General features: G+C 33.4%; 2 protein-coding genes and 2 pseudogenes across 2 annotated transcripts; all 4 read left to right on the forward strand.

The window, feature by feature from the left end:
- Positions 1-3,459: 3,459 nt before the first annotated feature.
- LOC100725469 (olfactory receptor 4F21-like) lies at positions 3,460-4,395 on the forward strand. The gene has a single exon (XM_003469502.1). It carries the CDS (start codon positions 3,460-3,462, stop codon positions 4,393-4,395), a length of 936 nt encoding a protein of 311 aa, XP_003469550.1.
- A 16,448-nt stretch (positions 4,396-20,843) lies between these two features.
- LOC100725738 (olfactory receptor 4F15-like) lies at positions 20,844-21,921 on the forward strand (annotated as a pseudogene).
- Positions 21,922-48,081: 26,160 nt separating this feature from the next.
- Positions 48,082-50,411, forward strand: LOC100726009 (olfactory receptor 4F17-like). Its single transcript, XM_013152072.2, is given in 2 exon segments — positions 48,082-48,099; positions 49,440-50,411. Coding segments are annotated over 2 exon segments (990 nt in total).
- A 16,683-nt stretch (positions 50,412-67,094) lies between these two features.
- On the forward strand, positions 67,095-68,021 carry LOC100726286 (olfactory receptor 4K3-like; annotated as a pseudogene).
- The last annotated feature ends 4,068 nt before the right edge of the window (positions 68,022-72,089 follow it).

Raw genomic sequence — 72,089 nt, forward strand, 5'->3', positions numbered from 1 at the left:
AAATTATATATATATATATATATATATATATATATATATATATATATATGAAAGTATTCTCCTCTTACTCCCATCATTTAGTGATATGCCCATAATATGGCTTCATATTACAGGTGTTACTTTTCAAAGCTCTAATGATAAAAGTACATAGAATTGTGAGATCCAAATATTACTCTGACTGATAAAAGGCAGATGTTCAAGAAAAAACCTGAATTCTGAGCACAGAGACAGTCCACCAGGGTTGAACTGTTCATCAATACCTACCCAAATAATTTATTTAACTTTTCTTGGAACTGGAACTCACAACTCAGTTCAGTAGTATGACACAGCACATGCAGAAGAAATAAAAATTGTTATATACACCAAACCAAAAAAATCTCAGAAACATTCTAGCACCATTTAGTAATGTGTGATAATATTTGTATTCTGTCTTTCTAGAACAAATTGAATCTATCCATTTTTGTTTTAAAGAGAGAAAATCAGAAAAATCATAAAACAAATAAACAAAATAATAACAACATAAAATGTAAAAAGACAACAACATAAAAAACAATAGCAATATAGGATTTTAAAACATGATGATAGGAATTTAACAATGATTGTTATATTGCATATTATTAAAATCCTCAAAATTGTTTCTCTGGTTACCAGACACAGGCATACAAAATTGATCAAAAAATATGCTTTCCCATTGAACAACTTCTTTTCCTTTCACTATATCTATTGTAACTTCTGGATCTTATTTTATCTTTCAGGTTCGTATATTAGAGACAATACAGTGTTTACACATGTGAGTCTTATTTCTAGTTGAATTCATTTACCAGTAAACACCTTTAGTTCATCCTTCTTTATAGTTTGAGTAGTACTCCAGTGTATAAAAATACCACATCTTTTTTATCCATTTCTCAGTTGATGGGCATTTAGGTTGTTTCTAAGATCTGTCTATTACAATTGTGCAGCTATAAACATGGGCGCATGTGTATTACTGTGGTATGATGCTCTGATGAATCTACATTTCACAAAGGTTTATTATCACTTGAGTACTAAATTTACAGAAAGTTGGTGGCTAATGAGTCCCCTAGGAGAATGTTCAGAAAAGTCTTTCCAAAATTTGCCTCTATGTAAAACAGAGTTGAATGGTTTATCCTGTCTAAGGCTACTTTATAGAGTATTGCACCCTGAGGAGGATACATTTTCAATAAAGTATCAGACTTAAGATAAAATCAAAAGCAAATGGCATGAACCAAGAAGGACCTGATTTCAAAGCTGGTTCCTGTGAGTAACTATGTCACAATCATTGATCAAACTTCTGAATGTACTCTTTATGGATGTATTTGTTAAGTTATAGGCTTTTCTCTTCCAAAAAGACCTGCGAGACTTCTGAACTCCTTACATTAAAGTTTCAGATGTTAACAAAAACCAATACCCAGCAATATTACAACTTCTTAGACTCTCAGCTTCAAGAATAGCAGTTGTGACAGACCATTGAACTTGTCCTGATCCTTTCTGATTACACTGGATTTTGCTTACTCCATTGGATGAAAATAGTACGTGAACAGAAATTTAGTCATTTACACTAAAATAATAATGAAGCACATGCTAAAATAAAGGTAAATAGTGCTCTTGGAATAATTGTAATGTAAATATGAATTTTTTTCAACTACTGACCATTTACATTTCTGCCACTTTTTTTATACAACAAAGTGTCTTATTATAGAAATCTTATCCTTTGTGTTAGTTTTCTCAAAATCAGAAAAAACTAAGAGTGAAAAGGCATTATTTACCTTCTTTATTTGTGTTCAGTATAACTTGATGACCTAGAATTGCTGTCACAGTTAAAAGAGATTTTACATCTGTTTCTCCTTTCCCTCTGAAGTAAATGAACACTTCTAATTCCATCTGCTGAGACTGAGAATCTCCCTAGCCCTACAGCAATGATAAGTTTTCTGTTCAGGAAATTATACAGTGTAATCTAATTTTTGAATATGGAGTCAACAAAAAAAAAGATTTCTTAGCTTCAAGGATAAAAATGCTGATTGAGATCTATTTTGTTAAAATTCAGTGAATCATTGGACATGTAAAATGTTGCCACTGTTGATTCAGAAACCCCATATGTGGTGTTCCTGATCTGAGAAAAGGCTGCTCCTTCTACAAGTCTTCCTAAGAGATTTTAAAGTATAAACAAATTTTTGTTGGCAAGAGATGGAAAGGCTTATAAAGCCAAGAAGAAAAAGTATATGCAGAATTACAGAACCACATCATCATAGATGGAGTTCAGTCATGTTGAGAAATACAGGAAAATGTTGACTTAAAAATTGACATTGTATAAAATTTCAGGAATCGAGATTTTATGTAAATAAGACAACTGATCAAGCTTGGTTTTTTGATTATTGAATGAAAAAATTGTTCAATTGCAAATAAAGCAAATAGAGAAAAGGATGGTTACAGGTGGTCCAAAATTCAGAGATTTCCTGTTAACAAAGTTTATTATGTTGATTTATAAAAGGATGCAAAAGTTGAAGTAAATTTGTTTGGAAGATATTTGGATTAGTTCAAAGTGTAGTGGAAAGACCTCTCATTACCACAATGCTTGAGGAACATGCTGTGTTGTCCTGTATGTTACAAGTCCTGGCACAGACAGCTCATCCCACTGAGATCTAGCTTATTATTTATAATGGATCTAACTGAACAGTATCTACATGGAGTGTTATGCAGTTTAAAGAGACTGTGAGCTTAGTACAAAGCTCTGCCTGTAGGAAGCACATAATAAATGTTATCTATCAATACTATCATTTTTCAAATACAAATGCTTACTTAATGTGGATGTTCATATTTATATTCATAAGTTATTGAATACTGATGTCAGGTATTAACTGTGCGAATAATGTATCATGAACAAATTTTGAGTAATCTCAGACAGTACTTAATCTTCATGGCAAATTGTATGCTCAGAGACTAAACATGTAGGCAAGGTAAAATAAGGTCACAGATGGTCACAGATTCCTAAAAAAGAAATTCATGGCCTAAAATTGTCTATTGCATACCAAAGAAGTTGAAGAATAAACACAAGAAAATTTGCAAGTTAGTCCAGTGACATTAAGGCATACTACATCTGAGCTTATTAGGCTGGGACAACAATAGGGAAAGATCAGAGAAAATATTTAGAAATCCTTGTGAAGAACAACAAAAAACATCTAGTCATGGAATAAGAAGGAAGATAACCCATTACACTGCATCTGTTATATCATTTTTGACATTGCTGTATAATCATTTCTTCATCATGCATCTGCTTCCTTTACCTATTTACTTTTATGTTAGAAAATTCAATGACTTCCAAACTTAGGGTTTGCAACTCACAGAAAAAGAATAACACAAATGGGATTACACTTCAGCATGAGTAATTCTGACTTTTTATCCTTTTCTTTCCACAGATTTGAAACTAACTCTTTGCTCAAGTGAATGGATGGACTAAATAGCTCCATGGTTTCTGAATTTGTGCTGTTAGGACTCTCTACTTCTTGGGAAACTAAAATTTTTCTCATGTTGATATTCTCCTTGATTTACTTAGGGATCATCCTGGGAAACCTCTTCATTGTATTCTTGGTGTTCACTGATTCAAACTTACATTCACCCATGTACTTCCTTCTGGCTAATCTCTCCCTGAATGATGTGGGATTTTCTTCAGTCACGATTCCCAGGATGATCACAGACCTTTTAAGTGAAGACAATGTAATTTCTTTCCAAGGCTGTATGACACAAATATGCTTCATCCACATCATGGGAGGAATGGAGTTAGTGCTGCTGATAGCCATGGCATTTGACAGGTACATAGCCATCTGTAAGCCTCTTCATTACTTGAGCATTATGAGCCCTAAAAGATGTGTTTCATTTGTAGCCCTTGGCTGGGTAGTAGGAGTGATCCATGCTATGTCTCAGTTTTCTTTTGTTATAAACTTGCCTTTTTGTGGTCCTAATCAAATAGATAGCTTTTACTGTGACTTTCCCAGGATAATACAACTTGCATGCACAGACGGAACCAAGTTTGAGTTTATTGTTGCTGCCAACAGTGGCTTTATAATAGTAGGCACCTTCTTTCTGCTTCTGCTTTCCTATGTCTTCATTTTGATCACAGTCTGGAAACGATCTTCAGGGGACTTATCCAAGGCTCTTGTCACTTTGTCAGCTCACATCACTGTGGTTTTCCTCTTTTTCACTCCATGTATGTTTCTGTATGTGTGGCCTTTCCCCACATCGTCAATTGACAAATATCTGTTTATTGTTGACTTTGCAATCACGCCTGCCTTGAATCCTGTCATCTACACATTAAGGAACAAAGACATATTGATAGCAATACACAGATTGGGCAAACAGATTCATTATGACAGATTTTGCTGATCAGATGTATTTTTAGATCTCTAAAATTTTACACCTACCTTGTTGTTGGTCTCAACTGAAGCACTGCTCATTTATCATAACCAACTCAATATTATGTCTACCTCACTGAACATATGTCTACTCCTTTTTTGTAGCATTTACTCATTGCTTTTTATCTATTATCATGGACAATGAGACTCCTCTGTGACAGGCTCCTTTCTCAAAGAGTAACAGAAAATAGAAATGGAATTTAATAATTTAATTTGTGCTAATTTGATGATAAGAAAAGACAGAATGACATTCCTTGTGTTTCTCAAAGACTGCAAGAAAAATGGAAACTTGCTTTGCTAAACATATTTCATCATAATAAATGGTTATGTAGAGAGAGCCTAGCAGCACTACCTAGTTGGTTAGATAAACCCAAGACAAAATTTATTCCTTGATGGTTTGTTCATTGTGAAGATAACTTTGAAGCATTGGTAGGCCTGTAACACCTAGAGAGAAAGCATGCTGTGTTAATAGACATACCTGGGAGGCAAGCCTACTCTGATGTTCCAGGAAACAATACAGATTCTGATTTAGAAAAGTTCCATTTGAAGGCTAAGGTCCATGGAGTACCTTATTTTTTCTATTCTAAAGGGTACATCAATTCCTTAGCACATTCAGCCTGTGTCACTGGAAATTTTCTCTACACCTTTTATGAAGCTGACATGCCACCAAAGAAGTCATTCTAATCCTTACAAAGAGAAGCTTCACTAAAAGAAGAAAGCTAACAATACTTTTAAATATTGTTTTGTTCTTCTAAAGGTACAAGTTAAATCTTAGTTTATAAAATACCAACCAATAAATGAATTTAGAGAATTTTGTCCTCTGAGAAATTTCTTTGACATTACTTTCTATCAGTCTCACAAAATTAGCATCTCAAAGTGTCCTTTCAGCCATGGGCATGGTTTAGCAAGGCATAGCTATCCCATAGTGTTAGCTGCCACCACTAGGCATCATTTGTCATCTATGTGAATCATGTGCCTTATGATATGACAGGAATTGTACTTATATTACCTCATCAAAACCTACAGCTATAGAATAAAGCAAATTAAAATTTCTAACACTACCATCTGCAGAGTCAATATAATAGATTCATTTTATATCATGGCTTTGAATGTGAAAATGCATCCTGCTATATTATGTTCTCAATTTAGGAAACTTACACAGAGAAAGGGAGAGGAGAGTTCTGATAAATGTCTGTGAGCTTTGCTGACCCGCAATTCTCATTTTTCCACTCCAAAAGCTCCTCTCTGAAGAGTGTCCTACATCGATGACAATGCTTTCCATTAATATGTCAAAAGTGAGACTATGTAGTGTGTTTCATTAGTTTACAAAAAAAATTGAGGCCCTAGTTAGAACTGAAAATCAGCATTATACACAGAAAAGAATTTAATCATTTAGAATCATGTTCCTGAAATATGGCTCATCATAATGTCTTTTTTACTTAATTTAAAGGAAAAAAACCAAAAGAGTATAAGGGTACAAGTAATATAGAATTAGAAATAAAAAATGGTAAGAAATCACTAGTTAATAAATTACATATTGTCATCTTAGAAATAGTTGTTCAAATTACAGGATTAAAGCATACAAAGTGGACATTGAAACAGTGAGACTACATACAGTTGTGTTCAATGATCCAACAAAAACTCAATAATATGGTCATCTATCTTAACACACCTAAACACACTTGCAGTTGTATCCTTTAGAGCACTTTTTTCCCTTTCTTTTTTATACAACAAAATTTACACATTTTGGGTTTTATTACTCCCATAGTTCTTATTATTTTTTCTGGAAGAGAATAAAACCAAATATGACAAAACAAAACAGTCAGTCAAAACAAAGCTTACACATAGAACATGATGTAAAAACAGAATACAAGGTTATCAACAATGGTCACCATAATGCCTCTTGCTTCCTTAAAAAGAATTACCTATGTCATTAGGTATAATAAAGTTGAACAAAACAGTACAGAACAAAACCAATAAAACCTAAACATTGGAAACATTATAGGACTTCAAAAGAAGATAGTAGTCAAACCAGAATGGGCATCATAGTGAATCTTATTGCCTTCAAAGTAGTTACCTATACTGTCAAACTTGATACTATCAAACAGAATGGAACAGAGTCAAAAAAAGATAGTGGGAGTAATACAGGGCTTCAAATCAAGTTAATAGGAAATCAAAAAGTTACTATAATATATCTTGCTAATTTTTTTAATTTTTCCCTTAATTAAAAAATAATATAAATAAATAAATTTTTTAATGAATAAGGGGGAGAGTGAGATAAGAGGACATAACAACATAACAGTACAAGTCACAGAACCACAATTTCAGCAACACAGTGCTTCACCACAAGACAACCCGACTCAATAGTAGTTACCATATTGTCTCTTTCCTTGAAATATTTGAACATAACTTCATATACTATAGCATCAAACATATCAAGACAGTGTGAAACCATTCAAGTGGATGAAAGTATTTAGAACCAGCTAATGGAAAATGAACAATGGTTTCTATATTACCCATTTATATATAAAAATTTTTGTTTATACTATCACATGTAATAAAATACAGTAAGATACAACATGATAAAACCAATGGAGACAGAAGAGCAACAGTTTGGTGGGACTTCAAAACAAGATGATATTAAATCAGCACTAGCTATTATGATGTCTCATTTTCTTCAAAATAGTTGTTCATTTCATCACAGGCAATAATCCCAAACAGCCCAGAAGAGACCCTTTCCAATAAATGAGTGAAAACATTATAAGGCTTCAAAGCCACATAATGGGGAACCATGATTACCACATACTTTTATATATTTGAATCATTGCTTATAATAGGGAAATTATGTGGTATTCATACATGTGAGTTTGATTTATTTCACTTATGAGTATGGTCTCCAGCTGCATCCATTTATTGATAAATATCTCAATGTGGTCATTCTTTATAGCCGAGTAGTACTCCATTGTATAAAAATACCACAAAATTTTATCCATTCCTCAGTTGATTGGATTGTTTCCAATCAATTTGGATTGTTTCCAAGATCTGGTGATTACAAATTGTGCTGCTATAAACATGGGTGCACATATATCACTGTGGATGCTTTCAGTTCTTCTGGGAATATGCCTAGAAGTGGAATAGCTGGAACACATGGGACTTCCAATCCCAGATTTTTGAGAAATCTCCAGACTGACCTCCACAATGGTTGCACCAGTCTACATTCCCACCAACAGTGCAGTAGAGGTCCTTTTTCACCACAGCCTCTCCAGCATTTGTTGTCGTTGGTTTTCTTGATCCTGGCCATTCTTTCAGGAGTGAGATGGAATCTCAGTGTGGTTTTAACTTGCATTTCTCTAATGAATAATGATAATGAACATTTTTTCATGTATTTATTTGCCATTTGTATTTCTTCATCTGAGAAGTGTGTGTTCATCTCAGATGCCAATTTTTGGATTGGATCTTTGAATTTGGGGGGATCTATTCTTTTAAATTCTTTATATGTTTTAGACAGAAGACCTTTGTCTGAGGGACAGTTCACTAAGATTTTTCCCCAGTGTGTGGGTTTTCTTTTCACTCTGATGGATATTTCTTTTTACATGCATAAACTTTTTAATAAGAGGTGGTCCCAGTTATTGATTCTAGAAAGTATTTCCCGTGTGGTTTGAGTTCTTTTCATAAATTCTCTACCTACTCCTATGTCTTTAAGGTTTCTACCCAATTTGTCCTTCCAATAGATTTAGTGTTTCTGTTTTAATATTCAGATCTTTGATCCATTTAGATTTTAATTTACTACATGGTGATAGGCATGGGTCTAGGTTTAGTTTTTGGCAAATGGAGAGCCAATTTTTTTCAACACCATTTATTAAAGATACTGTCATTTTTCCAGTGAACCTGTTTGGCTCCTTTATCAAAGATAAGGTGGTTGAGTGTGTTTATAGTTGTGGTTGTATCTTTTAGTCTATTCCATTGATTTCAGCTCTGTTTTGATTCAAGTACCATGTTAATTTTACTATGGTTGCTTTGTAGTATAACTTCAAGTCAGGGATCGTGATGCCTCCTGCCTTGCTTTGTTGCTTAGAACTGTCTTTGCTATTCTAGGTCTCTTGTGGTTCCAGATGAAATTTAGGAGTGATTTCTCTAGCTCTATGAGGTGTGTTGATGGTATTCTTATTAGGATTGCATTGAATCTGTATAAGAGTTTTGGGAGAATGTCCATTTACAAAATATTTATTCTTCCTATCCATGAGCAAGTTATGTCTTTCCATTTTCTGAGATCATCTTCAATTTCTTTTTTCTGTGTATTATAATTTTCCCTGTATAGGTCTTTCACTTCTTTCCTAAGAGTAATTCCTAAATATTTCATTTTTTTGGTTGCTAGTGTGAAGGGTGTGGCTTCTCTTATTTCTCTCTGTGTGATTTTGTTGTTAGTATATAGGAATGCTTTTGATTTTTGAGTATCGATTTTGTATCCAGCTAAATTACTGAATTTATTTTGTATATCTAAGAGACTTTCAATGGGGTTTAGGGGGTCTTCTATGTAGAGTATCATGTCATCTGCAAACAATGATAATTTAACTTCTTTTTTTTTTTTCTTATCTTTGCCCCTGTTATTTCTCTCTCTTGTCTTATTGCTCTGGCTAGTTTTTCCAGTACTATATTAAATAGGAGTGGTGATAAAGAATATACTTTTCTTGTGCCTGCTTTTAAAGTAAAAGCCTTCAGTTTTTGTCCATTTAGTATGATACTGGCTGTTGGTTTGTTATAGACGGCCTTTATTATATTGAGATACAGACCATCTATTCCAATTTTGTGTAAAGTTCTTATCATGAATGAATGTTGGACGTTATTGAAAGCTTTTTCTTCACTCTAAAAATGATTATGTGATTTTTACTTTTGGCTTTATTGATGTGGTGGATTACATTTATTGATTTACGTATGTTGAACCATCCCTGCATGCCTGGGATGAATCTCATTTGGTCATGGTGTGTAATCTTCTTGATTTGCTGCATCCTATTTGACAAAATTTTATTGAGGATATTTGTATTTGCGTTCATTAGGCAAATTGTTTAATATTTGCTGCTAGGAATGACTTATGCAGGATTGCTTCCCTTTCAATTTCATTGAAGAGTTTGAGGAGTGTCAGCATTAGGTCTTTGTATTTCTTGTAGAATTGGGCAGTGAATCTGTCTGGGCCTTGGCTCTTCTTTGTAGGTAAGGACTTAATTATGTTTTCAATTTCATTAATAGAAATTGGGTGTCAGAAGTTTTACATCCTCTTGACATATCTTTGGTACTTCATATGTTTCTAGGAATCTATTTCTTCTGTGTTATCAAACCTTTGAGAGTAGAGGTTTTCAAAATAGGTGTTGATGATCTTCTGTATATCTATAGAGTCACCTTTTTCATTTCTTATTGCATGAATTTGAGCTTTTTCTTCCCTTTTTAAAATAAGATTAGGTAGGGGCTTATCACTTTTATTTATTCTTTCAAGGAACCAACTCTTTGATTCATTGATTCTTTGGATTGTTTTCTTAGTCTCTATTGCATTGATTTCTGCTCTGATTTTTGTAATTTCCTCTCTTCTTTTGGCTTTGGGCTTGACTTGCTCTTCTTTTTCTAGCTGTTTGAGGCATAGCATCTTATCATTTATTTGTATTTGTTCTATTTTCTAAATGTGGGAACTCAGTGCAATAAGTTTTCCTTTGAGGACAGCTTTCATTGCATCCCACAGATTTCATTTAGTTGTATTTGTATTTTCATTTTCTTGTAGGTATTGTTTTATTTCTTCTTTAGTTTCCCCTGTGACCCACTGATTACTCAAGAGTGTGTTATTCAGTTTCCATGTGTTTGTGGGATTTTTGCAGTATCTTTTATCATTAATTTTTAATTTCAAAGTGCTATGATATGATAACATGCAATGGATAATTTCAACTCATTTGCATTTATTTAAATATGTTCTGTGAGTTGATATACAGTCTGTTTTAGAAAACGACTCATTTACTGATGAGAAGAATGTGTATTCTGATACTGTTGGATGGAACACTCTGTATATTTCTATCAAGTCCATTTGTTCACAGGTGTGATTCAGTTCTGTTATTTCTTTCTTATTTTCTGTGTGGATGATCTGTCCTTTGGTGTCAATAGTGTTTTAAGGTCTCCTGTTACAATTGTGTTACTGTAATTTGATTTTTCATTTCTGTTAATACTTGCTTTATTTAACTGGGTACTCTGGAATTTGGTGCATATATATTTAAGATAGTTATCTCTTCCTCTTGAACTTTTTCCCTAAGGAGTATGTAGTGACCTTCTTTGTCTCTTCTGATCATTATTGGTTTAAAGCTCACATTGTCTGCAAGCAGAGTGGCTACTCCTGATTTTTTGGTGTTCCTGTTGCATGAAGTATTGTTTTCCATCCTTTGAATTTGAGTCTGTGAGTATCTTTCTGTGTTAGATGTGTTTCTTGTAGACAGCATATGGTTGGATTTTGTTTCTTGATCCATCTGAGAGTCTGTTTGTTTTAATTGATGCATTGACACAAATTACATTAATGTTTATAACTGTTATATCTTGGTTTTTTGTTGACATGTTATCTTTCTGCTCTTGCATCTTTATCTTTCTGTTCTGTTTAATTATCTGCTTTGCTTAGTGGTTTTTCCCTATGTTTATCTAAACTGTTTTTCAATATTTTTTGCAGGGTTGGCTTGGTGATCATAAAGTTCTCCAGCTGTTCTTTGTCATGCAAGTACCATATTTCACCATCGATTTTGAAGGATAGTTTTGCAGGGTACATCAGTCTAGTTTGGAAATCATTTTCCTTTAGGATCTGGAATAGTTCATTCTCTTCTTGACTTTATTGTTTGTGCTGAGAAGTCTGCTGTGATTCTGATAGGTTTTCCTTTATAAGTTACCTGTCTTTTCACTCTGACAGCTCTTAATAATCCATTCTTGTTTTGAATTGCTGGGATGGTGATTATTATATGTCTGGGTGTAGTTTTATTTTTGTTATGACTATTTGGAGTTCTATATGCTTCACTGAACCTGATGCTGGTTTCTGATCTCATGCTTGGGAAATTTTCAACTATTACTTCTCTAAATATCCTCTTGACATCCTTTATGCCATCCCCTTCTTTTTCATTAATCCCTATCAATCTTGTTTTGTTTTTCTTCACATCATCTTGCAACTGTTGAAGTGTTATTTCTTGATTCTTGTTATTTTTAAAAGATCTTTCCTTTCCTGTTCACTAGATTCAATCTTGTCTTCAAGGTCTGAAATTCTATCTTCACTTTCATTGAGGTGGTTTTTACAACTTTCAGTGGAATTTTTGATTTCCTGTCTATCTGCTTTATGTATTCTGTTTATTACTTATATTACTCATCTAGGGATTCTATCTTTTTGTTTAGTTCCTCCAATTTTTTAACCGTGTTTTCTTTAGGTATGTTCAGCATCTCTTTCATTTCTTTTATCATTTCTTCTTTTACCTGGGAGATTATTTCTCATTGTGTTCCTTTAAAGCTTCCTGAAATTGCTTGTACATTTCAGTAGCTATTATGTCTGATATTTGAGGTGTATGGCATATATTTTCTTCTATATACATCACTCCTAAGGTTTCTTGGGATGGGCTGGAGGTTTGAGAGTGTAATTTTGTCTTTCATTTTGTCATTTTCCTATATTTCTGTTTCAAGTGTTATTCAAAAGCTTCCTCAGGGTCTGTTGGAAATCCACTTCTATGCCCTCAGCTCCTGGAACTCTGGAGCCAGGCCACTGGGCCTCTGGAACCGGTGGCACTTGCCTGATTGCTTAGAACTCCACATTCCCAAACAAGCTGGGCTTCGGGGAAAGTGGCCACTTGCCTGGTTGCTTAGAACTCCACAGTTCTCCAAGCACAGCTGGAACAGGGAAGAGGATGCAGGTACCCATAACAATGTCTTAATGCTCTTCTTACTTCTTTTTTGCACATCATATTTGAACTAAATTTCAATTTCCATAATTGAAAATAATAAAGGAATAAAACGCTCTACATATTCCACATGAACCTCAAGACATTAGAGTTGTTCTATAATATTTCCAGAAAAACTAAAATCTTCTTTTCAAATAACTCCTAGTTGTCCTGGACTTTCTACAAAGAACCTCCTAGCACCAAGCAAGGTACATTCTTTTGTGCAGCCCCAGACCTCCTTAGATAGCAAGGCTCTGGCTGCCAATTCTTGTATCACATCCAAGTTCTTCTGGATTAAGGGATGATCCTGACACAGATGTATTATGGTAATGAAAGGACATTTCCAAAAATGAAGTGGTCACTGACTGGACTCTTTGTTTGCAAGCAGTGTACATCCCAAGAAGCACCTGAAGGAACCATGGAGGAAAGGCTCCAAAATACTGTGAAAACTATTTATTTTCCATGGAAAAGGAAAAGCTTCTAAGACTAAATGAATCCAGAGATGCCTTAGAAATGTAGAACACTTTAAAAGTGTCACACTACTTCTCAGCTCCGTGATTCTCATAAGTTGTATTCCCAGTGGCAAACCCTTCAATAAGAAGACCCATTTCATGAAGTTACTATGAAACTTATGTCAGTGAAAGAGGGCACTACTGGATACATGGGAGGGATTTCATGTTCTGTGATTGTTTTTATTGTCATATTGGTATATTCTTTCTGTAGGGAGACACCAGAAATATTTGGTAATATAAATTAACACTGGAACATGAAGATCTGTCTTATTTTTGACACCTTTCATTAAAATTACTTGCCATAACATTATTTCCTTGAATATTAATATAAATTAAATTTCACAGTGGTATTAATATTCATCCAGTTGTTAATCAAGAAAAACATGAGTAGCATTCCTCAAGAATTAGGTGAGGGTTAAAAGCTTTGGGAAAACCCACAGAGCTCAGGGTCACCTTCACCTGATGTGGTCATTGAAAGTGGCTGTGCCCTAGGAACATGGCCAATAAATTTCACTGTCTCCTGGAGAAAACTGGACCTTCCAGCATCTCTAATTATGTAATTCTGGATGCACGTTTCACACTTTCAAATCTCCTAACTCCATTGTTGAAAACTTCTATGTTTATACAGTATTATAGTGGAGCCAGACTAATTTAGAGATTACTAACACCATGATAAATACATTTAGAGATATTTTGTTATGGATATTGGCTATTCATTTCATATTTTAATATAATCCTTAAGAATGCTTACATCATAAACTATTTGTTCATAAAATATAGTCTCAGCTAATATATTCATGTATATACATATATGTAATATAATATATATACTGTATATTCTAGATATTAGTCTACTATATGAGCAACAATTGGCTTACACAAATTTTTCCCATTCTTTAGGTTGTCTGTTTACACTACTTTTTAACTTTTTTTTTTATTTTTAGTACTGGGAATCGAACTCACAACCATGTGCCTACAAGGCAGGTGCTTATGCCGCTGAGCTAAATGCCCAGCTACTCTTTATACTACTAATTCATTCTTTGCAGCATAGAAGATTTTTCATTGATATAATTTCATCTGTTGATTCTTGCTGTTTCTTCCTGTGCAACTAATGTTCTGTTAAGAAAATCCCTTCCTACACCTATATCTTTGTTTTGTCTATTTTAATTTCCAATAAATCTGTTGTTTCTTTTTAATGTTTTGATATTTGATCCATTTTGATTTTCATTTAGTACACAGCTTAACATAGAACATTAAATGGAACTATTATTTTCTATTAACGATGGGTATTTTAACATTTGAGCACTGAAGAAATTTGTTACCATTGTTTGGACTGTTTACTGTTTAAGCCTAAGTATATCATATGTGTTACATAATTTTTGTTTTAAAATTATCATTTGACTGGTGACCTCATGTTGGTCTTACCTGAATCTCCTGGCTGGAACATAAGAAAAAGGCAGATGTCTGGATCTGAAAGAAAACACTTGTAGTCATAAACAATCCCAATTTTATATTTGAAGGCATGAATTTACCATCAGATCAGCAACAATGAATTGTTTTAGTCATGTGAACTTTAGTTGAGGTGTCTCCTATAAGTCTATGGAGATTGTTGAGGCCTCCAATTAATGAAGAAGAGCTGGTTGAATTTACCAGGGGGCCACTCTTATTTATCAGTTGGAGTCCTATCTAATGTCTCCTCACCCCAAGGGATTTTGTTTAACCAATTTTGTCATCATTTTGACCAGCTGACAACCTAGGTGGGAGCATGTTTTTAAATCTCTAACCCAAATAAACCTTGATTAAATGATCTGAAAATGTAAAAGAGGAGGAAAAGTTGTTGAACTCAAATAAAAAGAAACAATTGTTTACAGAGCAGGCAAATGGACAAACAGACAACAGATATATAAACTGAAAATCATCTTATAAAATTAGAGTACACTCAAATATATTTGGTCAATTTGATCTATAGTAAGTAGACTAGTCTGAACCTTTTTGTAGATCAATTAATAGAGATCTCTTGAAATTAGAATATCAGAAAAGGAACCTAATTTATGGCTAATCTGAGGTAGCTCAGAAAGGGAAAAAAAGGAATGTAAGTATTAGCTAATCTCCTAGGAAAGGGGCCAGCCTGTTACTGAAGCAGGAGCAGAGACTGAGGCTGAGAAGGCTGTGGCCACCAAGTGGCCAACCATCTGGCATACATGTGTGGACAATTATCCAATGATTGGCTATAAAACAGCTGCTCATCACCATGTGACATGGAAAAGCAGGCTGTTGGTGTGTCCCTGTGTGACCCATAGCAGCCTAGCTGCTGCTGATCACATGAGGGGCCACTGGGGGTGGCCCTGAGACCCATTGCAAGATACCTGCACCCTGCCACATGCAGAGGGCTGCATGATGGCAGCTGTCCTCTACAAGAACTGCAGCAACATGGCTGCTGGCAACCATGTGGCCTGCCAGAAGGTTGGACTGCTCCAAACTACTTTTAGTGAGCCATAAAGACAGGAGCTGTATCATCTAAAGGGGTCCAGTGGGGAAGGGAGAGATCTTGGAGGAGCAGAGTGAACCAGAAGTATTTGGGCCATCATAAAAGACAGAGTGAGAGAAGGACACATCCTTAAATTGAAAAAGGCCTGAAGATGAAGGTTTTCTGCCAGCTTGCTGCCATTGTGACAAAAGCATAAGTAAAAGATCAGCTTTTTGTTTTTTATAGCCTTCTAGAGGCCAAGAGCATAAAGGTTATGAACCAGGCGCCCCAGAGGTGTGTTTTTTGGGGGACAGGAAGTGGTCCCCATGACCAAATTATAAGTGATGTGAGAGAACAACTTTACCTTGGGATGTAAGAGCTTAGCTCTCTCCCAAGTAACATGGAAGCTGTGCTGTGTCACACTTAACAAATGAGATTGTCACCTATTTTGAAAGTGTGACACGGAAAGTCCCAATACCCTTTCTTCTCTGCTGGGTCACAGAAGAATGCAGGGTGGGGTCCCAGGGAACAAAAATATCAGCCATATGGCCTTAGGAACATGAAAACTGGTGTCCCTGTTCTGGGAAAGCAGGATGGGTTTTCTGTCACAAGCTTGCTAAGGAAGAGAAACAGAAAACCCCGGATGGATGGAAGCTCACCTGTTCCATGAGGAAGGTTGCTGTTGCATGCAAGTTAACAGTGGCAGGTAAACAGTCCCAGAAGAAGACAAAGGTGGTTCTTAGGCAGCGGAGCTGCCCTGGGAGGGATTTCCAGGAGCCACTCTGCCATCCAAGTCATGGCACCATTATGAAATAGTTTTCGGCACAACAAAAGAGAGAATATAAAGCAAAAAGTAGCCTTTATTCTAAGGACGTGGAGAGAACTCTATGACCACCAGGGCCTCGCTTTCTCTGCCAGAAATGTGAGGAATGGGGTATACATATAATTTTCGACTGCGGTGGTGCTTAGAATGGCATTGTTGTTGCACAAGCAGCCAATTGGAATTTTCTTCGTGTGGAATCAGGAGCTAGGGAAGAAGGAGGAAATGGTAGGTATTCTGTTGCATCCTTCCAACTCGTTAGACCACCACCATAATTTTTACTGAGGCAAGAACCTTTCACACACCACGTTATTAAATGACTTTTCATGGCATCTGTATATTCAGGCAGTACATGCCAAAAAAACTTCAAACTGTGGCACAGAAATTTATAACTTTGTAGATGCAAACACATATTTTACTTTCAATTGAGAAATGTATTCACAACTCTGTCACCAAGTCCTTATTCATACAGTAATCAGCCAAATAATGTTGAGAACAGACTTGTTGCTCCCATCTCCCAAACTCATTGGAAGGTGACATTCAACAATTGGTTTACGAATTTCCCATTGATGTTAAATTTGAAAACAGGGCACGGTTACCAGGCTGAAACTTTATGCAGGAGACATGTTGCAATTTCAGAACAGAGAATTGCTTGTTATAATTTGTTGGATTTCAGAAATGTATAACATCAACCTTGTATACAGTAAAGAAAAACATACTTGTACTGCTGGTATTAACATTGCACCATGATGGAAATATTTATAGAGAAAGTTCAAAACCAGAACCTGAGATGGAAACTGTCTACAACAAAACCAAAAGTGGAGTGGATGCTGTTGATGAGTTATGCAGCAAAACACATAGTTGTCCAATGTTGTGTTTCACTTGATCCTAAGCATGTATGTCATAAATAGTTTGAGAGTTTACAAAGAAAATAGCAAGTGTAGAATACCACAGAGAAATTTACTTACAGTATTGGGACTGAAACTCATGAGAGATCATATACAGCAAAGGAAAAATAAAATCTTCCTCCTCAGAGAACTATGCCAAAAAGCTGTAGAGCACATGGGTGAACTGACAGGACTGATAGGAAAACCAAAAAATGTCAACTGTGCCTCACAATAAAGGGCAGACAAACAAAACATACCTGCTATCATTGTATGTGATACCTATGCATGGAACATGCAGTTTTCCTGTGTGAAAACTGCTTTAAGTGTGACTATTGAAACAAAGATTATTTTTGTGGTAGGCTTTTATTTGTAGTTACATTGTACTTGACATAGTTTTTATTACTGATGTTATATCTTAGGTCTTGTAAGCAAGTAAAGAGCCAATGTGAAAGTATTTATGTCTATTTTAGACACTCATTGCATATTTTACATTTTATTTTTCTGTTAAATTCATATCATACAATATATGAAGCTTCTGAAAAAGAAGAAAGACAAGAAACATGACAAAAATTGCATGCCACATAGGAAAGGAAAGCTGAGTTCATGTGTTATCAGGGTAAGCAAGACATGGTATTGAACATGCAGTTATCATGGATGAAGACTGCCTTGGGTGTGACAATTTAAGCAAAGATTATTTCTGTTGCAGAATTGTATTGATATTTTATTTGTAGTTCATACAAGAATTTATTGATGATGTTATAAGTATATGGCTGATGCAAAAATGTTGATGTTTATTACAAATGTATAATACATACTAAAAATTTAATCCTTTATCTTATTGATACCTTATGTTTCTGTTAATTGTATATAATATAATATAATATGAACCTCCTGACTATATTACAAAACCAGCAAGTTATCAAGTTGTCCTAAAAACAGTCTCAAAACAAAACACATGTGCTGTTCATGTAAGTAATATGCTTATATGGAACATGCAAGTTTCAAGACGGCATTACATGTGACAATTGAAGTAAAGATCATTTTTGTAGAATTCTATTGGCATTTTCATTGTACTTTACATAGAAATTTATTTCCACTGGGTTTTTTTAGACTTTGTCTAAAAATAGTCATTGTGGAAAATTTTGTTGCCTTTTTATAAACACTAAATATATATTAAAATTAAATCATAATAAAATTCATAAAATTAATAATTCATCAATAGAAATATTCTAAAGAATAAATGTGGGTATTATACAACCACAACAATGTGCCTTTATGATAAAATTGATGTTATGCCCTGAGGGCTAGTACAACTACTTACATTCATATTGACATTTTAGCTTCCAAAAAGGAATAGCATTTGTCATTTTGTGCCTAGCTTATTTCACATGATGTACTGTCTTCCATTTTTATACATTTTTCTGCAAATCACATGATGTTGTTCTTTATTGGAGCAGAATAATATTTCATTGTATATGTATTCCATACTTTCTTTACTATTTCTCAGTTGAATGATATCAAACTTGAATCTGCCTCTTAGCTATTTTAAATGGTGGTGTAATAACATGGACATGTAGAAAGTTCTTAGCTAGGTTTTCATTTTGATATATTCATAGATGTAGGATGGCTAGTTGATATTGATTGTGCTAGATAATCTTTTTTTTTTTTTTGTACTAGGATCAAACTCATGACCTTGTGCTTGCCAGGCAGGCACTTATGCAGCTGACCTAAATCCCCAGCTCAAGATAATCTTAATTATGTCAACTTTACTGCATCAAGGGACTCCTGAATAGTTAGTGAATTGTTGGGAGCTGAGGTTAGAGAATCATGAGCTCAAGAATAACTTAACATCCATGTTAGTTTATCTGAAGTTTTATATATTTATTCAAGCTCTTCACAAAAGCTTATATAATAAATTCAATTGCATAAAAATTTTGTTATTTGTATAGAACAATCATTTTTCTTAGAGGCTATGGCTATAAAAATTATATTGATTTTTAAAATTACTGAATCATTCCAAGAACTTGATGACTTTTCTTGCTATACAATATTATATAAAATGCTAATCCTAATAGTTCACTGTAGTTTGAGGAATCATCCAGACCTCTACTGTATCTTCACATGTTTTGTTTGAAATAAAAACTTTTTGTAGTTTCATATCATCAAGTATATGATGTATCTTGGAATGTGAATAAATCTGAGAGGAAAGACCTAGAGATACACTGACTTCAAAATTGGTTTTTGTTCCCTCATCAATGTGTAAGTTCTCAAAGTTAAATGTTACCAACTATTAAACACACAAAATTTAATAAAAGCTTCTTTTTTCAAAGAGATATTGGTAAAAAATAATAAAGTAACATGTAAAGGTTATAATATGATTTTAGTTATTATAAAGAATACACACAGTAAAAATAGTTCATATATATTTATTCTATTTGAGCTCTTCAATAAATATTTTAGATAAAGTGATTTTGATGTCCTACTGAAAGAAAAAGAAAGACATCAAGGATTTGAGGAATAATATTATCTGTGTTTATCATTAATAATTAACTGACATGTTTGGTTAACGTCAAAGTTATAGTTTCTTTTTTTTTCTTATCAGTACCGGGGATCGAACTCACGACCATGTGCTTGCAAGGCAGGACTTTATGCCGCTGAGCTAAAATCCCCAGCCCCTAAAAGTTATAGTTTCAATTCATACCTCACAGATATTCAAGTATGGAGGGTTTTAATTTGTGTTTTGTATTTTTGAGAGTTTTACTATGCTGCCCTGGCTGTCTTGAATATCTAGGCTCAAGAGAGTCTTCTGCTTCTGTGTTCCAAGTAACTGGGACTGCACCAAACTCTCACCACATATAGCTTCTGATATTTTTTGAATTGCCCATTTATGAATCCAATAACTTAAAATTATCATTAACAGAGATAATATCCTGTCATGAACCAAGTATTGTAAATTTTAAGTCCCAGGGATCTGAGTTTCACTTAAAGCTTAAAAACCTAAGAGAGGGAATGATAGACTGTGTTCAAACACTCTTGACCAGTGATTTGTATAAGCTTAGTGAAATAAGAAAATGCTGATGAGAAAAGTAGGTGCAGATAAGAGGATATGTTATTTCAAATGGTCCTGACTTAAGTTCCTCAACTGCATTTATTTTTGCTTCATGAGAGCGTGAAAGTGATATTCATTGAGTAGAAATCTCCTTTCAAATTTAAATTTTCATCTTTCTTAGCTTAATGATATATAGTATAATATTGTCTCAAAATGCTAGGTGGAAACAAAAAATCACAAGAGTAAATAAGTAATAGTGTGCAGTACACTATGTTGCTAAACTGTGATGTTCAGTAGTACATACACATATGTAAATTTCAACTTAAGATATTTCCAGCTTATAATGGTTCATCTGTAAATAACTCCATCATAAGTCAAGGGGCATATGTAGTATCAAAGCATTAACAAGGGTATGATAGGAAACGTAGCATTCACTTGGGTGAGAGAACATCTAAGAAAGTGGTAAGGAAAATGATCAATAAATCTTTTACAGAAAAATTATTTTAATTATGAAAGGAAAAGTAAATATTTACTTTGGATGTATTTGCAACATATATAGTCACAATTTTCCTTTACTGTCCCTATATATAATAAATGTATTGCTAAGTTTTTTAAAGTATTCATATTTCTATGCTCAAATATATCTAAAATAAATAGCAAGACAAATAGGGAATCTGTGTTTGATCCAATGATACTTGTTTTAATTTTTGTCCTCAGGTCACTTGAAAATCAGTGATCCTGCCCCAATCAATGGGTGGACTAAATGATTCAGTGGTCACTGAACTTGTGTTACTGCCTCTCAGTTGCTCGAGAGAAAAAGCTTTTTCTCATCTTCCTTTGTTCTTTATGTATGCATCATCCTAGGAAATAATTTCATTTTGTGTATGATATTTATTGATTCTCACTACTGTCTCCTGTGTACTTCCTGCTGGCTAACTTATCTCTCATTGATGTGTACCTTTCTTCTACTGCAATCCCCAAAATAGTCATAGATCTTTCACATGAATACAAAGTAATTTCTTTCCAAGATTGTGTGACACAGATATGAGTCATCCACATCATGGGATGAGTGGAGATGGTATTAGTGATTGCCATGGTGTTTGCCAGGTGTGTGGCAATCTGCAAACATTTTCACTATTTGCAAATCATGAATCCTAAAATATGTGTTTCATTTGTAATCAGTGGCTGGATAACTAACTGGAGTGGTCCATTCTATGCTTCAATTTAGTTTTGTTATAAACTTGCCTTTCTGTGGGCCTAATAAAATAGACGGTTTTTTCTGTGATTTACCCAAAGTCATAAAACTTGCATGCATAGATGCAGTCAAGTACAAGTTTGTTGTTGCTGCCAACAAATGGCTCCATGAGTTTGTCATCTTCCTCCTGCTTCACCTTTCCTATGCATCCATTTTGTTCACAGTCTGGATATGATCTTCAGGAGACTTATCTAAGGCATTTGTCACTTTGTCAGCTCACATCACTGTGGTTTTTGTTTTTTACTCCATGCGTAATTCTGTATGTCTGGCCTTCTCCCCCACCATCCATTGATAAAAATTTTTTTAATTGTTGATTTTGCTATCATTCTTGTCTTGAGTCCTATTATTTATACATTAAGGAACAAAGACTTAAGGATAGCAATAAAAAGATTGCAAAAAAAGAGACTTTATTCCCAATTCTGTGAACCACAATTCTTTTTGAAGATTAAACTGCACACTGGCTCTTTACTCCTTAACATAACCAGAACAAATTTATCTGAACCTGCCACTGCTTCAGCTTTAGAGTGCGAGTCTTTGCCAATCTATAATGGGAAATGTAAATTTCTAAGTTAAAGATTGATACTCTTACAGAGAATAGCCTTATCTACCAGAGGATTTTTTAATCTTCTAAGTCTATTTTGCAAATTAATAAATACAAAAACCTATCCCTGATATTTATAAAAATTAAACCACAATTTTGAATTATATGTGAATGCTATAGACCATCTTATATATGTAATACCAGTTTTTAACTTATTTAAAAGGAAATCTAGAAACAAAAATCTGAGCCCAAATATTTAATCTGAAAAGATAATTGTAGAAAACTTTGGTTCAGAAGTATAGGAGTGAGCCAAAGAAGGAAAGAATTACAATAGAGAATCCTGGAAAGCAGAGCACAATTGCCCTGAGGCCTTCTAAGATACAGTATAAATTCTATAATATTCCGCTCTCTCCTTTGAAGCATGACAAATCTATGGGTTTCTTTTCCGGTATAGAGCTGCTCTAGGGCATATTCCCTATTATCTTCACATGGTAGGTTAAACACTGTGATGTACAAAGAAAAGGCCCCAAGTAAAGAATCTCAGAAATTTACAGCATAAAATAACATGAATTCCTGACATATTAGGTGAAGAAAGTTATATGTGAGTTATTAATAATATCAGATATTATCAACATCTTTCGTGATTATCATAATTCATAGCCTATATAAGTTCACTTCATCATTTCTTTAAATTTTAATGGAACAGAAAGACATGCATTATCTTCTTATTAGAAACTCATTTTCATTTCCCCTTATGATTATATAGGATCTCTACTGTCTAGGTCACTTAGATATACATGTTTTATAATTTCTGTAACTCCCCTATTCCTAGTTATTATCATCCATGGTTGACGTAAATGTAGCAGAAATCTTATTGTTTTTTTACTTATGATGATCAATTATACCTACTGTTTCAATAACTTCTTTTGAAAGTACACAAGCAAACAAACAAAAACAGCATGGATCTGCTAAAACTTTAGATTTATTGGAATGTTCCAAGGATCTACTAAAACTTTCAAATATTAGAATTCTCCTTTGAAGAAAATTTAAAATTTACCCACTCAAGAAAAACTTAAAATTGTAAGTTCAGGATGCTTAAATTCCCCAAGTGAATGACAGTAAGGGAACCCAACCACACTATACGATTGTTTTCCAGACATGTGTATTTGGGTAGCAAACATATTACAATGTCACTTGCTTCAGAATACGTGTTATATGTTAAAGTTCTTAACTCTAACTCTGCACAACACCATTCCCCAAATGACTATTATTCACATTTCTTAACTCTTTAAAAGGCTCTTTATGTTCTGATATGTTCTGTTTGATACAGTAAATTACATTACCAGTGGATGACTTACCTGTATTGTACTTGCTTTGCAGTAAAGTACATTCTTCTGTCCTAAGGTATACTATGAAAAACATTAGATATTCTATGCATCTTTGAATAGTTTCATGGTCAAATAATTGATGAAAAAAGACTCAATACCTATCATATAGATTTATCCCAGTAAGGTGATATTAATGTTCTTGAAGTATGGAAAGGATCCACTGTGAACAACTTTCCATTAAGTTGCTGACTGAACATGTCAAAAGGTTTTCAGTGCGCATGCTTCTAAAAGGTCAATAATATAATAGTTATCATATATGTACTCTCTTAATTAGAAGATATCAGGGGAAGCACCCATGAAAAGATTTCATCACAGCCATTCACAGCTACATATTCATGGGCCACTGTACAAGTAGTGCAATAGCTAAAGCAGATATTTATTTCTGCTCCTTAACACTCATTCTGGAGTAAAAAGAAGACAAGGAAAATTATTAAGTATATATGTCTTTCAGTCTTTATTCTTCCAGTTAAATGAGAAACCATGTCACATTTCAAGCTGCAATTGCTGTATCCATTTTAAATGATAATTCATCATCATATAGAAATTATAAAAATGACACACACTGAAAACTAATTGTCATAACAAATATTATAGACAAAAGTCATTTGATAACTTCTAGCAAAGTACCAGGTTAGTTGGTATTTTTACTTTTTGTGAATACATAACTTAGAGAAGTTAATCTATATGCAGTGAAATGAGAGAAGAAATATCATTAGTTTCAAAAACCAATGGCCTAATAATTGAGCAAAAATTGAGTGGAAGTTTTGTGCTGAAGACTGTACACTCATTGAGGGGTTCCTGAATATTGTTCAACAAAGAAATATGGAGTAGGATAATACATAAAGCTTACAAAGAGATATAAAGAGATAGAAACACTGACTAGGATAATACATAAGCTTAAAAAGAGATATAAATTTCTTTACATTTATCAAAACTAGAACAAATAGATTTGTATATCATGAATAATTACGTTTTTGAACAAATAGATTTTTCACAAATACAAAAATTGGATATGTGTAATTTCAAAATTATATTATAAAAAATTTTAAATTACATGGAACTTATATAATTGTATAAAGTCTAGAATTTTAAACTGTTAGTTCATCAAAACAAAATGCAGAAAAGAGTGAGAAAAATATTTATGCTTTATGAATCATAATACCCTGATGTCTTTTAATATAAAGCCTATTAAAAGCCATTAATAAGTGTAGCTACTCAAATTGCCACTTGGACTCAAAAATAGGAAAAAAAATTCATGCTCTTTCACTATTCCTGATAAATACACTGATACCAGTTCAAGTGATATAGCTGTGCTTGCTATCGGCAAATGTCAAAATCTGTGCTGAAGGAAGCACAAAGCAGTTAATTACAGATGTGTGGCTTTCAGAGTCTGCTGAGCGTGAAAGTCCTGTAGTCTGCTTAGCTCCACCCACATGACTGTATTGGGCACAGAGATCAGTAGGCTGTTTCCCCTCTTCCAATGTGAGTGAGGGCGTCTCAGCTGGAACCGCTGCCCTGAGATCAAGTGCACAAACACAGGGCGCCTGGATGAGGAGGGATATCAGACAAGCCATAAAGCTAAGTGGAAAAAACAGTAGATTGCTGAGTTCCAAGAATCCAGATGGAAAAAACACTCTTCAAGAATACAGGGAAATATTTTTGTTGATACATTCTTCTTTTCATGATTTTTTGGGGGATTCAGAACTTTTCTTCTTTTCATTTTTTTCTTTCTTTTCTTCTTTATGTTCTTTTTTTCTTTTTCCTTATTTGTTCTGTTTGCTTAACTTTATCTAATTCTATTAATTGGTTTTTACTACTTGTAGAAGGAGGGAAGAATAGTAAGATTGTAATTCATATTTTCAAATATTTCTTCTTTCATGCTCCCATCCTCACCCTATCTATCTTTACCAGTATACTTATTAAGCTTTATTAAGCTTTAGATTTTTAGTAGACACTACGATCCTACTGTTAAATTCTTTCCTATTTTAAGTGGAGGTATATTTGTTTGATTTGGTATTTGTTATATGCTAATATTTTGTTTGCTTTAATATATATGCCATAATTATATATCTCTTTTCATAGTTAATGATAGTAGATTATTTGTTCTTATCATATGTCAATATCCTGTTTGTCCTTAATGCTATGATATTGCTGCTGATTTATGTGATACTTCTAGGGTGACATATATATTGCTGTTAATCGATTTTCTCTGTATTCCGATACCTGAACTGCTCTTCTGTCATTAACAATACTGTTGATCAGTCCAGGAGAACTGGGCTCTGGGCCAAAGCCACTGCATCATTCCCTCCAAACTAATGGAGATGATGGTACCTTAGGAGAGAGGCAGAGGCTTGTGGTTACCAGGCCTAGAGAGTACCAGCAGAAAGCAGATGCGCCATACTAGCAACAAAATCTTCAAATGATAAACAACCTGCAAACTTTCACACACGCATGCATGCACACATACACATGCACACAAAACATAAACGACCAGTTTCTCCATCTGATAGTATGCCATAATATATAGTTTTGGTATGACAAAAGATAAAGAAAAACAATTATAAAATTAAAGTTATTTAATATGCTATTATCTGAAGTTATCTGCTTGAGATGGTGGTGTCTATATTTACACATTTTATAATGTGTGAATAAAAAAGCTTATCATATCACATATTCCAACTGAACCAATATTTGTCATTTAACTTATGAAATGTATCAACAAACCTAAATTTATATCATCTAACACACCTGTCCCTTTGTACTAGTGATTGAACATGAGCCTTCACACTGAGCTACCTGTTTTTTATTTTATTTTATTTTTAGACATAGTTTTATATCACTTACTTTCCCAAACCAGCTGCACCTGTAACCCTCTTGCCTCAGCCTCCCCTATATAAGGAGCACAGTGTGTCCTGCCATGACCATCTAACCTCTCCCCTTTTGGTCTGCCTTTCCTCTGGCAGTTTCCAATATTTTCTCTGATCATTTTATAGACTGCAGCGTCATGTATCTTCCCAAACACCATAGAGATATTTTTAATTCACATCTTTGGTTGAGTTAACATGGTGCTGCTTATTGCCATGGTGTGTGACAGGGACAAGACACTGTAATCTGTGATCTCCTCCACTTGATATTATACACCCCAAAACGTGTTGCCCTTGTGGTAGCTGCCTCAATATTGGGGGTAATACACATTGCCTATCTGTCTACATTTGTCATAGATCAAACTTGCCCTTTTATGTCCCTAATAAGGAAGAAGACTGGAAAAGCAGATTTTGTTGGTTCAAGCGGGGACATGGAACAATAATAACTGATGCACTGTAGAGCACAATATGATATAGTTTCTGAGTCACATGACTGTCATCCCCATTACGATAAGCACGAATAGTTGAGGAAGTGATTCAACAAAAGTTCACAGGTCAAAGTTTAGTTTAATTTGCCAAACACACTGAAGAATTTCATCTATTTCCACTGAAAAGAAAGGTGAAAATAGAAAATACTTGTAACTGATTTTCAGGGGTAAACCTGGTATTCAAATACTATTTTCTAAATGAAATTTTCTGGGACATATTAATTGTAATTACTGTCAGTTTCTAGTAAGTGCCTCAAACATATTAGTATATCTTATAATAAAATTATGAATCAAATACAAATAGATTAGTGATAAAACAATAAATCTTGTAAATTTTTACTTACAAGAGAAAAGTTATGTATTATTTTATATCCTGAAGTTAGACTAAAGTTTATCTTGATAATATCTTGGATATTTTTCAATATTGTGCTCAGGTTTGAGTGAGTGCAAGTAGAGGTTGAATATGTTTGATGATGTCAACACTGTGAGTAATACAGAAAGGGTTAGTGCATGTTTTTGTGCCTCTGTTATTCTAAAAATAGGAGCCTTTCAGTATTTGATCATCCAATTTATTTTTAGAATAAACTCATGGGAATAATAGATATTGCACATGAGAACACACTCAAGCATGTGTGTTTAGAGGCCCTGGCTTCCCTTACTATGATTTTCTGGTGAGGCAAACGAACCCCTAGGGTTTATACAACTGTGATTGGTATGCTTGGATACAAACACAGCCAAAAATGGTGCATCTATTCAATTTAATAGAGGATTTCTCCATTTAAAATAAAAGACTATTGAAGCCATGGTTTTCAAATGTAATAAAAATTTCTCATTTTGAAGAATCAAATACCTACATTATCTCCATGAACTTCCAATATCTCCTCTTTCCACAATCATGCCTTGCTTTTGTTTTGTTTTCTCTTTAAATCATTGATTTAATTGATAATTTCCTCTTTAAATCATTGCCCACATTCCTGCGCTGGGTTTCACGAACGGCAATCACCGGGATTTTTTTCCAATCTCTTGGCAATTCCTCCCCATATCCATTACTGGATTTCCTTTATCTGCTGAACCAGATTTGTATCTTTGCCCTGTTTTTACCTATAGTTTGGCCCTATGTAACACCTGTTTCCTTAATTTTAATTACTCTTTTAAAAATTTAATTAAATTATTGATACATTTAAAATTTTGTTGCTTTTTTCTACTTTTTTCTTTCTTTTTATCTGTGAATAATTTAAAAAATAGATTTGAGAAAAATTTAATGTTGCAATTTAGATATATACAATGATCTCATTCATCAAATAGAGTTTGTACCTGTACACAATATACCTTGATTTGTCTTTTTCTTTTATTCTCCCATTCCTCTCCTCTCCTACCCCCTCTTTCTTTATTTTCAAAGCTTTCTTTCATTTTATTCATTTTTCTCATTTTTTATTGTCCCTTCCTTCTTTTATCCCTCCCCATCCCAGATTCCCCTTTATTTTTGAATAATTTCTTCCTCATTATATTCCTTATAAAATTTGGTTCTCATTTACACTTTCATCATATTCCTTATAAAATTTGGTTCTCATTTACACTTTCAGTTTCTCACACTAGTGAAGCAATATGGTATTTACATGTGTATCCAATTTATTTCAATGAAGTATGGTACCAAGTTCTATCCATTTAACAATAAATGTCTCGAGTTTATCCTTATTTGTGGCACAGTAGTACTCTATTATTAAAAACACCTTTTTCGGTGGAGTTTCCAGCAAGCAGGTGGGCGCACACTATGCCCGGAGCCCAGCCTATTTGGGACTCCTGCACCGTCTGGGTGCAGAGGAAGGGCTGGGGAGATCTGGGGTGCCTGCATCCACCCCGCCATGTGTCTGGAGGACTGTGGATATCTCAGCAAGCAGGTGATCATCACCAGTTCCAGAAGCCCCGTGGCCGGCGGTAAGTACTCAGAGCACTCTGCCCCAAGCCCAGACTGTTTGAGACCCTCCAGGCTTCCGGGTGCAGTGAAGTGCGTAAGTGGGTTTGAGGCATCTACATCCGCCTTCCCATTTTGGCTGCGCTTAGAGAACTGTGGAGCTTCCAGCAAGCAGGTGGGCACACAGTGTCCCTGGAGCCCAGCTTATCTGGAACTATAGAGTTCTAAACAGGCAGAAGAGGGCCATTGGTTCTAGAGGCCCAGTGGCTTGGGGGAACTGGGTGCCAGAGTCCCAGGAGCTGCAAACATAGAAGTGGATTTCTGAGGAAGCTTTCAAATAACACTTGAAACACAGAAATATAGGAAAATGACAAAAAAGAAAGACCAAATTACAACCTCAAACCTCCAGCCCATCTCAAGAAACCCTAGGAGTGATGTACATAGAAGAAAATATATGCCATTCACCTCAAATATTGGACATAATAGCTACTGAAATTAACAAGCAACTACAGTAAGCTTTAAAGGAATTCAAACGTGAAATAATCTCCCAGGTAAAAGAAGAAATGATAAAAGAAATGAAGGAGATTCTGAATATATCTAAAGAAAACACAGTTAAAAAATTGGAGGAACTAAACAAAAAGATAGAATCCCTAGATGAGCAACATAAGAAACAAACAGAATACATAATGCAGATGCACAGAGATATACAAGAAATAAAATCTCTACTGAAAGTTGTAAAAACCACCTCAATGAAAGTAAAGATAGAATTTCAGACCTTGAAGACAGGATTGCACCTAGTGAACAGGAAATGAAAGACCTTTTAAAAATAACAAGGAATCAGGAAATTGTTGGGAGCAAGAACCAGGGGTCCGGCAGTGAATGATTGTGGAAAACCACACACTGAGGTTGGACCTCAACCAGTTCCTCATCCTGCAGTAACCTCAGCCTTCTAGACAAAGCATCATGCTGATATTAACCTGGGAATAGCTTCATAACATAAACAAAAGAAGTTGCTCATGGGTCCAGAAACATGTTTATCTCCTGGGCTGCACAACAAAGAAGTTTCTCATGGGCCCAAGAACATGTTTACCTTTGCTGTATGAAAAAGAAAGTGTCCTGAAGTGACTTGTACTGTTCATTGTTTTAAAACACTATAAAAACTCTGGGGTCCTTAAATAAATCACCTTTTGCCTCCTGAGCAACTGGTCTCCCTGTGTCTTCAGTCTCTCGACTGACTCTTTCCCTGAACTGGCTGAGGCAGGAAATAACAATTCAACAATTGCAAGATGATACAAAGAAAAATAGCATAAGACTGATAAGGATTAATGAAAAAGAAGGGGACAACATAAAGGATATCAAGAGGATATATAGAGAAGTAATAGCTGAAAATTTCCCAAGCATGAGATCAGAAAACGACATCAGGATCAGTGAAGCATATAGAACTCCAAATAGACCTCCAAATAGAACTCCAAAATAAAACTACACACAGACATATAATAATCACCATCCCAGAAATCCAACACAAGAATAGATTGTTAAAAGCTGTCAGAGAGAAACGACAGGTCACTTATAAAGGAAAACCTATCAGAATCACAACAGACTTCTCAGCACAAACAATAAAGTCAAGAAGAGCATGGAGTGAAGTATTCCAGATCCTAAAGCAAAATGATTTCCAACCTAGACTGATATATCATGCAAAACTATCATTCAAAATTGATGGTGAAATACGATACTTCCATGACAAAGAACAGCTGAAGAACTTCATGAACACCAAACCAAGCCTGCAAAAAATATTGAAAGACAGTTTAGATACACAAAGGAAAAAAAAAACCACTAAGCAAAGCAGATAATTAAACAGAACAGAAAGATAAGGATTGAACAGCAGAGAGATAACATGTCAAAAATAAACTAGCAATTAACAGTTATAACCATTACTGTAAATGGTTTCAATGCACCAATCAAAAGAAACAGATAAGCAGAATGGATCAAGAAACAAAATCCAACCATATGCTGTTTACAGGAAACCCATCTAACCCAGAAGGATACTCACAGACTGAAAGTCAAAGGATGGAAAACAAGACTTCATGCAGCAGGAATCCAAAAAAAAAAAAAAACAAAACAAAACAAAACAAAACAAAACAAAACAAAACAAAAAACAGGAGTAGCCATTCTGTTTGCAGACAATGTGAACTTTAAACCAACAATGATCATAAAGGACAAAGAAGGCCACTACATACTCATTAGGGGAAAACTCCAAGAGGAAAAGATAAAAAGATAATTATCTTACATATATATGCACCAAACTCCAGAGCACCCAGTTATATAAAACAACTATTAACAGAAATGAAAACTCAAATTATCAGTAACACAATTGTAACAGGAGACCTTAATACTGCATTGACACCAAGGGACAGATCAACCAGACAGAAAATGAGCAAAGAAATAACAGAACTGAATCATACCTGTGAACAAATGGATTTGATAGACATATACAGAATGTTCCACCCAACAACATCAGAATACACATTCTTCTCAGCAGTACATGGATTGTTCTCTAAAATAGACATATATTAGCTCACAGAACATATTTAAACAAATGCAAAAGAGTTAAAATCATCCCTTGCATGCTATCGGATCATAGAGCTCTGAAATTAGAAATTAATGATAAAAGATACTGCAAAAATCCCACAAGCACATGGAAACTGAATAACACACTCTTGAGTAATCCGTGGGTCACAGAAGAAATTAAAGAAGAAATTAAACAATACCTAAAAGAAAATGAAAATGCAGATACAACTTACCGGAATCTGTGGCATGCAATGAAAGCCATCCTCAGAGGAAAATTTATTGCACTGAGTTCCCACATCAGGAAAACAGAATGAATACAAATAAATAACCTGATGCTACACCTCAAACAGCTAGAAAAAAAAGAGCAATTCAAGCCCAAAGCCCAAAGAAGAGAGGAAATTATAAAAATCAGAGCAGAAATCAATGCAATAGAGACTAAGAAAACAGTCCAAAAAATCAACAAATCAAAGAGTTGCTTCTTTGAAAGAATAAATAAAATCGATAAGCCCCTAGCCAACCTTATTTTAAAAAGGGAAGAAAAAACTCAAATTCATGCAATAAGAAATGCAAAAGGTGAAATCAATACAGACTCTACAGAAATACAAGAGATCATCAACACCTATTTTGAAAACCTCTACTCTCAAAGGTCTGAGAACACAGAAGAAATAGACAGATTCTTAGAAACATATGAAGTACCAAAACTAGATCAAGAGGATGTAAAACTGCTGAATAACCCAATCTCTGTTAATTAAATTGAAAATGTAATTAAGTCCTTACTTACAAAGAAGAGCCCAGGCCCAGATGGATTCACTGCAGAATTCTACAAGAAATACAAAGAAGACCTAATGCCGACACTCCTCAAACTATTCAATGAAATTGAAAGGAAAGCAGTCCTTCCTAAGTCATTCCTGGAAGCAAATATTACTCTAGTACCAAAATCTGAGAAAGACCCAATTAAAAAAGAAAACTATAGACCGAGCTCCCTAATGAACACAGGTGCAAAAATCCTCAATAACATATTGGCAAATACGATGCAGGAAATCATCAAGAAGATTATACACCATGACCAAGTGGGATTTATCCCAGGAATGCAGGGATGGTTCAACATATGTAAATCAATAAATGTAATGCACCATATCAATAAAGCCAAAAGTAAGAATCACATGATCATTTCTATAGATGCAGAAAAAGCCTTCGATAAGGTCTAGAATTCATTCATGATAAGAACTTTACAGAAAATTGGAATAGATGGTGTTTACCTCAATATAATAAAGGCCATTTATGACAAACCAACAGCCAGCATCATACTAAATGGCCAAAAATTGAAAGCCTTTACTTTAAAATCAGGCACAGACACGGATGTCCTTTATCACCACTTCTATTTAATATAGTACTGGAAGTACTAGCCAGAGCAATTAGACAAGAGAGAGAAATAAAAGGGGTAAAAATAGGAAAAGAAGAAGTTAAATTATCATTGTTTGCAGATGACATGATACTCCACATAGAAGAACCCCTAAACTCCATTGAAAAACTCTTAGATATAATAAATAAATTCAGAAATGTAGCTGGATACAGAATGAATACTCAGAAATCAATAGCATTTATATACAATAACAACAAAATCACAGAGAGGGAAATAAGAGAAACCACACTCTTCACACTAGTAAGCAAAAAAAAAAAAATAAAAAGAAATATTTAGGAATTACTCTTACAAAACAAGTGAAAGACCTATACAGGGAAAATTATAATACACTGAAAAGAGAAATTGAAGATGATCTCAGAAAATGGAAAGACATCACTTGCTCATGGATAGGAAGAATAAACATTGTGAAAATGGCCATTCTCCCAAAACTGTTATACAGATTCAATGCAATCCCAATAAAAATACCATCAACATACCTTATAAATATATAGAAATCACTCCAAAAATTCATCTGGAACCAGAAGAGACCTAGATTAGCAAAAGCAATTCTAAGCAGCAAAAGCAAGGCAGGAGGCCTCACAATCCCTGACTTGAAGTTATACTACAAAGCAACAGTAGTAAAATCAACATGGTACTGGAATCAAAACAGAGAAGAAGATCAATGGAATAGATTAGAAGATACAACCACAACTACAAACACAATCAACCAACTTATCTTTGATAAAGGAGCCAAGCAGGTTCGCTGGAAGAATGACAGTCTCTTTAATAAATGGTGCTGGAAAAACTGGCTCTCCATTTGCCAAAAACTAAAGCTAGACCCATGTCTATCACCATGTACTAAATTAAAATCTAAATGGGTCAGAGATCTGAAAATTAAAACAGAAACACTAAATCTATTGGAAGACAAATTTGGTAGAAACCTTGAAGTCATAGGGGCAGGTAGAGAATTCATGAACAGGACTCAAACTGCACGGGAAATACTTCCCAGAATCAATAACTGGGACCACTTCTTATTAAAAAGTTTCTGCATGTCAAAAGAAATCTCCAGCATAGTGAAAAGAAAACCCACAAACTAGGAAAAGGTTTTAGTGAACTCCCTCTCAGACAAGGGTCTCTTATCTAAAACATATGAAGAATTAAAAAAACTCAGACCCCCAAAATTCAAAGATCCAATCCAAAAATGGGCATCTGAGATGAATACGCACTTCTCAGATGAAGAAATACTAATGGCAAATAAATACATGAAAAAATGTTCATCATCATTGGTCATTAGAGAAATGCAAATTAAAACCACACTGAGATTCCATCTCACTCCTGAAAGAATGGCCAGGATCAAGAAAACCAACAACAACAAATGCTGGAGTGGCTTTGGGGAAAAAGGTTGTAGAGTGTTACAACCTTTGTGGAGGTCAGTTTGGTGATTTTTCAAAAAGCTGGGATTGAAAGTCCCATTTGTTCCAGCTATTTCACTTCTAGGCATATTCCCAGAAGAACTGAAAGCATCATACTACAGTGATATATGTGCACCTATGTTTATAGCAGCATAATTTATAATTGCCAGATCTTGGAAACAGCCCAAGTGTCCATCAACTGAGGAATGGATAAAAAGTTGTGGTATCTCTATACAATGGAGTATTACTCAGCTATAAAGAAGGACCACATTGAGATATTTATCAATAAATGGGCGCACCTTGAGACCATACTCATAAGTCAAATAAATCAATTTTTCATGTGTGAATATCGAATAGTTTCCCTAATGTAAGTGATGATTCAAATATATAAAAGTATGTGGTAATCATGATTCCCCATTATGTGGCCTTGAATCCTTATAAAGTTTTCACTTATTGATTGGAATGGCTTTATTTGGGGCTTCTTGATATGGAAATATTTGAAGCTATAGTACATGAAGTTATATTCAAATATTTCAAGGAAAAGACAGTATGGTAAGTACTCTTAAGTCGGGTTATTTGGTGGTGAAGCCCTAGGTTTGCTGAAATAGTCATGTTTTGACCTGTATTGTTTTGTTGTTATATCCTCTTTTATCTCAATCTCTCCCTTATTCATTAAAAAATTATTTAATTATTTGTTATCTTTTTTAATTAAGGGGAAAAATTAAAAAAATTAGCAGGACATATTATAGTAACTTTTTAAAATTTCCTATTACCTTGATTTGAAGTCCTGTCATACTCCCACTATCTTGTTTTGACTGATTAGACTCTGTTCAGTTCTGTATGATAGTATCAAGTTTGAGGGTATAGGCAACTACTTTGAAGGCAATAAGGTTCACTAAGATGCCCATTCTGGTTGGACTATTGTCTCCTTTGGAAGTCCTGTAATGTTTACAATGTTTAAGTTTTGTTGGTCTTGTTCTCTACTGTTTTGTTCAACTTTATAATACCTAATGAGGGAGACAATTCTTTTTAAGGATGCAAGAGGCCTTCTGGTAACGATTGTTGATAACCTTGTACTCTGTTTTTACATCATGTACTATGTCTATCCTTGGTTTTGATTGACAGCTTTGTTTTTCCATATTTGACTTTATTCCTTTCCAAAAAAAGTAATAAGAACTAAGGAGTAATAAAACCCAAAATGTGTAAATTTTGTTGTAAAAAAGAGAGGGAAAAAAGTGTTCTAAATGATACAACTGCAAGTGTGTTTAGGGGTGTTAAATAGCTGACCATATTAATGTTTTTGGTTGGATCGTTGAACACAACTGTTTGCATTCTCACTGTTTGAATGTCCACTTTGTGTGCTTTGATACTGTGACTTGAGCAACTGTCTCTAAGATGATAATGTGTAATCTATTAACTGGCGATTTCTTACTGGTTTTTTTTTTTTTGTAGTTTTGTATTACTTGTACCCTTACACCGCTTTGTTTTGTTTTGTTTTTCCTCTTTTTCCTTTTAAATAAAATTAAAAACAGTTTTTTTTATCATTTCCTCAGTTGAAGGGCATTTGGGTTGTTTCTAAATTTCCTCTATTATAAACTGTGCCTCTATATGTGTGTAACATATGTGTAACAATGGGTACACATGTATTACTATGATGTAATGCTTTTAATTCTTTTGGGAAAGGGCCAAGAGGGAAAATGTCTGGGTCAACTGGGAACCATAGTCCTAGTCTTTTGAGGGAATACCACACGGATTTCCACAGAGGTTGCACTAGTCTTCATTCTCACCAACAGTGAAAAATCATATCCTTTCACTCACCTACATTTATTCTTTGATTTTTAATAATATTCTCTCTGGATTGAGATGGTCTAAGTGTTCTTTTATTTGAGCATGTTGTTGAACATTTTTCATATATTTTTTTGACGTTTATGTTTCACCATCTGAAAAGTAATTACTGTCAGTTTCTAGTAAGTGCCTCAAACAGATTAGTATATATTAGATGCTCTAAAACTAGACCCTTGTTATTGGCACACACTACATTGGAATCGAAATGGATCAAAGATCTAAATATTAAGACAGTAAATCTAGTTATACTACCCAAAATCTAGTAACAAAAACAGATTTATTCTTCTAGTGGTGTACATTAATCAACACATCATAAATACTATTAGTTCCACTTTCTACATAGCTCTTAAATACTTTAACTTGTTTTCATTTGAGTGTTGCCATTCTTGTCCAGACATTTGTTGGAACAGAATATTATCCACCAATGAAATAACATTAAACTTTGTTTTTTCATTAATTCATGTGATTAACATTTCAGTAAGAGAGATTTTTAAAAATTTAAGTATATAATTTTTCTTTATATCTGTAATATACTGTTGTTTTCTTTATATTAAAATAATGACTCTTCAGGATTTACTCGACTGTTCAACAGCAAGCTTCTACCCTCTTTACTCAACTTCAAAGAACAACGTACATCTCCCCCTATTCCACAGCCAATTTTATTTTCTTTTGCTTACCTGAAAGCTTCAGCCTCAATCACCTCTGGAGGTTTATGCTGACTAATCATTAATTGTATATGAAATATTTATCCATTAAGATCCTTGCTTTCCTCAGATCACCATTTTATCATGGCAGGGTTCCCTAAATCTATGAACAGGAGAGTTCCTATCTGTGCACAGTATATTAAAGTAGCACTTACTGTAATCACTTTTATAATATTAATTCACTTTATTTATTTCTTATATTACCATGGCACTTACTACAAATACTTTTATAAAATTAATCTCATTTTAAAAATTTATTTTCCATTTTTCTACCATTTTAGGGTTCCTGTGAATAGGGCTGTACCATCACTACTCCAACAGAGAGTAAAAAACTAACAATAAGAACAAGTTAGTGGATAGCACTTAAATTTTATTTTTATATTTACTCAAAGCTCATGTGATTAAAGAACTTCCTCTATTTTTATATTCTTGAGATTCTGAGGTAGAATACTGATGAATTTCTTTTATAGACTTAGTACAATTAAAAAATTTAGCCATCCCTAGCACACTGATGCATACCTATAATCCCAGCACTCTGGGAGGAGAGGCCAGAGCATCACAATTTCCATCCCAACTTGTACAATTCAGTGAGTTAGCAAGATCCTGTCTCGAGATAAAAATTTTAAAAAGCTGATATGTGACTCAGTCTGGAGGCCTTGGAGTCAGTGTTCACTGAGAGAGAGAGAGAGAGAAGAGAGAGAGAGAGAGAGAGAGAGAGAGAGAGAGAGAGAGAGAGAGAGAGAGAGAGAGAATCATTCTCAACTGAGGTAAATGTTCAGTTTTGTTTCTCAGCTATATTTAGTACTAGTAGATCTCACAAACTTATCATAAACACCTTCTCTTTCACTGTTGACCCCGAAGTCCTCTCCTGCCAACAATTTCATGCCCCAGGAGATAGCCCTGAAATCATAGCATTCTCTGTCACCGGGCTGCCCAACCCCCTAGTACCTTATTTTTGCCTAGACTCTTACTCTTTGATCTTAGTATATTTGTATCAGTTAGGGTTCACCAGATAGATGATTAATACACTCTAGTATAATATAGTAAAGTGTAATATAATATATTTTCAAAGTGGGCTTGCAATGGCCACCAAGGGAGAAGAAGAGGCTATCTGCACACTGGGAAGCTGGAGGATCCATTCAGTTTAAAGGCCTGGAGCTCATGGCAGTGTCTATATAAAGGAGCCAAAGGGTTTGCACTGGAAGGCTGGAGTCTCAACTGGCCAGCTGGAATCCAGAGAAAGACATCAAAGTTGATGGCAAGCAATGGATGGAGCTCCTCTGGAATGGAAAAGCAGCAGTGAGATTTCCTTCTGCTTTCCCCTTTACCCCTTCTAGAGTACGAGCCTATTGGTTGGTGCACCCACACCCAGGGTCTTCAGTCTTCAATAAATCAGTCATCCAGAGACACCCAGAACGGTGCTACACTAATCTTCTAGATATATCCTATTCAAATTGATATCACAATTATCTATCACAACATTCCACCTGGTACCGCAACCTCCACATTATAACAAAGACTCTAAGACAGGGGCACATTGGTATGATAGAATAATTTATGAGGCTCTGTACTGTTCAACCATAGAAGAGACCTCTATGGCTAATAGAAATTTCTCTTTTGTGTCAGAGTAATTGTACTTCCCCTAAGCAGCAAAATTGTGCTATCTCCTTTGTTTTGCTTTGCTTTGCTTTGCAACAGGGTTTCATTATGTGATTCAGGCTGGCCATGAACTCACTATGCAGACCATGCTTTCCTTGAAGTCTTGGCAATCCTTCTACCTCAGCCTCCTCAGTACTGCACCAACCTTTCTGGCTTGTCTCATTTTAGGCCTACTTGATCCTTCGCTTAAAAAATTTTTACTCATGTTTTTCTCCATTGTTTTATCTTGCTAATACATTTTTTAGAATGTTACCATTTTTCAAAATTTATCAGGGATCAATCAACATTGATTCTTCTAACAAATCATTTTTATTCCTAAAAATAAAAAATGAAATACAGTTCTGAATAAACTCTCATCTAAACAACAGTTTCAAACAAAGAATCTTGACATTCAAGGTTTCTATGAAAACCTGGAGAGTGTAGACTTTCTAATTGTAAATCAATGATAAATCCAGAGAGATCCACAGTATTGTCCCAATGACTTGACAAGGGTCACATTAAACAACTATCTCCATCACAGGAAACTATAACAATGTGACAGACAACTCTGCATTTTCATCTTTTATGTTTCTGTTTTTCTCAAAGTCTCTGAAAAAATTCAATAATGTAAGTTTTTATGTGTAATCAGTTAACTCACAATGATGATGGTCAAAAACTTTTAAGTAGACCTTCATTTCCAGCACCCCTAAAGTTTTGAGCACATTAACCATCCATCCAGAAGCAAACATTTGCTACCCTTGATACCAGGAGAATGATCTATTTGTTACCCTCTCTCATCAACTATAGGCATTGTTTTTGTATATCAGGGATCTTAGATTTCTTTCTTATAACTCCATTTATGGTACCAGCAATAAAAATGTCTGTACATCTGGATATATATCCAGCTCCTCTTCTATTTTACTCCAACTAAGTCACATTCTAAGATTAAGTGGAATTATTTTACACTAGTGAATAAATCACCTCAAAATCTTCCATCTTCTTCTCTATTCCATAGCCAGGCAATTATCTTGATACATTTCTCTTAGGGAAGTCAGCGTGACTCAAAGATCTAGTTCCTAAGAGACACTAGTAATAACCGGGTCACTCTCCTGTGCAGCTAGTTACCTTCTTATATATTATTAAAAAATCTGTGTTCAGGTTATTATTATATAAATGGAGAAAGGCCACATAAATTCCTCCTAAACATAAACCTACTTAATGGGTAAGAGAAAACTTTTAAATTATAAAACCGCCCCTTCCATCACTGCTTCTATTCTCTCTCTTTCTGGTCTCCTTAAATTTCTACCTTTCTTTGAAACACTGCATCATGAATCTATCCTTCCTAAGACATTCTCTCATTTTATTCCATATATCTCTGTTCTGTATTGAAATTTCATTCACATAATTGTACTTTCTCTTGGAATTAATTACATATGGATACCCTTTTGATAGTTTCAATTTGTTTTTCTACAGTGGGGATTTTTCATGATTTGTGTTTTTTTGTACTTTCCAACTAACTGTAAACATCCTTTTTAACTGTGATAATGAACATCTTGTCTCAGCTAATCCCATCCTATTTGAACATCAGATTCTATTTTTGGAAAAGAGAAAAAGCATCTCAAGTCTTTACTTCCAATATCCTGGCGCAGTTTTTTCTCTCAAATGTCCCAACCAATGCTTAAACTAAAGGACAAAGCTCAGACAGAGAAACACTCTGGCCATTGCTGAGGATGTGCAAACAAGCTGACAGCTGTAAATCCTAAAATAGAAGCACTCTAGGACTGAGTGGGCACTGTGAAGAAATAAGAAAAGATCATTGTCCACTGGAAAATAGGAAATGACCTTTTAGGAAAGGAAGGTTAACTTTTATTTTAAACAATTTAAGAACTCAAGAAATAAACTTGAATAAGGAATAAGGCTGTCTTGTGAATGGGTTAAAATGAAACTACTTAACATAAATAATGCTAGCTTTTTCACAACTGTGTCTGTCATATACATGAGCAGCACTATTGAAGAATACATATGGACTGAAATTTAGGATGTCTCACACCTGGTTCTTGTAATTAAATGTATTACCAAGAAAACATTGCAATCATTTAGCCACATTGGGTTATTTTTTAGCTATAGAATAAACTCATTGCATGAATTAATTTCAAATTAGTTTCTCATTTCTATGCAGCACTGTAATTATCACAATCATTTTCACCTAAAATGTATGTATTCTGTATTTGAAAAATGTGTTTCCTCTAGCCCTTAATGACTGACAAATTTTAACTCTCCAATAAGAAAGCTGGCGAACTCTGCAATTTAGCTTCAGACAAACTTTCAGGAGTTGCACAAAGTCATCACTGATTTGAATACTGTCATTCTCCTGAATGGTTTTACATTGTCTTGATATGTTTGGTGCTGCAGTATACGAAGTTATACTCAAAGATTTCAAGGAAAAAAGACACTATGGTAACTACTTTTATGTCAGGATATCTTGTGGTGAAACATTACTTTGCTTAAATGGTTATGCTTTGACCTGTGCTGTTTTGTTGTTAGGTCCTCTTTTATCTCAATCTCCTTTTTTAAATTATTTACTTTTTTATTTTTATCTTTTTAATTAAGGGAAAAATAAATAAAAAATAGCAGGATACATTATAGTAACCCACTTTGATTTCCTATTAACTTGATTTGAAACCCTGTATTGCCCTCACCATCTTGTTTTGACTGATTTTCCCTTATTCTGCTTTGCTTGATAGTACCAAGTTCGAGAGTATAGGCAACAACTGTGAAGACAGTAAGATTCATTATGACGCCCATTCTGGTTGACTATTATCTTCTTTTAAAGTCCTGTAATGTCTCCAGTGTTTTGGTTTTATTCTTTACTGTTTTGCTCCATTTTATTATAACTGATGATATAGGTGATTCTTTTTAAGATAGCAAGAGGCAGTATGGTAACCATTGTTGATCACCTGGTATTTTGTTTTTACATTATCTATTATGTCCATCCTTTTGATTTGAATGACTCTGTTCTGTTATGTCACATTTGGTTTTACTCTCTTCCAAAAAAGTAATAAGAACTGTGGGAGTAATAAAACCCAAAATGTGTAATTGTCATTGTACAAAAGCAAGGAAAAGAAAGTGCTCTAAAGGATATAACTGCATATATATTTAAATGTATAGGATAGATAACCATATTACTGAGTTTTGTTGGATCACTGAACAAAACTGTTTGCAGTCTCACTGTTTGAGAGTCCACTTTGTATGCTTTGGTTTTGTGAATTGAACAACTATTTCTAAGATAACAATATATAATCTATTAACTAGTGATTTCCTACTGTTTATTCTTTCTGAAATTCTGTATGACTTGTACACTTTTTCTGTTTTTTTTTTCTTTTTTTCCTTAAATAAAATTAAAACAAAGAATCCAGAGGCGTCAAAACTGTGGTCTTTTCTCAACACAAGCACTTTTGGACCATCAGGATTTATCTAAGAATAATAAGTAATAATTTCAGGTGTTTATAGAAGAAAAATGAAACTTTTTATTTTTTTCATAACTAGTTTATCATCAAGAAGTACAAGCTTATGAAGAAGTATTACTAAATACAATTTCCCAGGCTGGTTCCTATGTCAGTTAGCACTTCTCCAACATGTATAGCACCTGGGATTTGATCCCCATCACACATACACACACACACAGACACACACATGCACACGTACACATACATACACACACACACACACACACACACACACATCCACCACACATACACATACACCCTGATATATCAGTGGGGAAGTCACAGTGTTATTTTTGATGTGAAAAGTTGTGTGTATAATTTTAGAAATACATTAATCAAATGTTTCTTGAGCCTCTTCTATGTTTCAGATGTTGTTTTAATGTTAGACAATGTGGAGGCATTCCCAGAACCTCTGGAGTCTAATTGCACATGTCTGAAAAGCTGATTAGCACTATGGTAGGTAAAATATTGCTTAGGGAATAAATACATTATTTTGATCAGTTACTACTTTTTCTAGGAGATGGCTCATTTCTCATCTGGACCACCTCCAACACTGCCCTACAAACAGAACTTCAGTCACAGCCACTGCTCATAGGTTTATGTGCTTAAGTTTTCTTCAAATTAGTGATTAGGGTTCCTGTGGCTACTCTCCTACTTTCCCTCTTTCCAATGAAAGTGTGCATAACCTGTGTATGAAAACCCAAGAAAATTCATGATCCACCAATGTGTGTCGGTTTAAGTCATAATGGGTAACCTAAGCAGGATATATACTGTTCTCTTCAGTGTTTCTTTGGTGACTATCCCTGTTTTTCCCTTAGAGCTCTTTCTTACTGTTTCTGTCACTCTTTTTATTCTACCTCTGTGTTTCCACTTCACATTAATTCTTCCTCTGTGTGTCTTTTCTTATGCCCATTTTTCAAGCATATTAATTATTGTCTTATATTTGGGTTGTGATTGTCCCATTTTAGAATGGTTAAAACTTATGAACAGATAAAAATTATGCTTTATATAGAATTTCAGAGTCTTTAATATGTTCATGTAGCTCGGGAGTTTCCTTTTTAAAAAATTTAATTGTCACACTTCAAGACAAATAGCATTTCTACTGTATTACCCCAGTAGCAATACAAAATTCTAACTCTGAAAAAGTAATTCAAAGGCTTTAATTTTCCTAATTATCTCAAATTGATTTTATAAAAGGAGATGTTACTTCCATGGTAAGAATCCTAGAGCATTTGCTTAAATATGTTTCTTCTTAGTTTAAAAAGATACAGTATTTTATCTAAAGTAGTGAACATAATTTTTGGTTTAAACTTTATTTTTTTGGTCTTTTTCCTTTTTTATTGGTACCAGGGATTGAACTCACGACTGCCTGCTTGCAAGGCAGGTACTTATGCCGCTGAGCTAAATCCCCAGCCCCTAAACTTTATTTTTTAAACAACACACAAATGAATTTAGTAAGTCACCAAATGAATTCTTTTCAGCAGAGTAGAGGGAACTGACAAAAAATGTTCAATTTTATTAAGTCTATGATGTTTCCCAGGTTCAGTTCTCTTCCTAAAATCCTTTGTCTTTATCCACTAGTGACCCATATGATCAAAATATAGGTAAGTCCATGAAGAATACTATAAGTGATTTCAAACTGATATAATATAGTCTTAAAAATTAAGTAATATATTAACAAAATGCTGGGAAACGTGCTTATAAAGGCATGTGCACAGATATTTGGAGATGGTGAAGAAACTGAGAAGCTACAAAATAAATGTACATTGTAAATACAGTGAAGGAATCAAATTAATTTGCTTCTGTCTGTTATATTTTTGCCAAAGTATTACCTTTTGCTATCACATTTCTCCCCATTGTCTATGTTTTAGACCATTTACTGCTTTTTATCTTAGTACCTCCCACCGCAGAGTTACTAACCTTGCTCCCCATGAAGGGGTGAGGGTACTAGTACATCGTTTCCTCATAGCTACTTCACTGTTAGCAGAAGTCACTCAGAATAGCTTACCTTGGTCAGCATAGAGCAGGGAGAGTTTTTTGTCAGTTGCCTGGATGGAATGCTTCAAAATGTCTTAACTGCATGGACTCTCACAAACTCCGGTTTGATAAGAACTTCATTTGTCTAATTCCATTCCATTCCTGGATAATCCCATCTATGCTTTTATGAAGCAATTGGGTAAAGGAAGTATTTTGGTCCTTTACTCCTTCAGTCAGTTTGTCCTTATAATTGTCATGAAATCCTGGTTTTCAAAAAATTTTAATAAGCAATTTGTTCCTCCAACTTTCAAAGCCATATTTTATTTTAGCAAGTATACTAATATAAATACAACATATACAAGGGTAGATATATTAAAAGAATTTAGATTTTAAAGTTCTGAAAAATCAAAAGCAATTACTGTTATGTAAAAGAATTTATATACCCTTTTATGGATATTTTAAATGAAAGTCTCCATGGTGCTATTTTAAATTCTGTTAACATTTATTTAATAGCTGTTATACAGTTCACCAGGTACACATACAACACCTAGTGCTTTGTATTTAAATTATATCAGGACTTTACCTCTATCAATAAAGCGAATAAATAGATGAATGGTTCTTGTGCTGAGAGTATCTTCTGTATAAATAGAATTCCAGAAGAAATATAATTACTCCAACAGCGTTGGGTCAATATTCTTGATACATATTTTCAAAATGTTTGCTTCAAGGTTTGAAATTAGTCTATATAACCTACAGCAATGTATGAAAGTGCCTATTTCACTGAATCTTTGCCACCTTTAATAATAATAATTGAAAAAATTTTAATTTAATAGGAAAATAGTACTATCTTATTGTATCATATTTCTTTGATTTTGAAAAAATATATATCTTCTTATCATTAATTTACCTATGAAATTTTGGAGCTTCTCCTGAATGGTTTAAGCTCTTTTTGATTTTAACAAGGTATCAATCTTTTGTGTCTCTACAGCTTTCAAATTCAAGTATAGATCAATTTATATGTTTGGGATAGTCTATTTTAGGCTCATGGAGGAACTGCTTTTTAGAGAGGTCTTAACTATTAATATGCATTATGTTCTCATGTTTAATGCTATTGTTTACTACATTTATATGTTTGAATTTTTAAAATTCTGCAGAACTATTTTATAACTGGTTTTCCATATTAACATATTTATTTTTTATCTTTATTCTTTTCTTCACCTGAATTTTTGAGCTTGTTTTGCTCATTTTTCTAACTTCTTAAATTCTCTATGGGCACTTTCTTTTTCTTAATTGTGTCATACATTTTTATTCTGGTTAATGTTCGGCAACATTCTTCCAAAGATTTATCGAAAGCATTTTCCACTTTGTCAGCTCACATCACTGTAGTGGTTTTGTTCTTTGCTCCATGCATAATTCTCTATGTGTGGCCTTTTCCTACTAAGTCACTGGATACATTTTTTTCTATTGTGGACTTTGTTGTTAACCTACTAACAATGATTACACTGAGTTTTGATGTATTTTATATTTTGTAAAAATTTTTATGATTTAAACATATTGGAATCATAATACTAAAAACACACATCACTGAAAATTGATAGATATTTCTTAGGGATATTGTATCAATTCAATGGATGAAATGGGTTTATGTAAAGGGTGAAATAATTCTTATTTTAAATTCTTATTTTACTTTATATTATATGAGTAAAAAATTGATAATATGTTATAGCTCAAGTATTTTTTTCAATCTGGTTTTCAATCTATTTTGTACAGTATCATTATAGAAACAACCTCTACTACTTTACATGAAGAAAAATTTTTGTTTGTCCCATCTTTGAAGCAACACAATTCTGTTGCTCTTGCAGTCTTCCTCAAACAGTTTTTAAATTAGTATATGTTTGCAATATATAATAACTGAATCCATCTGGAGAATTGGTACTGACACATTGTATCTCTTGTTCAGTTTTCCCTTCTCCCCTCTTTCTCTTCCCAAACTCCCCTTCCCATACCCACAGGATCTTTCTCCTTGTTTTTTGCCCTCTCTTTCATTTTGCTCTTTAAATTGTTTATATTATATCTTGAATACTAGAGAAACCATTACCTTCCATGTTTGATTTATTTCACTTAGCATTATGGGCTCAAAATCTATCCATTTTCCTACAAATGATTTAATTTCTCCTTCTTCATGGCTTAGTAATATTCTGTTGTGTAAATATACCGCATTCCCTATTCATTACATACAGCACGAAAAATTCTAGAAGTGCTAAATGAGATACATTTACCAGATGAAGGTGCTTCACCAAATATCAAAACTTGTCTCAGTACAAGAAAGATGATTGACATCTTTTAGATAAAACCTGGAAACCCAGGTAATGAAGAAGCAAAAGTGAAACCCCATTTAGGTGTAGTTTTAGTAGATTTAGGAAATATTAATGTATGCATCTAACCCCATTTTTAAATGCTACATATTGATTAAAGCTTTTGAATAAAGTAGTAAGTGATATGTGAGATATTCTATTACTGCATGAGGTATTATTCTTACGTCTTCTCCATACATTGGTCATCAGTATTGCATGCTGTTCTTACTTTGTCAAATCTAAGCATTACTGTTCACCTCTGTAGGCCTATTTAGAATTTACTTTTACAATTTTCTCTTATTTGTTTTATCATGGCTCTTTAAAAATCACCTTCAGATTCAGATAATGAAAATATTCAAATGGGCCAAGAAACTGTGTGTTGTTCCTTAACACAAAATTTTGTTTTCCTTCTAATGACCAAGGGAAATCCTGTGAGATCATAAATTAGTCTCAGTGCTCCAAGCTCAGGCTGGTCATTTCCATGTCTGTTCATTTGCTTCTCATCATCTTCATAATGAACTCATAATTAATTTACTAAGGAAGAAAATTCCCATAAATGTTTTCCTCCTTCAAATTTTAATACTTTTAGAGAGTACATATAAAAGGAAATCTGTACTCTTTCACTGAAAATTGCTGTAATCTCTTCCCATTATGAAGGAGGTAGGTGGAATGATGAACACAACTGTATATAATAAACATATTGTAGAACTAAGTAAATCTCAGTCTTTGATCAACAATGATACATTTCTCTTAGTAGAAATCCATTTTTCAGAATTAATGCTTTTATCTTAGGAAAAATGGAAAGATTCTGTATAGGTAGGTTTAAATATTTAAAAGACTTGTTATAAATATTATAAAATATAATTTTTTAGGGTTCTATTGGAAGCAATTGTTGATTCCTTTTCCCAATATGTTGGGCTAATCTATCCTTTACTACTCAGTGGTCCTGCTCTTATTTTTTTCCCCAAATCCAGCATTTGTTTGCCAACTTTCTTGGCTTCTTCTTACAATACCAATAAAAACTGGATTGGGACATAAAGGTGCAAATCATGCTGGTATGCCGAGATTTTAAAAGCTTTATAAACAAACACATTTTGAAAAACAAGAAAACTATGATTACAAAATTTTGAATGGCATGACCAAAATCATGAAGTGAATTTCTGCTAGAACTTGAGTTCCTGCCTTCCATCACAATGATAGTTATAAAGACATACAGTGTGTGCCCTAATGAAAGGTAAAAGTTATTTTAAGAAAAAATATAAAATTATAATGGTTGAACTGAAAACTTAATGTAGTGCCTGGGGAAGTATTTGCTTTTTCAACTGTGGCTGGCTTTTCAGGAATTTTATAACTAGTGTGTGAGATTTGGGAGAACTCCAATGTTAGAACTTATATTAGAAACACAGTTTCAAAACTTGTTGAATGACTTTTTAAGAGTCCTAATTGGGCTCTGAAAGAATTACAGGAGGGTAGCTGTAGATGTAGCTGAGGATCCAAAATTATTACTCTCCTCTTTACAGCATAATTTCAAGAGATATGATATGAAAAATAGTTGAGCAAGAAACTTATATTACTGAACAGTGGCATTCTGGAATTCTTACTTGTTACTGTTAATAGAGATTTCTTTTTGTTACAAATGAGAACCCTTGAGTCAACCACCCTCATTGGTATATTTTTCATGGAGATATAACTTTAAATTTATTCTCACTAGTGAAATGAAATGGATTTACAAAAGAAAAATACTAAAATTGATTACAAATTAAATGCTTTGATGACAAACATCCTAACCAACTTGCCACATAAAAAATGATCTCTGTGTTCTATACTCTGCATTAACAATGTTTTTTTTTTTTTTTTTTTTGGTACCAGGGATCAACTCATGACCTTGTGATTTCCAGGCAGGTGCTTGTGCCACTGAGCTAAACTACTGTCCTATCAATGATTATTATGCTTGCATTTATTTCTATGTTAAACAGAAAGGAACTAAAATAAGTGTATATGATTTATTTCACCATTGGACTTCTCTCTGTGCTTAGAAAAAATTGGAATCACTAAATTTTGTAAGACTGAAACAGTAACAAGTTGCTTCAGTGAATAGCATTCATAATAATGAAAAGTGTAATATACAAAGGCAATGGGAAATTATAATCAAGTAAGTGAGCTAAACAAACAGTAGTGTTCCTTTAAAAACACTCTGGACTCATGTCACAAGTCTCTGTTTAGTGTCTCAGCAATGTATCAGAGAGCAACTTACAAGAATATACCAGCAATGACTCCATGTATTTGGACAGCTATCGCTATCCTTTACCGCCTTCCAAATTCATTGTACTCTTCAAATTCATCTATATGTGAGGTAGAATTACATTAGCTTTCATTATATTTATTATGTTTCCCAATTATTCAGAATAAATGTGTTTTAATGGTGTATTTTCCTGTATACTGTTGGCAAATTTTCTATTATTTTTCCCTAATGAACACTGATTTATTGACTACTTATTTTATGCTAGATAATTTATATTCTTGACCACATCCAATTCCCTATTCACTCCTATGAAGTAGTACCACCACCACCCATCCTGTTCAGATCTGACCATAAGACTGAAAGCTTTGAAATGTCTTGTCCATAGTCATCCAGGAACATAACAGATAAACCTAGGGTTTGTAGCCTCCCAGCTACATGCTCACATTATAATATATTGCCAATGTAACATATTGTCTAGTGGGCACCAACAATTTCTTTCTCATTCTGTTCCTGTTCATGCAGTCACTACCTGCATTTGGTACCTAGTTTTGGGCTTAATACCACTTTAAATTCAGATTCAGAATAGACATAATTTATTAAGCAATTATTGTTACTTACCTCAATAGTTTATCACTATTTTCATAATAAAACCTAAATGGTAAGCACTCTAAAATTTCTTTCCATCTTCTATTAAACTCTTTCAAACTTTCAGTCATGCAAACTATTGCATTTTTGTTAATTTTTTCACTCCTGATTTGGATTTTCCTTTCTTTTATCCATTCCCATTTTTTAAATCTTATGTCTTTTATATTTTCATTTTTTGTTTTTTCTATTTTCATCTTCCTTTCATTTTAGCATGTCTTTTTCCTAAGAATTTTAGCATCATTAAATTATATAAGATATATAAAACAAGGGCTGGGGATTTAGCTCAGTGGCATAAGCGCCTGCCTTTCAAGTGTATGGTCATTAGTTTGATCCCCAGTACTATATATATATATATATATATATATATATATATCATAATAAGCACTGTTTTTGAACATGGGAGAAAAAAGATATAGATGTAGGGTAGCAGCATAGATTTAATCTGACAGACAGAATGGTACAAACAATATTAGGAATCATCCTAAGTGGAGACACTGGGAAGACTTGGATAAATGAACAATTCGGTGTAACCAAGGTACTAGAGTGGGGTAAAGCCTTGAGTTCAGTGTAACAATCCTGATTACTTCTTCATCATCTTTTCCAAGGGCACCACAGAGGTTATCTTCTGGAATGAAACAATAAGTAAAGGAAATTACTCAGTGATCACTGAGTTCATTTTTCTTGGACTGTCCAATTCTCAATAACTCCAGATTTTCCTATTTATGTTCTTTTTTGTTTTCTATGTAGGAATTGTGTTTGGAAACCTTCTGATTGTGGTAACTGTGGCTTCTAACTCCCACCTTCATTCTCCTATGTATTTTTTCTTGGCCAACCTCTCAGTCACTGATTTGTCTCTATCTTCAGTCACAGCCCCCAAGATGCTTATTGACTTTTTCAGTAAACACAAAGTCATCTCTTTCAGGGGGTGTTTTACGCAAATATTCCTACTTCACTTCTTCGGTGGGAGTGAGTTGGTGATCCTCCTAGCCATGGCCTTTGACAGATGCGTAGCAATTTGTAAACCTCTGCACTATAGGACAATTATGTGCAACAGTATATGCGTTGGAATTATGGCTGCTGCATGGGGAACTGGCCTCCTCCACTCAGTGAGCCAGTTGGCCTTTGCAGTGAACCTGCCATTCTGTGGTCCCAACAAGGTTGATAGTTTTTACTGTGACCTTCCTAGGGTAATTCAACTCGCCTGTAAAGACACCTACAAACTAGACATCATGATCATTGCTAACAGTGGTGTGCTCACAGTGTGCTCTTTTGTCCTCCTACTCGTCTCTTACACTATCATTCTAATGACCATCCAACGCCGCCCGACAGACCAGTCATCCAAGGCTCTGTCCACTTTGACTGCTCACATCACGGTTGTTCTTCTGTTTTTTGGACCAGGTATCTTCATTTATGCCTGTCCATTCCCTATCAGATCATTAGATAAATTCTTCGCTGTGTTTTGCTCTGTGGTTACTCCTCTCTTGAACCCAGTGATATACACACTGAGAAACAAAGACATGAAGACCGCAATGAGACAGCTGAGAAAAGTGAACGTGAATTTTAGGGTAAAGGCTTAGACTCTTTGAAAGTGAAAGATTATTTTAGAAAATGATATATTGTAAATTTGGTAAATTACTTAGTAAAGTTTAAGAAAGCTGTAACTCCCCACCAAAAAAAAAAAAAAACCCTGTAACTTCCCTTCCCCCTTCATTAGTAATTGTCAAAGGAATTTCATATAAACCCCCTCAATTTACCCTTCATTATCATTTCATGTCATATCTTCAATATAGCAAAGTTAATATTGTTCATTCATAATAGTACTTCACTAATTTTTGGAACAATGAAAGGATAGATATGTTAGTATTTTTGCACAATGTAAGTCTACCAATGTAACATTTGTTTTGTAAGCACTTGACCTCCTAAGGTATATAACAACTGCTCATAAGTAGTGAACAGGATTTAGGGTGATCTAACTTCCCAATATGTTGGTACAAAGTACATTAGTTAGACTGTATATGATTTTTTGTGGTGAACTTTCTAAAGCCAAATAGCTGTGTTTAACTCTATTCACCCTTTACTAATTGTGACTTTTAAAACATTAACTTTCATAAGATTTGGTTTCTATATTTTTAGAAAAAAATTAAGAATACCTATTGTTTATGGTTATTATGAGGGATAGTGAAACAATAGATATGTGTATCATATAGCATGATACATTTTCACCATTCAATAAATATTAGAAAATAATATGATTATTATGAATTTTATATATGAACAAAAGTAAAAGTTCTTAACCTGTATTTTTTCCCAAAGTGCTTGAGGAACATGACATGTGCCAATCTTAACAGACATTCATTTGGGGCTCTGTAGTTGAAAGTTTAAATCTGTATATTTATGTGCAAGTGTGTTTGTATATTTATGTGTGTACTCATATACTAACACTCTGTCATTGTAGGACGACGTTATAAAAACTCAAATAAAAATAGAGGGCAATATAAATTTAAATAAAAATATTTCACAAGTATTTGTGACAACTCCCTCTCTTTTCTAGTACAAATCATTAAACCTGGTTGAAAATGAGTATTTAAATATTTTAAGGCAAAAGTAATGTAGCTTGTCAAAATTTAGCTTAAATTAACAGATAAAGACAGTTAGATAGTGAAAGGTTAGAGTTATATCCGCTCCAGAAAAAATAGAACAGATAAGTAATAACTACATTGAAAACAATAGATGACTAAATAATGAGAATGACAGTGTCTCAAATCAGCAGAAAAAAGAAGGCTCTTATAATGAGAAGGTGGAATGACAGGATATCAATCTAAGGAGGATGCAGCAGTTATGTTCATAATATCCTATGCTGAGACAATTTCTTACTAAATTCAGCACATAAGTCTATTATTTTAAAAAACATATACAAATATGCAAGAAAATATGAGTAAATACCTTTATATCCTAAGAATGTGGTAAATCTGATATCGACTTTATAAAATTAATTTTAATGGGTGATAAAACTGTAAAGATAAATGAAGTAATTTCTTTACTTATCAAAGTCACTTTAATGACATTATTTATCTTTAATATAGCTCTTTTTAAAGGAACTGATATTTAATCTGGTCATTCTATTTGCCTTGCCACAATTCTTTTATCACTACTTCAATTATAGGCAATGACAACTTAAAACTCCTGGTATCGTATGTTGAAATTTCTTCCAAAAATTTACATTTTGAAAGGATTTATTGTAGATAGATCTACCTTGTTCTGACACTTTGGTAAACATGCATGAATTCATGTTTATCTCCTAAGCTATTCAGAGTGGTATAGACCTCTAGGATATGCAAACATATGAAGTTGAGAGAAAAAATATTAAGTATTTCATACATTTTGCCTTCTTGTAGAATTCTGTCACAGTCCTAAGAAACAGACCTGTGAATGAAACAAAACCGGTGTTACTCTATGTGACAATTCCAAATGCTGTACAGCAATAGGAGAAGCCTCATTGTTAGACATCTCAAGTAATAGTAATAGTTTTGTTATATTAAAAACCTCTAAAAAACCTGATAGACAAATACACAAAAGATATAAGTTTACATTTAATATAAAAACATGAGAACCATCTTTAAATATATTAAAACTGTTCAAGCTCTCTTGTGTTAAGATATATGCAAAGCAAAATGATGCTCAAGACTATATCAAATTACTAGTCTCCATAGTTGATAATATACTCTGTAGATGGGATGATATCAAAAGAGGCATTAATAAGGACAAATGCCTCCTCTTTATAGGTCATTATTATGTTCATTAAATATTCTGACATGATGAACATGAAGAATCAAGTATTTATTCTGCTTTTCATATATTATAATGCTGAAAAAAATAACCACACAATTAATTTAGAAAATTATTAAAAACTCAAGTTTACAATTGCCATAGGAATTTTGAGTTTAATCTACATTTTATAACATAAATAATTAATAGACCCAAGAAAAAAACAAGCAAAGCTAAAAAATTGAGTAGCAATTTCAAAATAAAATTTATAAGAAATACATAAGTTGACAACACTTGAACTCATTGATCAATATTCATATATCACATGGCAAAATATTTATAAAGTACAAAAAAAGTATAAATGAACTTCTTTAAAAAACTGTGTACTTAATGACACACAAAAAAACTTCTTTAAAAAACTGTGTACTTAATGACACTTAATGACGCAGGAAATATGTGGAAGACAGAAATGTGCAAAAACAGCATGTAGATTTAATGCCATCAAATACAAAATATCAAATATTTGGCAGAAAAAATGGCTGGTATTAATTGGTAAATTCATAGAGTTAAAAAAAAAAAACAGGAATAAGGAACTGGTGCAGATCAAGAAACCAAAACTATATCAACCTATGCAATATTGAACCTTGTCTAGATCCTGATTCTAGTACTCCAATTTTAACAAATATTTTTAAGAGAGATCAAGAAAATTTGAGTTAAGACTAATATTTTATTGTTCAATTTTATATAAGCATAAAAATGAAAGATGAGAGATTTGGAAATCTCAGAAACATATTTTCTCTGAACCAAGCAATAAAGATTGCATAGAAATGATGAGCGCAAGATTTTGTATTCCATTATCTCCCATTGAGTATTTGTCAATCATTGGTAGTTAAAAGGTTATAAAGTCAGGCACAAGGAAGCTGCTAAAAGACAGATAACACTACAGAGCTTCTGACAAATTCATCCAGCTAATAAGATAATACTCAGACATTAATTCTACTCATGCAGCAAGGAAATGACAGGCAGAATCTTTTGATTAAACTTATAATTGTCTACTGAGTCTTTTAATGTGTAAAGTGATTTATCCAGGTCTTCTTTCATTTCCCTCAGCAGCGTTATGGAGTTCTTACTGCATGGCTTTGTTAAAAGTAATTCTCAGCATTTTCCCACGAATGTAAATGAAGCTGATTAATTTTATTTCCAAGTGTTTGCCACTAATACAGATACGCATATGATTTTATATTAATATCATATTTTCTTGTCATGTTATGTATTATACCTAGTAACTGCTTTGAAGAATTTTTAGTATTTTATAAATGATGATATCATCTATAAATGGAAATAGTTCTACAAAATTTTTCCTTTTTCTTGTCTTACTATAATCCTGTTTTGGGGAAACATGGGCTTACCCAGCAGCTAAAATACAGCACCAGAAGTGACTCACTGGTAGACCTTATGGGAAAACTAAAAGGAGGATTTAACACAGCTGTTTTAAGAAAACTTAGTGAGCTCCATGAGAATATATGGGAATATCTCAATATTACTACAGAAAAAAATTAACAAAATTGGAAGCTATTTAAAAAATCAAACAAATCTTGGATCTAGAAATTAGCATGTTAGAAGCGCCAAGTAATTTCCCCCTTTTCTGTGACACAGAATCAACTGGAGGACAGTGGATTGTTAAAGAGGGAAACTGGGAAACTGTTGAAGTTCAGCAGTGGATAAAAGTGATTTGAAGATACCCAGATCATTTGAATAGTGGGCCAGAGGGTGAAACAGAGCTCCCCAACATGGATCGCACAGAGGGTAAGGGTAAAGGAGAAAGACAGGAAGTCCCAGTACATACCATGAGGTATAGGATTTCATATCTTGTAAAATATGCAGTCTAAACAGGCAACAGGCTTGTTATATGAATAGCAACCTGGATCTGCAGAAATTCTCAGCACTGCCCATCACATTCTAACGGTGCTAAAATAGGGGGTCATATTGGGAAGGTTTTATCTGAACTTACTGTCCTGGAAGCCAAAGGCCCCTGAATTTTTCCATATCAGGATCCCTGTTCTGACTGGAAATATTACTCTACTGACTCAACAGCCAGCCAGGGAAGAGAGCCTCCAAAACCCATGCACTGAGAATTCCATGGTAAAAAATAGAACTGTAGTGCGTAACAGAACAGAAGATCAATTCTCCCTTAAGACTAGGATTTTGAGGGGCCTTCTGTAGGAATCTGAAGAAATGTGCTTTCTCAAGGACATAAGTTTCAGTGCTGCCATGTTGGCACTTACCTCACACTTGGAGTGCATACTGCAGACAGCAATGGAGTAAATCTTTGCCTGGGAGTCTGCCCTCATCCCTCACTTATTCTGCTGTGCAGGACATAGGAGAGCTATTCCAATTGGCTAAAAACACAAAACACTTTCTATGAAGCATGCAAAATAAAAGTAATTTTTCTCTCTTCATAGCTTAATAAAATATAGAAAGAGGCTATGAACAGCATAGGTTGTGAATATACATTCTTGATGATAGTTGATTACCTCAACAAAAAGGAAATTTTTGTTTTTAATTTTTGTTTTGCTCTTGTTATTTCTAATCACTTTATACATCTTCCTTTCTTTTTAAAATGTTATTTACCTTTTTTGCTTGGTTCTTTTTTGTTTTTTTCCAGTTATCCCTTACTTTCTTTACTATATTTAACTTTTTAATTTTTTTCTTATTCTCCTTTTCCTATTTTCCCATTTCTTTCTTTTGAAATTAATTTTATTTTCATTCTTTTTAAACTGATGTTTATGCTATTTTTTGCCTTTTTATCCACTATAATTGATGGTACAGTTCTTTTCATTTTGTTTGTACTTTATTTATTCATCAGGTTGGCTTTTTTGTTATTTTGTGTTTGTTTACTAAATGGTGCTAGAGATGCATCTAGCACTTTACACACTTTGAATGGTCTTCTGCTTATGGTGCTACCTGCTAGCCCAGGTGAAATAGCTTCACTTTACTCCAGCCATAACCTAGTCCAGCTTATGCCTTTGTGCGTACCTCAACTAAAAGAGTAAGAAAGATAAAGCTCCAAGTCAGCATGGCTGCACTCCAGGACATTCATGCTCATAACAATAGTAGTGCCAACACAATTTACATCAATAAGATCTGTGAACATTACATCTATGACAGCCTCAATGTAGACCACTCCCGTAATCTAATGGCACATTTATGAACTGATAGGACCAGCAATTACAAAGATCACACATTCTTGTCTATGCCATGCTAGCCTGAACTACCAGAGGGATTTCAGTCCTGTGACAACTACAAAGAAAGCAGGTCCCTCAATCTCTAACAGTGTACAATTTGTACCAAAATCCACTAATCACAGCCAAAAAAACCCACAAGAAATTCATATTTTAAACAACTATAATTAAACTCAAACATACACAAAGTACATACTCTCACAAAACACTGTCAAGAAAGTTACTTACTAAGAAAGACTTCACGCCAAAATGGAAGAGATATCTACCCCAATAGCTGTGAAAATCTCAACAAAGAAGCAAAAGAAATATGAAAAATAAATAAAAATGTCATCTGCTGAAGTTCATAACCTGTAGTAACTGATTCCAAAGATATTAAAAGTATACAAAGTATTCAAAATAATGAAATGTTTTATATCAATGAATTGTACAAGGATATAAAGAGATCAGAAATTAAGGAAGATGGTGCAGGATGTAAACGAAAAATTTAATAAAGGGTAACATTTTGCTTTTTGAAGAGATTTGTCCCTGGTCATTTCTACTTTGACTACTAAACACTTTCATGCCTTCATTTCTGTGTCTCCCCCCACCCCCAAGATTGGGGACATCTTCTCCTCTCATTTCACTCCAAAGTTTTCCTATGCTTTCTGCCTGTACAACTTGTTTGTTTATTCCACTTACACTATGTTTAGCTTTGTGGTGGTATTGTTGAGAACTGATAATTTCTTTTTATCCTTTTTTATTATCTGGATCTGATTATTCTTCACTATTGCCATCAAGCCCTGATATTCTTTTCTCTGCTTGACTGTGTATATTGGTAAGAATTTGAACTGATGTTTTAATCCAACTTATTGAGATTTTTATTTCAAAATTAATGGAGAAATAAGACATTTGCATGACACAGAAAAGCTAAAGAAATTCATGACCACCAAACTGCACTTCAGAATATTCTGAAGGATATTATAGAAAGATGGTGAAAAACATAGCACCACAAAACTTACAGAAAGAATCTACCAAGTGAGGAGAGCAATTCCACAGGGGAGAAATAAAAGAAAACTAACAGGAATATAAGATGACAACAAGTCAATATATATCAGTTATAATCATTAATGTAAAGAGTCTCTATTCATAAATCAAAAGAAACAGACTGGCAAAAAATGAATAAGTTCACAAATATGCTACAATCAAAGAACATATTTATCTGAAAGAGAAATGTGCACACTACAAGTCAAATGACAGAAAACAATACTTCATCTGACATGAACATGGAAAAACTTTGCAGGCAAAGTGGATTTTATGCCAAAACTATTTAAGAGTGACAAAGATGTTCACTGCATCCTTGTTAAGGGAACATTACAGGAAGAAGAGGGATAATAATCATAACTATAAATATATCAAATACAAGCATACACAAATATATAAAATAAATATTAATAAACACTGAAAATCAAACACGTACTGTAACAATTGTAAAAGGAGAATGCAGTACCCCTCTATCACAACTATAACAATTAGACAAAGAAATATCAGAACTGAATGAAATTTTTGGAAAAATGGAGTTGGTAAATGTCTACACTATGTTCCAAGCCAGAGTGCCAGAATATGCATTTTTCTCATTTACACATGTGACATTCTTGAAAACAGGTCATATACTACCTCATAGAACATGCTTAAGTGAATGCAAAGGAATTTACATTACCCCGTACACATTATCAGGCCATAGTTCAATGAAGAAAGAGATAAAAGAAAACCCACAAAAATTACATAAACACAGGAAGTTACACAACACTATTCTGAACATTCCATGAGTCACAGATGAAACTAAAAAAGACATTTAAACAGTCATGCCAGTATGATATACTACAGCTTCTGGAATACAATGAAAGCAGTCATATGAGCAGTGATAAATAGCAGTGAATTCCCACATCAGAAAAACATAATGATCTTATATCAACAACCTAATGGAGAACCTCAAACTTGTAGAAAACAAGAGCAAACCTCACATAAGGGAGGAAATTAAAAAGATCCGAGAAAAAAATAATGCGAGGAACACTAAGAAAAAGGTACAAATAACAGAGCCTAAGACAAAAACTATATGAACTACTCAATAGATGCAGAAAAACTTCTGACAGAGTCCACTACCCATTCATGATAAAAACACTACAGAAAATTCCATAGATGGTCTTTCTTCAACATAGCCCTGAAAACTTCAGCCAGAGAAATTACACAAAAGAAAGAGATAAAAAGAATAATGATAAGAAAAGAAGTTAAATTATTATTTGAGGATGGCATGATGCTCTATATACATGACAAAAATGCCACTAAAAGCCTACCAAATCTAATAGATTCAATACTGCAGTGTCAACACACAAAAATCCATAGCATGTAAATAAAAAGTAAAAAACTCACTAAGAAAAATTTGGGAAACAATGCCTTTTGAAGTAGCATCCAAAAAGATAAACACCTTGGATTCAATATAAGAAAGGGTGCAAAACACCTCTACATTGAAAACTGTAAGATTTCAATGAAACTGAAAAAGAAGATTGAAGATAATAATAGAAAATGGGAGATATCTCTTACTCGTGGGTAGGAAGAACTAATACAATGAAAATTGCCATACTTTCAAAACTATTATGCAGATGTAATGCAATTCTGACAAAAATTCCAACAGCATATCTCATAGCATTAAAGAAAACAATCCTAAAATTCATTTGGAAACAAGAGATATTAGAGTAGCAAATAAATTCTGGGCAACAAAAGAAAGGCAGAGGGCACCACAATCTCTGACTTGAAATTATACTATAAAGCTACTGTGATAAAAACAACCTGATATTGGCAAAACAAACAAACAAACAAACAAAAAAAACCAAAAAACCAAAAAACAAAAAAAAACCACATGAATTTCAGTGCCACAGATCAGAAAATACAAAAACAAATCCCAACACACTCAATCACTTTATATTTGACACAGGTGCCAAACATTGACTGGAATAAAGATAGATTCTTTAAAAAATGATGATGCAAAAATTGGCTTTGCACATTCTGAACATTAAAACTGGACCCTTATCTTTCATTATGCATTAACCTAAATTCAAAATGGATCAAAGACATAAATTTTAAAACAGAAATATTAAATCTTCTAGAAGATAGAATAGACAAAACTCTTGAAGAGATTGATGTGAGCAAAGAATTTATGAATTAAACTCCAGTTACATAGATAGTATCACAAAGAATCATCATTTGGGATCTCATCTTATTAAAAAGTTTTTGCACAGCCAGAAACCACCAACAGAGTGAAAAGAAAACCCACAAAGTGGAGAAAAAATCTTTGCCAGCTGTTCCTCGAACAGAGGGTTGCTATCAAGAACAGAAAAAAAAAAAAAACCCTCAAAAAATTGATTCTAAAAAAATTTAAAGATCAAATCCAAAAATGGGCATCTGAGATGAATAAAACACTTCCCAGACAAAGAAATACAAATGGCAAATAAGTATACAAAAATGTTGAACATCAGTGGTCATTCAAGAGTTGCAAATTAAAACAACACTTACATTCTATCTCATCCCAGAAAGAATGGCGATTATCAAGAAATCCAACCAGTTACAAATACTGAGGGTGCTATAGGAAGAAAGCAATCCTCTAGTGTTGGTGGGAGTGTAGACCGGTGAAACCACTGTGGAAATCATTGTGGATATTCCTCAAAAACTAGGATCAATTGTCTCATTTGACTTAGCTACTCCCTTTTGGATATCTTCCCAAAAGAATTTAAAAAATTATACTACAGTGATATATGTGCACTCATGTTTAAAGCAGCACAATTCATAACAGCTAGATCCTGGAAACAATCCAAATACCCATAAACCAAGGAATAAAGAAAAAAATGTGATTTTTTATACAATACAGTACTACTCAGTCATAAAGAATAAGTTGGAGACTTTTATAGGTAAAAGGATGCAACTTGAGACTATACTTAAAAATGAAATAAATCAGATTCACATATATAAATATATATTCTATCTATTATGAGCAGCTGAAAGAGTATACAAGCTCCAATATGTACAACGGACATTAGGAAATGGTATCCTGCTCAAATGGTAATAGAAACAGATGAGGGAAAAGAGAAAAGAAGGGAAAATGAAACAGACATTTTTCTCTTAATTTCTTTTAGTAATCAGTAATGAGTCAGTCAGACATGATATTTTCATATAGATATAGATATAATGATTTATACATAGCTATATATATATATATGATATTTAACGTAGTTAAGTTACTGCTAACATCTTAACTCATTGACAATAAAAGTGTGCTATTACTGTTCAATTAAAAGCCTATGTCTTGTACTCTGAGTAGCTGAGTATCTTTAAAGATAACAATGCATAATATGTTAATCGTTGTTACTCATTCATTATCTTGCTTTGAAATTTTGTGATTTTTTCCTCTTTAAAGTAAAAATGTTTTTTAAAAAGTACAAAGAAGCATTGAATTGAAAAGTAAATTCTTTGAGAGATTAAATATAACAAAAATTCTTAACCAACCTTTTCACTAAAAGGAAAAAAAAAGACCAAATTCCATTCATTTAGTAATGAAAAAGGTGAAATTATAAATGAATCCTTCAGAAATTCAGAAAATCATTAACACTTATTTTTAGATACTGCATTATAGAAAGATAGGATATACAGAACTGTACAGCTTCCTAGAAACATATAAACCACCAAACATGAGTCAAGAAGTTACAAAATATATAAAAAACCCCAAATTCGTGACATTGAAGATGTAATTAAAAATTATGAACAAATAAAAGACTGGGTACTAACAGGCTCACTGCTGAATATTACAAGAAATTTAGAGATATAATGTAACTACCCCTCAAATTCTTTCATGAAATTGAAAGGGAAGCAAATTTCCAAACTTTCTCCTGGAAGCAAGTATTACTCTGATACCAAAACCACAGAAGGATTTGACCAAAAAGAAACTACAGGCAATCTCTCTAATGAAATAGGCACAAAACTCACCAACAAGATACTGGCAAACATTAGTAGGATTCTTCCCAGGGGTTCAGGCATAGTTCAACACACAAAAGTCAATAAATGTAATATATCATATTAACAGAAAAAAGGACAAAAACCACATGATCATCTCAATAGATGCAGAAAAAGCACTTAACAAAGTCCAACACCTATTCATCACTTAAAAAAAAAAACAGAGAAAATTGAAGTTAATGATCTTTGGGTCAATCTGATAAAACTCATCTATGACAAACCAACAGCTAACAACATACTAAGTTTTCAAAAACTAAAAACTTTCACTCTAAAATCAGGAACATGACAAGGGTGCTTACTGTCACCACTTCAGTACAGTTCTGGAAACACTGGCTGCAATAATTACATACAAGAAAGATATGAAATGAGCATGGATAGGAAAGAAAGAGGTTAAATTATCACTATTCTCAGGTGACATGATATTCATAGAGAAGACTCCAAAACTGCATCAAAAGATTTCTAGATTCAATAACCAAATTCAGTAATGTCCCTGGACACAAAATCAGTGCTCAAAAATCAATAGGATTCTTGTATATAACACATTCACTGAGAAAATAAAAGCGTGTACTACTACTGTTTAGACAATTAGAAGCCTATATCTTGTAATTTGAATTATCTTTAAGTTTATCTTTAAGTTAGTTACTGAGAGACAAATTAGGGAAAACACATCTTTCAATACAGTATACAAAAAAGTGGAACCCTTAGAGATTAATCCACTGAAGGAAGTAAATATCTTTACATTTAAAATAAAAGAAAATATAAAAATAAAACCATAGTAGTCTCCAAAAAGAGAATGAAGAGGATACTAGAAAATAGGCAGGAAGAATCTACATAGTAAAAATTTCCATACCCCCAAAATTGTTACAAATAATTAGTGAAATCCTGATCAAAATACCAATAACAGATCTCACAGAATTAGAAAACAATCCTAATATTTATCTGGACCCGGGAGAGTCCTAAAACAGCAAAATCAATTCTGGACAACAAAGGAAAGACTTGTGGAGAATATCACATTTTTTGACTTGAAATTATACCATAAAGCTATCATTATAAAAACTCCACAGTACTGACAAAAAAACAGATCTGAAAGTCAATGGAACATGTTAGAAGTCAGAAACAACTCCAAGTACACTCAGCTACCTTATCTTTGAGAAAAGGTTCATAAAGTTCAATGGAACAGACAGCCTCTTTAATAAGAGATGCTGAAAAACTATCTGTCCATGAGTCAAAGATTAAAACTAGGGCTTTATCTTTCACTATACACAAAACTAAAATTCAAATGGGTCAAAGATCTAAATATTAAAAGAGAAACAATCTGCTGGAAGACAAAATAGATAGAACTCTTGAAGACCTAGTGTAGGCAAAGACTTTATGAAAGAAATTCCAGTCACACAGGAAACATTATAAAGAATCAGCAACTAGGATCTTATCTGAAAAGCTTTTCCACAGAAAAAGTAACCAGAAACAGAGTGAAGAGATAACTCGGAGTAGGAAATATTTTATTATCTATTCCTCAAAGGACTGCTATCTTGAATATATAAAGAACTAAAAAAAAAAATCAGACTCTCCAAAATTAAGCTCAATCCAAAACTGGGCTTCTGAGATGAGTAGACACTTCTCTAATGAAGTATAAATACAAAATAAATATATGAAAAAAATGTTCAACATCAGTGGTCATTTGAGAGATGCAAATTTCAATGATGTTGAAATTCAGTCTCACCACAGAAACAATGGCTATGATCAAGAAATAAACCAGTAACAAATTCTGCATGTGCTGTGAGGAAATAAGGAACTGTTCTCCACTGTTGATGAGAATGCAGACTGCTACAACCACTGTGGAAATCACAGTGTTGAGTCTCCGCGAGTGTGGAGACTCCTCAAAAACTAAAAATAGAGGTACAATTTTATCCAATTATTTCCCTTCCTGGTGTCTTCCCAAAATAATTACAAGCATCCCAACACGATGTATGCAAACCCATATTTCTAGCAGCACAATTTGCAACAGTTTAATTTTGGAAACAACCCTTGTGTCTATTAATCAATAAATGGACAACTTTTTATACAATGGAGTACTACTCTGCCATAAAAAGCTTAATTTAGAGACATTTCTTGGTAAACAGATGCAATTCAAAACTATACTCTTTTTCAAAGAGACTATAATCTTATGTGAAATAAATTAGACACAAATGTTTAAATATCACACTATTTCTCTGGTGTTAGAAACCAAAAGGGTAAATAAGGATCAGTATGTATAGTAGATATTGTGAAATAGGAAGAAAATATTCAAATGGGAAGTGAATCTAGACAGGAAGATAAGTTAGAAAGGAAAAAGGAAAGAAAAAGAGAGTAGGATGAAAACATGATAATAAAGGTTGTGCAAATAAGGAAAGGAAGATGGGTGGATTGGAGAGGAGGGGACTATAAAAATGAAGAATCAAAACATATCATGATCAAAAAATTCCTTATAATGAATGTCACTATGTATGTCTAAATACACCAATAAAATTAAATTTTAAAATAATAATATGTGCCACAAACAGAATCAAGTATAAAATTTTCATAATCATCTCAATGGATACAGAAAATTCCTTAGCCATAATCAACATTCCTTCATGAAAGAGTACTGAATAAACTATACAAGGATCAGATCTCAATGCAATAAAAGCAACATATAACAGACACATAGACAGCAGCATATTGAATGAGTAAAAAAGGAAAGTATTTTCTCTAAGAGCAAGACCAAACAAAAGATGTCTACTCTTAGCTACCTTATTTGATATAGCAATAGAAATTTTAGCTAGTGCAATGAAGCAAAAGAAAGATTAAAAGAAATGCAAATAGCAAAGAGGGAAATAAGATCATCTGGTTTTGGATGATATGGTTCTATATTTAGAAGACCCTAAAAACTCCATCTGACTGTGAGAATTGATAAATTCAACAAAATACCAACAAATGAAAATTTTAATCAAAGATGTCAAGCCCCACTCTCAGTAACTGATAGAATTAAACAAAAAATCATCAAAAATGAGCCAATCAATAGAATTACTATTTACATAACACTTTGATCAAAATATTAGAACAGTCTTTCTTGTAGAAGTACACATTCACGAAATTAAACAATATCCTGGACCAAAACATGAGTTTTAATTAATTTTAAAATATTCAATTCATTCAGCTTTGTACCAAAACATTTATAGTACTTTTAAAAAACACCTAAAGATATCTTAATAATTTGATGTCCAGTTTTTAACTGTCAAGACCTCATGTAATCATAGAACATAATGAAATACAGCAGTCATTTCACCAAGATTACCTGCCTATCTAGACAGACTTGACTGCAATAGAGCAATACATCCTAGGGTCCTTTGTTTTTTGTAGTCCTATATCACATTGTTCAGCATATCATATCTCTCACAATTGAAAATGAAATTGAAATTATATCTAATTATGTACTTATATTTATGTCAAGATTTGTTAAGACACCATTGTTCTTATTTTCAAATAAACAATAATTTTTAGAATTTTCCTAATTAATTTTAAACAGTACTCGTGATTTGGGACCAGGGCCTCATTCATGCTGTGGAAGTGCTTTACCATCAAGTTAAATCCCTAGTGCATTTCTATTTTAAGATAGGGTTTCCCTAAACTGCCCAGTCTTGCCTTGAACCTGCAGACTGCTGTCTTGACCTCCCAGAATGTTGAGATCACAGGTATATAACATCCACAACCAGCATAATTTACCTGGGTTTTAATACTGTGGTGATTTATATGAAATATTACTTGTCTCTCTGCTCTGATTATGAATATGTAGTATTTTACATCACTCTTAACAAAGACATCCCCAAGAGGCACCCACAATAGTTCTTTCCAAGATTCTTGATTTGTTCAGAACACAGAATAAGTAAACTTGATCCAGGAGACCATTTCAGCTGGTGAATAAAAGTCAAGCTAAAGAATAGCACTTGCAATGATCATCTCCAGCGAACAATAATATCATTGCACGTACCTATCAGAAGATAAGATTCAAGCAGAATCTAAGAGAAAAAAAAAACTGTGGTTAGTAAGTCATCTCATCTGTCCCATATTCTTCTTCAGTGTAATCCTTAAATATTTCTGTGTATCAGATTTAAGGATGGCTACTAATTAAAAAGAATTTCCTTAATTCTAAGAAAACAATTCATGGGTTTTCTCCTACTCTTTAGGTTCTACTGGGATTTTATATTCTCAACAACAAAGCATAGCTTCAGAGATGCTCTCTTATCAGCTGAAGCAGATCATATTTCTCTGTCTGTTAATTGATATGAACAGGTTCCAGTTATCTTTATTCAAATGGTCTCTACTTTTTAAGAGAATAATGATGTATTTGTATTAGAATGTACAGTATGTAGGGTAACAGCATAGCAATAAAAATTGAAAAGGCTATTATCTAAGAAAAGTGAAGTATATTAGTGTAGAGATAGGATAAATAGGGTAAAAATAGTGCTCATGCTTTAGCATAACCAGTGTTTATTATTTACTTGTTCTCTTGGCCCCACCTTGGCAATTGCGAGAAGCAAAATAAGATGAGTCACACAACTTGAAACAACACCAATAAAGAATGAATGGAGGAAAGAAAATGGGAAAATACTTCCAACCTCCAGTTTTATACGTATCATCCACTTAAAAATAACCTATGTTACTTTATTTAGAAGTGAATTATTGGTGTTCACTGAAGGTTTAACTTCATCTTTACTCAGAAATAGAAAATATGAAATTTGCTTACACACGTAGTATAATTTATTCTCAATAATAGTATATAGATGATAAATAGTGATTTTTGATAGATATTCATAATTTTCATGGTCTGCAGGCTGTAATAATTCATTCTATTTACAGTATTTATTGATATACTGTTTTCTATTGATAAAGTTTAAATTATATGTAACTTCCTTTTTTTCTGTGGTACTGGGGATTTAATCCAGAGCTTTCAACTGAAATACATCCTTAACCCCTTTTTGTACTCTTCATTTTTGAACAGAGTCACTGTGTTACCCTGGTTGAGTTTAAACTTTCTTTTTGCCTTAGCCTCCCAGATTGTGGGGATTAAAGGCACTGGTCACTACACCCAACTACACGGAATTATCAGAATTCATCAATTTTGAATGTAAATCTGAGTTGTCATCACTTACAGTAATTAATTTCTACATGATGTTGCAGTAACAGCTTTTGTGTCTGATCTATTTTACTAAATAAATTCTATTATAATATAATTTTAATTGGTGGTTAATTATGTACTTGGTTTCCATCCAAATCATCAAACAAAATATTATTTGTCCTTTTTACAGAGTTTATCACATAAATAAAAGTTGTCCTACCATTTATTTTAGAGAGATAAAGTTTTAAAATTTGCTTTTCTGTTGTAAGAAAAAAACAAAACAATTTTGGGTAGTATTTATGTTATAGGTGTTACTTATTTGAAAAATTACAAAGGTTTTTTAAAGCTAAAATTCTATGAAAGTACCGTGGAAATTTTTAGCAGAAGTGGCAAAAGACGCAAACACTTGATAACTTAAAATTCCAATATGAAAAATTAATTCTTATGCAATCACTCCCCAATCATGCACATATATAAGGCAGGAGAACAAATATCAGTACTCTATATGATTCAGAAATAAAAATTACTTCCATAGCAATATCTCCTGAGCACACCTCCATCTCCTCCTAGAAAACTTGTAAGTGGCTTCAGATTGGCCTGCCCGAAATGATTTAGTCTCCAAAGATGCCTGTGTTATTCTGATTGATATTGTTTTCTCTTAGACGTTTTTCTAAGAGAAAACAAGGTTTTATCAGTTTTTCTCTAAGCAGCAAAGTTGTCTTGTCCATGGAAACCTGAAATTCCTAATAAAATTAAATTTTAATTTTATATTATTCTACAGAAAACGTTTCATCAAAACTTGTTATACAGAGTACAAAGACATGGTATTGAATCATTTGTCTTAAATTGCATGGTAATCCCATTAAACTCTCCTTCTTGGAAAGTTCATTTTAATTAAGATTCCCTTTGAACAGTAACACCATTTATATTTGACTAAGCTCTCTTTGTATTTATACTTTGTAGTTTCAGATGTCAATATTAAATTTCAATATGGACATATAATTCTAAAATTAATTCCCCTTTTTCTTTTTATTAATTGATGATTTATCCTTTCTAAGTTATTTCCAGATACACTAAATAAAATGGATGTAGGAAATCAGTCTGTAGTCTCAGAATTTGTACTTCTGGGAATGTGCCACTCATGGAATACACAAGTCTTTCTGTTTATATTTTTGACATAAACATTGTATCTGGAAATGCTGTCATCATGATATTAATTGTCACTGTCACCCATTTGCATTCTTCCATGTACTTCTTTTTGGCCAAGTTATCTTTTGTTGATATGTGGCTTTTCTCAGTGATACCTCCTAAAATGATCACAGACTTGCTCAGAGAGAACAAGACCATTTCCTTTGAAAGGTGCATGTGCCAGATTTTCTTTGCCCACTGCATTGCAGAAGGCAAGATGGTGCTGCTGGTGGTAATGTCCTGTGACCATTATGTGGCCATCTGCAAACCACTGCACTACTCCACCGTCATGAGCTAGCAAACGTGCACTGGGCTGGTGTTAACCTCCTGGAACATTGGACTTATGCATGCCTTGAGTCATCCGGTTGTGATTGTGAGATTGCCTTTATGTTGGCCCAGGGAAATAGACAGCTTCTTCTGTGATATACCACTGGTTATCAAGCTGGGCTGCATGGAATCCTATAATTTGGACATTTTAATAAATGTTGATGGTGGAGTTGTGGATGTAACCTGCTTTGTTCTTGTGATGATCTCCTACACATACATTCTTCCCACTGTCCACCAAAGCTCTAAAACAGGTGCTTCCAAGGCACTGTCCACCTGCACTGCCCACATCACAGTGGTGGTAATCTTCTTTGTGCCCTGTATCTTCATCTATGTGTGCTCACTAAACATTACATGGCTGGACAAATTTCTTGCTGTGTTTTATTCTGTTTTTACTCCTCTCCTAAATCCAGCCATTTATACACTGGGAAATAAAGAGGTGAAATACTATGAAAAGATTAAGAAAGATTTACATGAGTTTCCAGGGAAATATTTAAGGCCCAGAAATATAATAATGGGTACCTAAAAATTTTAATACACTGACCTTATAGACTATGTACAAATTCAGGCAATTTAATTTATATCTACTATTTAAATACTACTATGATACTATTCCAGTCTCCCAATACAGGTATAGATTTAATATAATCCTGGAAATTTAACATTTACTCATCAATGAGAAGAGCACTGCAAATATTTTCCTAAAACCCAAACATGAACAACCCTTTGTTGTAGTTAGGAATTGTGAGAAGAACAATTAGAATCAGGACATGTAATTTACAATATTGTTTTATGATGGTCACCTAGAGTTAACACAAGAAATGCAGGAAATCTATTCACAGCCATCCTCAGCAACACAGAGGCCCCGAGCTCCTCTGATAACAAGCATAGTCAAGTACATGTCAGGAAGCCAGCATGACAAGTTCATTCAAGAGATCAAGCAGCACACATCTTCCTCTCCAGAGCCAGGAGGAAATGCTCAGTGTGAGGACCAGGGCTTCTCCAGGAGAACCAATGGCTCAAGCAGCAACTCGCAGGAGAACTACAATGCCTCAACACCTAAACACATAGCTTTCTCCTTCTCTACATCTCTATTTATGCTGGCAACTTTCCTCAGGTGGAACAACTATGCTCAGCACCTTGCTGATGTAATCCAGCTGGCGTTAAGTTGACCACCAGTTTTTAATGCATAACATCCTTTGTCATGGGGAAATTAACCAGCCAGCCTTTCTATATCTTAAATAATTTAAAGAAGAACATAAATTTGTTTAACAAACTTCTACATTTATCCAGAGGGTTAACATTTTAATGAACATTTCTTGTGTGTTCATTCCATTTAAAATTTTTTTCTTTATCCTACACCTTTCTGTTCAAGCTTTTAGCTTACTTTTTTCAAAAAGGTAGTTTTATTATTTTTTGCCTTGTCATAGCTTTCTGTGAAACTGTTGACTGAAAAAAAGAGAAAAAATGAAGGAAGGATGAAATAAATGTAATAAATTACATAACAAATGACAGTGGATTTTGTGTCACGTTTCATGAACTCAATAGCATGATAAGAACTAATGCTATTTTTTCTAGACATGTCAGACTCAATGATTAATACTTAGTCTTTAAATTATTATTTACTATTTGTGTAAAGTCCTAAAATAAAATGTCCCTGAGGGAAGGGATCATGAATTAGCTGCTTCATTCTAGATATTATAGTACTTAATGTAGTCAATAATACATAAAAATATCTCACAGAATATATTTTAAAAATCAATGCAGGCAAGCGGTTCTATTAAAATGTAAGTGAAATAAATCAATCTCGCATGTATGAATACCGAATAGTTTCCCTAATGTAAGTAATGATTCAAATATATGAAAATATGTGGCAATCATGATTCCCCATTATGTGGCCTTGAAGCCTTATAAAATTTTCACTTATTAATTAGAAAGGCTTTATTCTGGGCTTCTTGATATGGAAATATTTGAAGCTATAGTATATGAAGTTTTATCCAAATATCTCAAGGAAAAAGACAGACACTATGGTAACTATTATTCTTTTAAAAAATTATTTAGTTATTTCTTATGTTTATTTTAATTAAGGGAAAAATTAAAAAAATTAGGATATATAATAGTAACTCTTTTCGATTTCCTATTAACTTGTTTTGAAGTCCTGTAATACTCCCACGATCTTGTTTTGACTGATTAGACTCTGTTCCATTCTGTGGGATAGTATCAAGTCTGAGGGTATAGGCAACTACTTTGAAGGCAATAAGATTCACTAAGATGCCCATTCAGGTTTGACTATTGTCTCCTTTGGAAGTCCTGTAATGTTTACAATGTCTAAGTTTTATTGGTCTTGTTCTCTACTGTTTTGTCCAACTTTATAATATCTAATGAGATAGACAAATCTTTTTAAGGAAACAAGAGACAACGTTGATAACTATTGTTAATAACCGTGTACTCTGTTCTACATCATGTGCTAAGTCTATCCTTGGTTTTGACTGACAGCTTTGTTCTGCCATATTTGACTTTATTCTCCCCACCCAAAAAAAGTAACAAGAACTAAGGAGTAATAAAATCTAAAATGTGTAAATTTTGTTGTAAAAAGAGAGGAAGGGAAAAAAAAAGAGCTCTAACGGATATAACAGCAAGTGTGTATAGGGGTGTTGAATAGCTGACTATATTAATGTTTTTGGATCATTGAACACAGCTGTTTGTAGTCTCTCTGTTTGAATGTCTACTTTGTATTCTTTGATACTGTGATTTGAGCAACTATTTCCAAGATGATAATATGTAATCTATTAACAGGTGATTTCTTACTGTTATGTTTTTTTTTTGTAGTTCTGTATTATATGTAACCTTACACTGCTTTGTTTTGTTTTGTGTTTTTCTCTTTTTCCTCTTAAATAAAAAAAATATTTGTAACATTTATGGAGTGAAAATTATGCAAATGTTTTTTGAAATTAAAAATTCTTAAAAGTATAAAAATATAATTATTCTCCCAATTACAAGTTAAATACCTTGAAATTCAGATATAAGCACAGTAAAAGTCCTAAAAGAAAAAGGAATATTTGGAGCATTTATTTCTCTTAATAGAGGAAAAACTACAACAGAATTATAAAATAAAAATAATGCAGGTATCATTTTTGAATGTCTACTATATGTCATAATGTTATACATAACTGCCTTAATTATTGTTTCAAATTATATCAAAAGAAGACTAAGAGATATACATTAAATTTGTTTAAAGTAACACAAGTTTACATTTTCTTCAATTAAAGGACTAAAAAAACAAGGTAAACATAACATTGCAGACATATACTGAAAAAATAATAACAAAGGAAGAGGATCAAGAGATGCATGGATGGAAAACTGTACACACATAGGTAGGTGTAAGACTGAAATTTGAACCCTAAGTGTATAAAATTACCTAGTAATGATTCAAATATATAAATTTAAGACCTTCAATTGTGAAATACAAAGTAACACAGGGGAAATACTTCGAAACACTGGAAGAGAAAAGGATACTTTAGCAGAAACAAAGGATAGAAATGATATGGAATCTCCCAAAAGAAAAAAATGTAGGGAGTTAACAAGTTAATATATTGAATATTGTTATCTCAGAATCAGCTGTTCAAGTTGCAAAATCTAGACACAAAAGTGATCAATCAAACAATGACAGTACAAACTTCATTTTGAAGAACTGAGAGAGATTAGTGGAACAGATATCTAGCAAGCCTTAATGTACAAGCATACATTTATATATGTTTACCAATCTATCTATAATCTTTTCCTTTATTCCTTTTTTCCTTTCCCTTATCCCAGTAGTTCTGTCCTTTTTAAACACTTTCTTTCTCCTTCATATTACCATATCTATTATATATTTTGAATCATATTACTTTTTCAGATTTCTATTCTTTATACTAGGGAGGCAATATGATATTTATGAGTGCAAGTTTGATTTATTTCACTTATGAGCATAGTCTCAAGTTGCCTCCATTTAACTATAAAATTCACAAATTTATCCTGCTTTATAGCTGAGTAATATTTCATTATATAAAAATACTACATCTTTTTATCCATTTTCCAGTTGATGTGCACTTAGGTTGCTTCCAAGACTTAGCTATTAAAATTCTGCTGTTATCAGCATGAGTGAACATGTATTGCTATGCCATGACATTTTCAATATTTCTGTAAACTACCCAGAAGTAGAATAGGTGAGTTAAATGAGACTCCTAATCCTAGTTTTTTGAAGAATCTTCACAATGATTTCCACAGTGGTTACACTCCCACCAGAAGTGGGTAAGTGTTCCTTTTTTCCCACAATCCTGCCAACATTTGGTATTGGTTGATTTCTTGATGGCAGCCAATCTTACTGGAGTGAGATAGAATCTCATTGTTGTTTTAACTTGCATTTCTCAAGTTACTAGTGGTGTTGAGAATGTCTTCAAGTATTTATTTTAAATTTGTGTTTCTTCATATGAGAAGTGCATGCTCATTTCAGATGCCCATTTCTGCATGGGGTCTTTGAATTTGGGAGGCCTGATTTTTTCAGTGCTTTATGTTCTAGATATTAG

This window comes from Cavia porcellus, unplaced genomic scaffold (assembly GCF_034190915.1).
Source record: "Cavia porcellus strain 051 isolate PalLab524CR breed Dunkin Hartley unplaced genomic scaffold, mCavPor4.1 scaffold_6, whole genome shotgun sequence".
NCBI lineage: Eukaryota > Metazoa > Chordata > Mammalia > Rodentia > Caviidae > Cavia > Cavia porcellus.

Coding starts and splice junctions, on each gene's coding strand:
- LOC100725469 (XM_003469502.1), top strand. CDS start 3,460: ATGGATGGACTAAATAGCTCCATGGTTTCTGAATTTGTGCTGTTAGGA.